General features: G+C 50.0%; 2 protein-coding genes and 2 pseudogenes across 14 annotated transcripts; 2 read left to right on the top strand and 2 right to left on the bottom strand.

Annotated features, from left to right (window-relative positions):
* Window positions 1-32,429: 32,429 nt before the first annotated feature.
* LOC100273403 (Putative ALA-interacting subunit 2) lies at window positions 32,430-53,513 on the bottom strand. 2 transcript variants are annotated; one of them, XM_035964858.1, is made up of 9 exons: window positions 53,418-53,513; window positions 53,079-53,201; window positions 41,234-41,295; window positions 41,069-41,143; window positions 40,862-40,978; window positions 34,759-34,829; window positions 34,326-34,623; window positions 33,156-33,445; window positions 32,430-32,958 (listed from the first exon to the last, which is right to left on the bottom strand). In XM_035964858.1, the coding sequence occupies exons 3-9, from the start codon at window positions 41,246-41,248 to the stop codon at window positions 32,904-32,906; spliced, it is 921 nt and encodes a 306-aa protein (XP_035820751.1). In that variant the 5' UTR covers window positions 41,249-41,295; window positions 53,079-53,201; window positions 53,418-53,513; the 3' UTR covers window positions 32,430-32,903. The 2 variants fall into 2 exon arrangements, with proteins under 2 accessions (XP_035820751.1, NP_001141312.1); NM_001147840.1 differs by lacking the exons at window positions 53,079-53,201; window positions 53,418-53,513 and adding an exon at window positions 42,488-42,614 and having other exon boundaries at window positions 32,470-32,958.
* Window positions 42,216-52,426, top strand: LOC103644136 (uncharacterized). 10 transcript variants are annotated; one of them, XM_035960549.1, is made up of 7 exons: window positions 42,216-43,041; window positions 44,227-44,473; window positions 45,186-45,309; window positions 46,395-46,735; window positions 46,852-48,598; window positions 49,971-50,221; window positions 50,444-52,397. In XM_035960549.1, the coding sequence occupies exons 1-7, from the start codon at window positions 42,947-42,949 to the stop codon at window positions 50,513-50,515; spliced, it is 2,877 nt and encodes a 958-aa protein (XP_035816442.1). In that variant the 5' UTR covers window positions 42,216-42,946; the 3' UTR covers window positions 50,516-52,397. The 10 variants fall into 10 exon arrangements, with proteins under 10 accessions (XP_035816442.1, XP_035816456.1, XP_020395660.1 ...); XM_035960563.1 differs by having other exon boundaries at window positions 42,830-43,041; window positions 46,845-48,598; window positions 50,441-50,832; XM_020540071.2 differs by having other exon boundaries at window positions 42,830-43,041; window positions 46,845-48,598; window positions 50,444-50,827.
* On the top strand, window positions 51,082-52,422 carry LOC114711037 (mTERF-like protein pseudogene; annotated as a pseudogene). Its single transcript, NR_163190.1, has one exon. The product of NR_163190.1 is annotated as an mTERF-like protein pseudogene (transcript).
* On the bottom strand, window positions 53,297-56,195 carry LOC103644138 (recQ domain protein pseudogene; annotated as a pseudogene). The gene is made up of 6 exons (NR_163494.1): window positions 55,914-56,195; window positions 55,199-55,770; window positions 54,460-55,066; window positions 53,998-54,062; window positions 53,718-53,792; window positions 53,297-53,624 (listed from the first exon to the last, which is right to left on the bottom strand). The product of NR_163494.1 is annotated as a recQ domain protein pseudogene (transcript).
* Window positions 56,196-70,455: the final 14,260 nt, after the last annotated feature.

The following is a 70,455-nucleotide window of genomic DNA, read 5'->3' as shown; positions in this document are numbered from 1 at the left end:
ACGTCCTGGTGAGTATATGAGCGTGGTTACAAGAGGATTCTCTGGGTAGAAGGCACAGAGAATGTTTGTGGGTGGCTAAGTAGAATAGGGTCGATCGTTCTGAAGGGGTGCCCCCTAGGCCTTATATACTCGGCCGTGGAGCATTACATGTGATACGATAACAACAAATAGCGGAAAGATAGTAAACCTCCTGAGTTTATCCTTACGTAACCTCCGCCGACTTATCCTCGCATGGCTCCGTTGCATGGGGGCTTCAGCGCGGGAAAGTCGGGTCTCTGTTTGCGATTCATTCGTTTGACGTTGTGGGCCGCCTGTGTTTGCACTAATCAGTCCCACGTCTTCTTTATTGGTTGTCTTTCCCTAGGCCCACGAAAGAATGACCTCACGAATTATTTGGGCCCTTGGGCTTTTCGTGAGGCCTTTTACTTCTTTAATGGGCCCAGGGGATATCTATCCCCCACAAGCCCCCGATCTTTGAGTTAATTTAGAGGTAATCAACTCAAAGATCCAAGGTCCGGAAAATGACTTCCTGCTGTTTTTTCTGACTCTGATCACTCGTTCGACTAAAGTCTGGTTTTGTGCTTGTGCCTTAGAGGTCGGCATTTTGGATTGTAAGACTCTGGACTTCATTGGGTGCACCGGAGGTGCACCCAATGGGTGTAGCCCCCGACCTTTGAGTAGATTTTACAAGATAATCCACTCAAAGGTCTTCTCCAAAGATTATCTCCATTCGCGTTCCTGTATCTCAGTTGAGGATTGACCCTTCCAATCTTGTTCTATGCCTTAGAGGTCGGCACTATATTGATTTAGAATGATAATCCATGGGGTGCACCGAAGGTGCACCCAATGGGTGTAGCCCCCGACCTTCAAGTGGATTTTTGAGGATAATCCACTCGAAGGTCTTCCTTCTGTGTCCTTTTGCTGAGAATTATCCATTCTGCTTGTAAAAAATTGGCATGATGTCATCCGCGCTATGTCATCAGTTTTTATGCTTCAGAGGTCAGCATGTTTTCTGTCTTTTGCAGCCGAGTTCGCAATCCATCCATATCTCGCTAGGTAGTGTAATTTATTTGCTCTGTGACTGATTGGACATTTGATGGACGTTCTCTGTCTAGTCTTCAAGTCATTTCTGTCGACCATATTTTGCACTCCACTGGCTATATTTGGCTTCCCTCTAACTCTTGTTGGTATCTCATTTTTGTCTTGAGGTATTCACTGCACGCCCTGCACGGATGTGACCGTTTGAAAAATATACTGATAATTCCTGGGCGTCCCCCCCCCCCAATGGGTGTGGGCAAGAGATGGCTTGGTACGCTGAGTGTTTTAGCCTGGTTGCCTCTGAGTAGTAATGCGATGGGACGGCTAGTGTAATCATATCCTTTGCGCTGTTGACTGGAGTCCCAATGGGTGTAGTGTTGCATGAAACGGCGTCCGCCGCCTGACGTGTCTTCGGGTGGGTGGAAGTGCTTATTGAATGCCTTGCGACTGTTCAGTGACCGCGGTTAGAAGTGAGCGGTTGCCTTTCCCTTCTATAAATAACCCTTTTGCTCCTCTGGTTTCTTCGCATCTCTTCGTTGCTTCTTACTGCCTCTTCTCCTTCTTCTCTCCCAAAGCTCTCAACCATGGGCAAGAACAACAAGCGTAAGCGTGAGCCGACTCCTCCATCAGAGGAGTTTGGCGACTCGGAGTACTCGGAAGAGGAGTTCTCCTCCGAGCCCGAGGGGTCTCCGGCTCCCGTCTCTCCCCCGGCGTCGTCCGATGACTCGGACGACTCCCAGGGGATAGCCGCGGAGGTCTGGACATACATCCGGGCCGTCGAGCGCTCCGGGCTCGAAGGCTCGGATGAGTCGGAGTACTCCTCGGATGAGGAGGACTCGGACGGCGGCGAGGAGGGTGAAGACGACGACGACGACGACGACGACGATGACGACGACGGCGGCAGCGGTGGCGGGGGCGACGGCGACGGCAGAGGCGGCACCAAGGGCGGCAGCGGCGGCAGCGGAGACAGCACCAGGGGCAGCAGCAGGGGCAGCACCCGGGGCGGCGGTGGCGGCAGGGGCAGGGCCAGTGGCTAGGTGCCACTGGTCTTTTTAGATTTTAGTATAGTTTAGTATATAATGTAGTAGTAATTAGTGTAATTTAGTAGTAGTAGTAGTATAGTGTAGTTCAGTAGTAGTAGTAGTGTAGAGTAGAATTAGGGAAGTATCAACTCATAAAGAGTTGGTTTGTAACTTGTTAACTTCCCTGCAATGAAAGTTGACGTTTATTTCCTCCTTTTGATGACTCTTCACTGGTTTTGCTAAATGTTGAATCGATTCTTTTGATGTAGTAGAAATAACGTCGAGCAGTTGTGAAGATTGACACCAGCGTTTTAGAAGTAACACTGAGCAATCGAACACAAGACCAGCATTTTAGAAATAACGCCGAGTGATAGAATACCGGCATCAGCATTTTAGAAGTAATGCTGGGCGTGTGAGCACGTGGTCGGCGTTGTAGAGGCAGCGCCGAGTGATTGAATGTCGGCGTCGGCATTTTAGAAGCAATGCCAAGCGATTGAACATGTGGTCGGCGTTTTAGAGGCAGCGCCGAGTGGTTGAAAGTCGGCGTCGGCATTTTAGAAGCAATGCCGAGCGATTGAACACGTGGTCGGCGTTTTAGAGGCAGCGCCGAGTGATTCAATGTCGGCGTCGGCATTTTAGAAGCAATGCCGAGCGATTGAACACATGGTCGGCGTTTTAGAGACAGCGCCGAGTGGTTGAAAGTCGGCGTCGGCATTTTAGAAGTAATGCCAAGCGATTGAACATGTGGTCGGCGTTTTAGAGGCAGCGCCGAGTGGTTGAAAGTCGGCGTCGGCACTTTAGAAGTAACGCCGAGCGATTGAACCCATGGTCGGCGTTTTAGAGGCAACGCCGAGTGATAGCCAGCTTCTTCAAGTTTCTTTGAGGAAAATGGCCGAGTGATGAGGTGGCACATCGGCTTTCTTGGAAATAACTGTTAGATATCCACGTGGCGTGCTGAGATTTCGGAGATGACCGCTGGGTGATGACTGGGCACTTTTTCAAAAGGTATCTGGCTCAAGAATATCCCTTAAGTGTCGCGCTTTCAGCCGCCTTTGCTTTCCGTGCCCTAGTTCTTGCATTTCCGCATCCGAATCTTCTCTGCCGCTCGCCTCCCACTCTGTTTCGCTAGCGAGAAGCAAGAATGGCACCCAAGAGGAAAACCACGAACTCGTCTGCTGCAGTGATCCCCGCCATCGATCCCAACAGTCAGTTACCCTTCGCAGGTAACCATATGTCTGTGATTTCTGAAGTTGAGCTTCTCCGCCTTGTTTCCGTCGGGGTTCTCCCTCCACGGGAACTCTGTTCTTGGCGTTCTTGCCATGGGACTACTGTCCCAACCGAAGATACCCACGAATCAGTGGTCTATACTCCTTTCCTTCTTCGCGGCCTCGGCCTTCCCATATCTCCTTTTTTCCGTGGAATCCTTGATTTTTATCACATCAACCTGACTCACTTAAACCCTAACTCCATTCTCCAAATCTCTATTTTCGTTCACCTTTGCGAAGCTTTTCTTGGCGTGCTGCCGCATTTTGGCTTATGGAAATATTTGTATCACTGCCGTCCTGGGATGGCCGGGGGGCAACATCAATTGGTCGGAGGTGCCAGTTTAGAGATGCGCCGGGGGCGGAAGACCGAGTATCTCGAGATACCCCTCAAGGATAGCATTAAAGGCTGGCGTCTGGAGTGGTTTATAATGGACAATTATGGAAACTCTCTTCCTCCTCGTTCAGGGAGACAGGCAGACGTTCGCACTCCGAGTTGGACTGAATCTCCCACGGACCAAGAAGTAGCCGAGGCAGGCGTGTTGCTTACTGAGGTTGGATTACTGAAAGAGAGAGGTCTGACTGCCGAAGCTGTGGTCACAGATTTTGTTTTCAAAAACATTCAGCCGCTGAAGGACAGGGCCTATCCAGCATATCTTTACCGAGGGCTGGCCGACCCAACTCGAGTTACTAATAGGAGAATTCCTTCTGTTGATTTGGTGAGCCGACTCGAGATGATTCTCAGGGGTAAGGTTTCAAACGTTGGAGCTCCAGTGGCATACTCGGCTTGGAATCTGCCTTCTCCCAAAGATTTCACTCTTTTTGTGTCCAATCCGCCCGCGACAGATAGCAATTTGGGTCTTAGAGTTCGACCTTCTGCTGAAGATGTCCGCTCCTTAGTTGCTTCGCTCGGGGAGATACCTGATGATGAGCGACAGATTTATTTTGAGGTTCCCCTGAACCCTAGTGACGCAGACATAAATGACATGCTCGATCTGCTAGCTGAGGATTCGTCTGATACTGTTCCTGATGGTACACTGGCAGTGGTGCCGCCTCCGGAGGTTGATGCGACCTTGGGTGTCTCGAAACCTGTCAATGCTCGCCCGAGGCGTCCTAGCCGAACCAGTCAGCCCGAGCCTTCTGCTGATGAGCAGAAAAGGAAAAGAAGACGCCTCCGGCGAGTGTCTAGCTTTGATGAGGACGCCAGCACCTTAGCTCCTACTGTTGAAGAAATGACTGCAACTGGTCTAGCTGACGTTGATCCCAATGGGTGTGCTTCGCCTGTTGCTGACCCTAACGAGGATGCTGTCTGCGCTACTGCTGTGGAAGATGAGGAAGAAGAGAATGAAACTCCATTAATTCGGAAAAACAGTCGGCAGCTCGTTGCTAGCGGTGGTAGTAGTGGGGTTCCTTCTCCTGCCTTGTCTGCTCTTATTGGTCTGCAAGAACTGTCCATGACCAATTTTGATCAAGCTCTAGAGGATATGGTCCCTGAGAACTTGCTGTTGGAACCTGCAGACGTTGATGCAACAGAAATTTGCGCAGCCGTGCCAGATGCAGGGTTGAGGTCGTCCCGTGCCTCGTCGACCTTAGAGCGCGATCTTGAAGGCCGGGATAATGACTTGGACCGTCCTGATCCTGTGGAAACAGCTGAAGGTCCGTCGACCTTGGAGGTGGTCACGGCAGAGAGCTTGGATCCTTTGAATGGTGCTGACATGTGCCCAGCCCCCGAGGGTGTCGCCGGGGAGGACTCAACTCAGGTGAAGAGTGTAGGCCACTTCCCAGCCCCCGAGGGTGTCGCCGGGGGTAACCCGGCTCAAGTGGGCAGTGCCAACCTTGACCCAGCCCCCGAGGGTGTCCGAGTGGGGTCTCCCTCCTGCACTTCTATGGATGTTCATGTGGGTTCATCTCCACATTCTGGCGGCATGACGATGGCTCGAACTTCAGATCAGGAGGTCGCTTTGGAGGGCAGCATCCCCACTGGTCTGAAGTTGAACTCTGCTGAATGTACTGAGCTTGTTCCTGCTGGCCTACTACGAGCTGCCTCGGGTGGTGGTCTGATACCTGATTACCAGCTGATTTCTCCTGACCTGGGGATCTCTTCGTTCTTTTCCAACCTCCAGGTGCTGTGCCGTGCTTTAATTTGATCTCTATGTTGCATGAATTGCTGTCATTATACTCATCTGTTCTTCTCGTCAGGCTTTGGTGAATGGATTGGTCAGTCAACTGAAATCACAGGGTGCTTCTACCCCAGAAGTGGCATCATCTCTCGAGTGTTGGAATCCAGTGTTGCTTCGCCGTCGTGTATCTGAGTTGGAGGCCATCAATGCTGGTCAGTGTCCTTTCTTCTTCTTCTTTACTCTTGTCCGTAGGTTGTTTTACCTTCTCATATCGCTTTGTTTGAATACTTCTTGATAGGGGTGACTCGGCAGATCATAGTTCTTGAAGAAAAACATTCTCAAGATCGAGCCGAGATGACTCAACGATGCGCTGACTTCGAGGAGAAGTATTCTCAAAGTCAGATCGAGTTGAATCAGGTCTCTGCGGCTTTGGATGACGCTAACGCTCTGAGTTCTTCTCTTCATGCTCAGCTTAACTCTGAGAAGGTAGCTTACGAACCTGTGCTTCGCCTTATCACGATCTTGGATTCTGAATGAGCTTGATTTTTGCTTGTAGGAAGAGAAACGTAGCCTTGCTGCTTCTCGCGACAACTTGGACAGACTGTACCGGGATTCCAGTAATTCGCTGACCATCTTGGAGAGGAGCCACCGCTTTACGATGGAGGAACTTGACAATCAGCGCCGTCAACTTCAAGAATCTTCGGATGAAGTGGCCCGCCTTACACAGTTGCTATCAGCAAAGGATGCCTCCATCAAGGAACTCCGAGCTTCCAAGAAAACCATTGCCCGGGAGTTGGAAACTGCTCAGCAGGCTGTTAAAGTTGCTGAAGAGGCTGCTGTCACTTTCAAAACCCAGCGCGATAAGGCCCTGGACAAGGCCATTCGGGCGGGACGAATCTTGATGAGAAGACCTGGCGTGGTTGTCCCCGAGGATATAAGAGCCGATGTGGTTGCTGCCCCTGATTCCTCGAATCGCCCTTCTTCGTCAGTCGTTCCTGAAAGAGACATTGGAAGATAAAGAAACAGTTCGCGTGCTCTGAGCACGCAGTTAGCATGAGCGAGTATTTATTTAGAGGACATCAGCTTATCACTCGAATGTTATGATTCCTTTCCTATCGTATCAGAATTTATTAGTTTGCAAGTTTGTGGTATGCTACGTGATAATTATGAAGTCTGTTTGTGGGATATGGAGATCATCCTTTGAACTGCATAAGCGTGAGTATGTTATACTGGTTTAAACCATCAATTACTTTTAGCCGGTAACTTCTGTTAGTAGGGCATAGTGGTCACCCCTGAGTTAAGTAATCGTGAGCGTGTTGCACCGCCTTAAGTCGTTGCCGACTTAAGCCGATTGCTCCGTTTGTAGGGCATAGTGGTCACCCTGAATTAAGTAAGCGTGAGCATGTTGCACCGCCTTAAGTCGTTGCCGACTTAAGCCGATTGCTCCGTTTGTAGGGCATAGTGGTCACCCCGAGTTAGGTAAGCGTGAGCATGTTACACCGCCTTAAGTCGTTGCCGACTTAAGCCGATTGCTCCGTTTGTAGGGCATAGTGGTCACCCCGAGTTAAGTAAGCGTGAGCATGTTACACCGCCTTAAGTCGTTGCCGACTTAAGCCGATTGCTCCGTTTGTAGGGCATAGTGGTCACCCCGAGTTAAGTAAGCGTGAGCATGTTACACCGCCTTAAGTCGTTGCCGACTTAAGCCGATTGCTCCGTTTGCAGGGCATAGTGGTCACCCCGAGTTAAGTAAGAATGCAGGTCAATCATAAATGAATCAAGTATCTTTGAAATTTCTCTTTATTGATGACATATTTCCACTTTACAGAGTACATGGCCGCTCCGGCTGTTTTGAAGTACAGCTAGGGGTAAAACTTTCTGAGGTGTTCTATGTTCCAAGAGTTCCCGACTTCTGTACCATCCATCTGGGTGAGACGATACGATCCGGGTCGAGTGACCTCTGCCACTATGAAGGGTCCTTCCCATAAGGGTGATAGCTTGTGTCGTCCCTCCCCCGTTAGAATTCGGCGGAGGACGAGGTCCCCTACTGAAAAGAACCTTTGCCGCACAGCCTTGTCGTGATAGCGCCTTAAAGTCTGCTGGTATCGCGCTGACTGTATTACTGCATTCAGTCGTTCTTCCTCAAGTATATCGATATCTTCCAGCCTGGTGGCCTCAGCTTCCGCTATGCTTTCGAAAATCAATCTTGGCGCCCCAAACTTGAGATCAGCGGGTAGCACTGCTTCTGATCCATAGACCATGAAAAAAGGAGTGTTTCCATGCAGGGCCCGGCTAGGTTGAGTTCTCAAGCTCCAAACAACATAAGGCAATTCTCTTATCCATTTTCCTGCGAATTTTTCATTTTTATCAAAGACCCTCTTTCTGAGTGCCTCCAATATCATTCCGTTGGCTCGCTCAACCTGCCCATTGGCTCTCGGATGGGCTACAGATGCATACTTGATCTGAATGCTTTTCTGCTCGCAGAAGTCAAAGAATTCTGAGCTGGTAAAGTTGGATCCCAAGTCAGTGATGATGCTGTTTGGTATCCCAAATCTGAATATTATGCTCTGTATGAATTCCACGGCTTTAGCAGAGGTTAAAGAGGCAATGGGCTGAAACTCTATCCATTTAGTGAACTTGTCAATTGCCACCAATACATGGGTGTATCCTCCTTGAGCTTTCTTGAAAGGTCCAATCATATCCAAACCCCAGCATGCAAAAGGCCAAGTTACTGGTATGGTTTGCAGTTGCTGTGCTGGCAGGTGCTGTTGTTTTGACAGGTACTGGCAAGCTTCGCATCTCTGAACTAGCTCGGCTGCATCATTCTTCGCCGTTGGCCAATAGAATCCCGACCTGAAAACCTTCCCAACTAATGTTCTGGATGCTGCATGTATTCCGCACTGCCCTGCATGGACTTCCTCCAGAAGTTGCTTCCCGGTGGACGGGAGAACGCACTTCATGAGGACGCCTGACGCGCCCCTCCGATATAATACCTCCCCAATGAGTGTGTAGTGAGCTGATTGTCTGGCAATGCGCTCTGCTGAGTTCTTGTCATCCGGCTCTTCTTCATTCTTTATATACTTAATAATCGGTTGCCTCCAGTCGTCAGAGTCTGGCTCGGGTTGGTCTATGATGTTGCACTCTTCCCTTTGATCCATCGAGATGCTCGGCTGAAGGATTTCTTGCACGAAGACCCCGGGCGGGACTTGAGCTCGACCAGATCCGAGCTTCGACAGTATATCAGCCGCCGTGTTCCGATCTCTTTCTATATGATGAAACTCCAGACCTTCGAATTTATCTTCTAGCTTTCGGACGGCAGCGCAGTATCTCCCCATTGAATCATTCGAACAATCCCATTCCTTGTTTATCTGACTGATGACTACCAGAGAATCCCCATATACCATCAGTCTCTTGACACCCAGTGATACGGCGATGTTTAATCCGTGTATCAAGGCTTCATACTCGGCTGCGTTGTTAGAGGCCGGGAATAGCAATTGGAGAGCGTACTTGAGGTGTTCGCCTCCCGGTGCAGTGAAGAGAATTCCTGCTCCTGCTCCCTGCAGCTTCAGCGAGCCATCAAAATACATTCGCCATACTTCTGCGGTTTCTGGATTATCCGGCACTTGCTGTTCTGTCCATTCTGATACGAAGTCGACCAGTGCTTGAGTTTTGATGGCAGTGCGAGGTCGGAACTCGATATCATGGGACCCCAACTCGCAAGCCCATTTGGCTATTCGGCCAACGGCTTCCTTGTTGTGAAGAATGTCCCCTATTGGAAAACCAGTAACTACTATGACTTTGTGGTCGTCAAAGTAGTGACGCAACTTGCAGGCAGTTAGAAGTACTGCATACAATAGCTTCTGAACTTGAGGATACTTTTTCTTCGATGGGCCTAGAACCTCACTGATGAAATAGACGGGGTGTTGAACCGGGTAGGCATGCCCTTCTTCCACTCGTTCGACTACCAACGCAGTGCTTACCACGTGAGTCGTGCAAGAGATATATAACAGCAGATCTTCAGCCGGCTGAGTCGGCGTAGCTCGCCGGGGCGGTTTCAATACTGGCGGTGTTGTCAGGAATTTCTTCAGTGCGTCTAGAGCTTCTTGTGCTTCTGAAGTCCATTGAAACTTATCCACCTTTTTCAGCAGTTTATAAAATGGCAGACCTTTTTCTCCCAGTCTGGATATGAATCTGCTCAGGGCTGCCATACATCCGGTGAGTCGCTGAACCTTCTTCTGTGACCGAGGAGCTTCCATCTTCATGATAGCTTCGATCTTATCTGGATTAGCTTCAATTCCCCGGTGGCTGACAATAAATCCGAGTAACTTCCCTGCTGGTACCCCGAAGACACATTTTTCAGGATTGAGCTTCCATCTATATCTTCTCAAACTGTTGAAAACCAGCTGTAAGTCTTCAATGAAGTTTTCTGGATTCTCCGTTTTGATCACCACATCGTCCACGTAAGCTTCCACACGCTTGCCCCAGTGATCGGCTAAGCATGTTTGAATAGCTCTCTGATAAGTCGCTCCAGCGTTTTTGAGGCCAAACGGCATGGAGGTATAACAGAAAGCACCGAATGGGGTGATAAATGCCGTTTTTTTCCTCGTCTTCTTTTGCCAAACTGATCTGATGATACCCGGAATAGCAATCTAAGAAAGACAGCATCGAACATCCAGCGGTGGAATCCACCACTTGATCTATCCTTGGGAGCCCGAAGGGATCCTTCGGACAGTGTTTGTTGAGATCGGTATAGTCGACGCACATGCGCCAATCCACTTTATTCTTTTTGAGTACAAGAACAGGGTTGGCTAACCACTCGGGGTGTAATACTTCTCTAATAAATCCGGCCGTGACCAAGCGAGCTAACTCGGCACGAATAGCCTCTCTCTTGTCGGGCGTGAAACGACGCAGCTTTTGCCGAATTGGCCTCGCCTGGGGATAGACCTTCAATTTGTGCTCGGCCAGTTCTCTTGGGACTCCCGGCATATCCGCAGGTTGCCATGCGAATACGTCTCGGTTATCTTGCAGGAACTGGACGAGCGCGCTTTCCTATTTGTCACTCAAACTGGAGCTGATGATGGCCGTCTTGCGCTCATCAGCGAAACCCAGGTTAATCCGCTTGGTGTCTTCAGTCGGCCGCATAGAGGCCGCGGTCTGAGCTTCGTTTGCCGGCACGGCGAGGTCTTCGTCTGGCTTAGAGTTCGCCGGTGTAGAAGAAATCGCTGATGGCTTGGTGGTAAGGGCCGCCTGGATGGCCACTCGGAAACACTCTGCGGCGCCTTGGAAGTCGGCGCGTACAGTTATGATTCCTCGTGGTCCTGGCATCTTCAGTATCATGTACGTGTAGTGTGGAATGGCCATGAACTTGGCCAGCCCTGGCCTCCCGACGATGGCGTTGTACCCGCAGTCGAAGTTCGCCACCTCGAACCTCAGGAACTCGGTTCTGTAATTATCCGGAGTCCCGAAGGTGACCGGCATGTAGATGTGGCCCAGCGGATACTCCCCTTCTGTCGGCACGATGCCGAAGAAAGGAGTGTCTGACTCGTGGAGCTCTTTGAGGTGAACCCCCAAGCCTTGAAGTGTGCGGGGGAAGGTGACGTTGATGCTGCTCCCCCCGTCCACTAGCACCTTCTTCACCCGGCTCTCTCGGATCACCGGATCGACGAGGAGTGGGTATTTGCCTGGGTGGTCGAAGTTGAGCCATTGATCCTCCCGGGTGAACGTGATTGGGTGCTCCGACCACCGGTACGGGGCGGGAGGGCCGGTGGTCGCCACCAGTATCTGGCGGTCGTTGAGCTTTTGTTGTCTCTTGTTCTCCTGCGACCCATGTCCGCCGAAGATGACGTTGACCTCCCTGTCAACGCGCGGGAAAGCTCCGCCTCCCCCTTCCTCCGGCCGATGGGGTTGTCGTGGTTCGTCTGGTCCTCCCCTCGGAGGAGGAGGTGGTAGAGGTTGGAAGGGTCGGCCATGCCCGACGGAGTGCTTGAAGTCCCGGCAGTTGCGGAGAGTGTGGCGCATGTCCTTGTGGTACGGGCACTGGGCGTCGAGGATGTCGTCCAGCGTGCGTTCGCCTCCGCGAGGTCCTCCTCGGGCGCGAGAGGCGGGTGGTCCGGCGGCGTGTACCTCTTCGCGAGGCCTCTTCTCCCAGCGCTTGTCGGGCGGCTGGTTCGCGTCGCGTCGTGGTGCCGCTGGTACGGGTTTTGTTCCTCCGATGAGGTCCTGGGCCCGCTCGTCAGCGGTGATGTAGAGGTCGGCTTCCCGGAATAGCTCCTCGGAGGTGGTTGGCGCCTTTTGTAGTATGGTTCGGACGAAAGCCGAGTCATTAGATCCTCTGTAAAAGTCCTCGATCACGGCCGCCTCCGTGACCTCGGGGATGCGGTTTCTCATGGTCTGGAACCTTTTAAGGTATGACCGGAGAGTCTCATCCCCCCGGCGCTTGATGGATTTGAGGTCCCATGGTTGCGCCGGCTTGTCGGAGAGAGATTGGAAGTTGGCGATGAAACGTCGGCTGAAGTCTCCCCAGTCGTCGATGCTGTGTCGGGGTAGATGCCGTAGCCACTGCAGTGCGTCTTGCCCGAGGACAATGGGCAGATACGCAGTCATGACGTCCTCAGATGCCCCGGCGGCCCGAGCGGCAGTGGTGTAGACGGCTAACCAGCCCCCTGGGTCCTGCTTAGGTTCATATTTGTCGACGTTGGATACCTTGAAGTTTGGAGGCCATTGGATGGCCCTAAGGCGCGGAGTAAGAGCAGATACTCCGCACGTGTCCTCCTGTCGTCGAGGATGGCGCCTGTCCCGGGGAGGGGAGTGGTGGTGGCGGTCTCTCGACCGTTCCCGGGAGGTTCCACCGGTTGAAACCGTTGCTGACTCAGTTCGGGTGGCCTGGCTTTGAGTCGGGAAGCCATGATCTCGGTCATACTCCTCCCGGCGGCGAATTTCGTTCTCGTGCCGCCGTTCGCGCGAAGCATTGATAGAGCTTCGCGCGTCTCGGCGACTGTTGATGGCGTGTCGCAGATCGTTCGGCGGATGGGCGAGCGGTAGAAGATGATTGGCTGCCTGAGTGAGCAGGTGCCGGTATCCCTCGGCGTCGGGGGTCCGAGGAAGTCCGTCAGCTATCCGGGCCAGAACGCCTCCGACTTCGCTCGGCGTATTCAGAGCTCGGGCGAAGTCGGGGTTCAGGTTGCGCCCGAAGAGCGGATTCTCGCGTCGTTGCCTTGCGTCTTGCTCGGCTTGCTCCTGAGTCCGACGGCGATCTCGTCGTCGGGAGTTCCTTCGTTCCCTAAAGACGCGTTCTTCCGGAGTTTCCCCTATCTCTGAGACCTCGTCTCGCGAGACAGGCTGCTCCGGATCCCGTTCTCCAGCTGCGTGATGTCGTCGGATGTTCCTGCGTCGGTTCCTTCGTCGGCGGGACTCTCGCTGAGGCGGTTCTTCTCCGGGTGCAGTCGGTTCATCGTCGGAGACGGCGAGCGATTCTGCCCTCCCAATGAAGAGGATGTCGGGGTAGAACGGCATTGTTGCCGCGGCGGATTTCTTTCCGTTCTCCTTTGAGGTTGGAGGAACGGGAAGAATGATTGGCCTCCCTCTGATCTCCTTCTTCCTTATGACTCGTGTCCATTCTTTCGTTGGGGAAGTAGACAGTGGAGTCTTCCGGGTCAGCGAGCTTCTAGCTCCAGCCTTCCCGGAGGCGATCTTGTTCCGAAGAGCCGGAGGTAGTGCTTTCCCAGCATCCTCGGAGTTTGTTGGAGGAGACTTCTGTTCCGGTAGATCCGCGAGGCGGTGTAGAATTCCTTCTTCGTCCGCCACGGATGAGATTGTTCCGAAGCAGAAGGTGGATCCGGGGCGCATGGTAATCTTGCTATGGAAGGTGACGGCCATTGAGCTAGCTTGGATCGTCGACACACCCCCTACCTGGCGCGCCAGCTGTCGGTGTTTTGGGTCCGACCGCACACCCGGGGTTGCCCCTCTAGGTGCTTTTAGGAGTAGGACGGTGTCAACGACTGTAGCAAAATGGTTCGTGCCGATCGCACGAGAGACAATGGACAAGGTTTGCAGGTTCGGGCCGCTTAGAAGTGCGTAACACCCTACGTCCTGGTGAGTATATGAGCGTGGTTACAAGAGGATTCTCTGGGTAGAAGGCACAGAGAATGTTTGTGGGTGGCTAAGTAGAATAGGGTCGATCGTTCTGAAGGGGTGCCCCCTAGGCCTTATATACTCGGCCGTGGAGCATTACATGTGATACGATAACAACAAATAGCGGAAAGATAGTAAACCTCCTGAGTTTATCCTTACGTAACCTCCGCCGACTTATCCTCGCATGGCTCCGTTGCATGGGGGCTTCAGCGCGGGAAAGTCGGGTCTCTGTTTGCGATTCATTCGTTTGACGTTGTGGGCCGCCTGTGTTTGCACTAATCAGTCCCACGTCTTCTTTATTGGTTGTCTTTCCCTAGGCCCACGAAAGAATGACCTCACGAATTATTTGGGCCCTTGGGCTTTTCGTGAGGCCTTTTACTTCTTTAATGGGCCCAGGGGATATCTATCCCCCACAACGACCCAGTCCAAGCCTTCGCCGGCAACTTCCAGGGCACGTACGTGCGCCGTGGGAACTCCTGGGATCTCCGAAGCTGCCGCCAGCAGCCGGGAGAGTCTCTTCGGGACTACATCCGACGATTCTCGAAGCAGCGCACCGAGCTGCCCAACGTCACCGACTCGGATGTCATCGGCGCGTTCCTCGCCGGCACCACCTGTCGCGACCTGGTGAGCAAGCTGGGTCGCAAGACCCCCACCAGGGTGAGCGAGCTGATGGACATCGCCACCAAGTTCGCCTCTGGCTAGGAGGCGGTTGAAGCCATCTTCCGGAAGGACAACCAGCCCCAGGGCCGCCCACTTGAAGATGTCCCCGAGGCGTCAACTCAGCGCGGCACCAAGAAGAAAGGCAAGAAGAAGTCGCAAGCGAAACGCGACGCCGCCGACACGGACCTTGTCGCCGCTGCTGAGTACAAGAAGCCTCAGAAACCCCCCGGGGGCGCCAATCTCTTTGACAAGATGCTCAAGGAGCCGTGCCCCTATCATCAGGGGCCTGTCAAGCACACCCTTGACGAGTGCGCCATGCTTCGGCGCCACTTTCACAAGGTTGGGCCACCCGCGGAGGGTGGCAGGGCTCGCGACGACGATAAGAAGGAAGATCACAAGGCAGGAGAGTTCCCCGAGGTCCACGACTGCTACATGATCTACGGTGGGCGAGTGGCGAACGCCTCGGCTCGGCACCGCAAGCAAGAGCGTCGGGAGGTCTGCTCGGTAAAGGTGGCGACGCCAGTCTACCTAGACTGGTCCGACAAGCCCATCACCTTCGACCAGGGCGACCATCCCGACCGCATGCCGAGCCCGGGGAAATACCCGCTCGTGGTCGACCCCGTCATCGGCAACGTCAGGCTCACCAAGGTCCTCATGGACGGAGGCAGCAGCATCAACATCATCTACGCCGAGACCTCAGGCTCCTGCGGATCGATCTATCCTCGGTCCGGGCAGGCGCTGCGCTTTTTCACGGGATCATCCCCGGGAAACGCGTCCAGCCCCTCGAACAACTCGATCTACCCGTCTGCTGTGGGACGCCCTCCAACTTCCGAAGGGAGACCCTCACGTTCGAGGTGGTCAGGTTTCGAGGAACCTACTACGCAGTACTGGGGAGGCCATGCTACGCCAAGTTCATGGCCGTCCCCAACTACACCTACCTCAAGCTCAAGATGCCGGGCTCCAACGGGGTCATCACCGTCGGCCCCACGTACCGACACGCGTACGAATGCGATGTGGAGTGCGTGGAGTACGCCGAGGCCCTCGCCGAATCCGAGGCCCTCATCGCCGACCTGGAGAGCCTCTCCAAGGAGGCGCCAGACGTGAAGCGCCACGCCGGCAACTTCGAGCCAGCGGAGACGGTTTAGTCTGTCCCCTCGACCCCAGCAGTGACACCTCCAAGCAGATCCGGATCGGCTCCGAGCTCGAGCCCAAATAGGAAGCAGTGCTCGTCGACTTTCTCCGCGCAAACGCCGACGTCTTCGCGTGGAGTCCCTCGGACATGACCGGCATACCGAGGGATGTCGCCGAGCACTCACTGGATATCCGAGCTGGAGCCCGACCCGTGAAGCAGCCTCTGCGCCGATTCGACGAGGAAAAGCGCAGAGCCATAGGCGAGGAGATCCACAAGCTAATGGCGGCAGGGTTCATCAAAGAGGTATTCCATCCCGAATGGCTTGCCAACCCTGTGCTTGTGAGAAAGAAAGGAGGGAAATGGCGGATGTGTGTAGACTACACTGGTCTAAACAAAGCATGTCCGAAAGTTCCCTACCCTCTGCCTCGCATCGATCAAATCGTGAATTCCACTGCTGGGTGTGAAACCCTGTCTTTCCTCGTTGCCTACTCAGGGTATCACCAAATCAGGATGAAGGAGTCCGACCAGCTCGCGACTTCTTTCATCACACCCTTCGGCATGTACTGCTATGTTATCATGCCGTTCGGTTTGAGGAATGCGGGTGCGACATACCAAAGGTGCATGAACCACGTGTTCGGCGAACACATTGGTCGAACGGTCGAGGCCTACGTCGATGACATCGTAGTCAAGACGAGGAAAGCCTCCGACCTCCTTTCTGACCTTGAAACGACATTCCGGTGTCTCAAGACGAAAGGCGTAAAGCTCAATCCCGAGAAGTGTGTCTTCGGGGTCCCCCGAGGCATGCTCTTGGGGTTCATCGTCTCCGAGCGGGGCATCGAGGCCAACCCGGAGAAAATCACGGCCATCACCAACATGGGGCCCATCAAGGACTTAAAAGGCATATAGAGGGTCACAGGATGCCTTGCGGCTCTGAGCCGTTTCATCTCGCGCCTCGGCGAAAGAGGCCTGCCTCTGTACCGCCTCTTAAGGAAGGCCGAGTGCTTCACTTGGACCCCTGAGGCCGAGGAAGCCCTCGGGAACCTGAAGGCGCTCCTCACGAACGCGCCCATCTTGGTGCCCCCCGCTGCCGGAGAAGCCCTCTTGATCTACATCGCCGCTACCACTCAGGTGGTTAGCGCTGCGATCGTGGTTGAGAGACGAGAAAGAGGGGCATGCATTGCCCGTCCAAAGGCCAGTCTACTTCATCAGTGAGGTACTGTCCGAGACCAAGATCTGCTACCCACAAATTCAGAAGCTGTTGTACGCGGTGATCCTGACGCGGCGGAAGTTGCGACACTACTTCGAGTCTCATCCGGTGACTGTGGTGTCATCCTTCCCTCTGGGGGAGATCATCCAGTGCCGAGAGGCCTCGGGTAGGATTGCAAAGTGGGTGGTGGAAATCATGGGCGAGACAATCTCGTTCGCCCCTCGGAAGGCCATCAAGTCCCAAGTCTTGGCGGACTTTGTGGCTGAATGGGTCGATACCCAACTCCCAACAGTTCCGATCCAACCGGAACTCTGGACCATGTTTTTCGACGGGTCGCTGATGAAGACAGGGGCAGGCGCGGGCCTGCTCTTCATCTCGCCCCTCGGGAAGCACCTACGCTACGTTCTACGCCTCCACTTCCCGGTGTCCAACAATGTGGCCGAGTACGAGGCTCTAGTCAACGGGTTGCGCATCGCCATCGAGCTAGGGGTCCGACGCCTCGACGCTCGCGATGACTCGCAGCTCGTCATCGACCAAGTCATGAATAACTCCCACTGCCGCGACCCGAAGATGGAAGCCTACTGCGATGAGGTTCGGCGCCTGGAAGACAAGTTCTGCGAGCTCGAGCTCAACCACATCGCCCGACGATACAACGAGACTGCGGACGAGCTGGCTAAGATAGCCTCGGGGCGGACAACGGTTCCCCCGGACGTCTTCTCCCGAGACCTGCATCAACCCTCTGTCAAGACCGACGACGCGCCCGAGCCCGAGGCACCCTCGGCCCAGCCCGAGGCACCCTCAGCTCGGCCCGAGGCATCCTCGGCTCAGCCCGAGGCACCCTCGGCCCCTGAGGGTGAGGCACTGCGCGTCGAGGAAGAGCGGAGTAGGGTCACGCCTAATCGAAACTGGCAGACCCCGTACCTGCAATATCTCCACCAAGGAGAGCTACCCCTCGACCGAGCCGAAGCTCGGCGGTTGGCGCGGCGCGCCAAGTCGTTCGTCTTGCTGGGGGACGAGAAGGAGCTCTACCACCGCATCCCCTCAGGCATCCTCCAGCGGTGCATATCCATCGCTGAAGGCCAGGAGCTCTTGCAAGAAATACACTCGGGGGCTTGCGGTCATCACGCAGCGCCTCGAGCCCTTGTTGGAAATGCTTTCCGACAAGGTTTCTACTGGCCGACAGCGGTGGCCGACGCCACTAGAATTGTCCGCACCTGCGAAGGGTGTCAGTTCTATGCGAGCCAGACGCACTTGCCCGCTCAGGCTCTGCAGACCATACCCATCACCTGGTCGTTTGCTGTGTGGGGTCTGGACCTCGTCGGCCCCTTGCAGAAGACACCCGAGGGCTACACGCACTTGTTGGTCGCCATCGACAAATTCTCCAAGTGGATCGAGGTCAGACCCCTAAACAGCATCAGGTCCGAACAGGCGGTGGCGTTCTTCACCAACATCATCCATCGCTTTGGGGTCCCGAACTCCATCATCACCGACAACGGCACCCAGTTCACCGGTAGAAAGTTCCTGGACTTCTGCGAGGATCACCAAATCTGGGTGGACTGGGCCGCCGTGGCTCACCCCATGACGAATGGGCAAGTAGAGCGTGCCAACGGCATGATTCTGCAAGGACTCAAGCCTCGGATCTACAACGATCTCAACAAGTTCGGCAAGCGATGGATGAAGGAACTCCCCTCGGTGGTCTAGAGTCTGAGGACGACGTCGAGCCGAGCCACGGGCTTCACACCGTTCTTTCTAGTCTATGGGGCCGAGGCCATCTTGCCCACAGACTTAGAATACGGTTCCCCGAGGACGAGGGCCTACGCCGACCAAAGCAATCGAGCTAATCGAGAAGACTCACTGGACCAGCTGGAAGAGGCTCGGGACATGGCCTTACTACACTCGGCACGGTACCAGCAGTCCCTGCGACGCTACCACGCCCGAGGGGTCCGGTCCCGAGACCTCCAGGTGGGCGACTTGGTGCTTCAGCTGCGACAAGACGCCCGAGGGCGGCACAAGCTCACGCCTCCCTGGGAAGGGCCGTTTGTCATCGCCAAGGTTCTGAAGCCCGGGACGTACAAGCTGGCCAACAGTCAAGGCGAGGTCTACAGCAACGCTTGGAACATCCGACAGCTACGTCGCTTCTACCCTTAAGATGCTTTCAAGTTGTTCGTACACCTTGTTCACACACAAAGTCTAGTCATCAAGGAAGGGTCAGCCTTGCCTCGGCAAAGCCCGACCCTCCCTCGGGGGCTAGAAGGGGGGAACCTCCTCTGCGTCAAAATTTTCCTCGAAAAAGATCTTTTCTACCGGGACGTCTTTCGTGCTTTTCGACTACTTCCAAAGTGGGATCCTGAAAACGACGGAGTACACGTAAGCAGCCAAGGCTGACCGAGCCGAGGGACTCCTACGCCTCCGGGATACGGATACCTCACTCATCACCTTCTGCGATAAGTAACTCACGCTCGGATAGGTGACTCCGCGGACCGAACAAGTCTTCATGCTCGAAAACTCTTCTGCCGAAACGATTTTTCGGGCCTTCTTGACTATATCGATAGTAGAATCCCACGGACGAGTAAGAGTACGCGTAAGCAGCAAGGCCGACCGAGTCGAGGGACTCCTACGCCTCCGGGATACGGATACCTCACTCGTCACCTTCCGTGAAAAGTAACTCTCGCTCGGACAAACAATTCTGTTACCGACAAATAAGTCCAGATACTCGAAACAAGAGGAAAAGAAACACAGCTTTACAACACGACGACGGTATGTTTGGGCCTCGGCGGCCGCAGAAAACATACGCACACTACAAGATAACCTGATCCTGCAGGCTTGGACCTTGACAGTTGAAGGGAGCAGCAGCACCCTCGGCATCAACAACACCTTCGGCGAGGTCCGACCTAGCCTCGGACGGCGACGCGATCGGAGGATCCCCACTCCGAAGGACGACATCAGCACCACGCCCGGGCCATCGTCGCCAGGGTCTTCTCCAGGAATCCGGCTCGAGCAGACGGCTCGGCCGGCCACCCCGAAGCCTCAGCCAGCTGTCCCCCGAGAACATCAGCCTGGCTCGTGGCCTCGGCAACTCAACTCCGGCATCGGTCCCGCCAGCAGACGACCCGGCTAGGCTCCGGCCGACCAAATCTTCTTTTCGAGCCAACTCTGCCCCTGCCCATGCTGACACCGCTGCCTCCGGCTTCGGCTCATCGAAGAGCAGCCGAGGGTTTTCTTTAACTATGCAAGAGAAGCCTCGGGCGGCAAGGCCGACCGAGCCGAGGGATTCCTACGCCTCCGGGATACGGATACCTCACTCGTCACCTTCGCATGAGGCAACTCACACTTGGTTAAGCGGTTCAGTTAGCCGACAGACGAGTCTTAGTGCTCAAAATGAGGAAAAAAACACATACATGTTCAGGCCCCGACAGCCACAATGAACAGACACCGGCACTCAAGGTGCCATTACAAACGGAACTTTGGTTCCACCTCCGCAGGTGCGAACAACCCCACACGATTGGAGGGCCTGCGGAGCAACAGAAGGACGATGGATGGCTCGCCGCCGCCCGCTCCAACAGCGACGACAACGACTTCTGCTCTGAGGGGCCGAACAGCAGCAGCGATGACCTCAGGGCGGATGCTGCTGCCATAAGGCCCTCGCCCACGTCCTCACTCGAGAGGCGAGGACGAGCAGAAGGCCGTAGAGTTGGAGGTCAGTCCGCGGGCGGCACCGACTATCTCGTCGGCGGAGAAACCTCTTCCGGCTGCCGTGGCAGAAGGTGGCACCGGAAGCGGCGCCGAAGCCGCTCGGGCCGGAGAGCCGGACACGCGGCAGCTGCCAGCGCCACGAACAGTGAATGCTCTTCCCCCCGATCGCCGAGGGAAGGAGCGGGTCGCTGCCCGCGCGGAGACCGACCCCAACTCGGCGCACTCCCCTCCCCAGCACTGATGATGAACATCCTTGAAGCTGAGGGAGGGGCAGAGGCCGCAGCCCGGCTTGCTTCTCCCCATCCAGGGACTGGTGGTCGCCGTCTCGGGCGACCACCGGCGAGGGGATGCGGCCGGGCTGCCTGATGAAAATCCTTGAAGCCGAACGATTGCTGAAAGGTACCAACTTCCGCGAAGTTGCGTTCATCCAACGAACAAGGCGGAAGGATCGCGGGTGTTCCCCATCCGAGGGCTCGGAAGGTGGAAAGACACGATGCATAAGGGAGCGCGAAGACATGGTTGCCTTTCAAGGGGGTCACCCTCCTTTTAAAGGCAACTCTCCCCACTTGCGTCCTCAGCCATCGCGGGCTGAGTCTTCTCCAACACGCTCCAAGGTCCTCCCCCTATGACCCGGGGGCTGGGTCCTATGCGTCATGCAAGCTGGCCCAGGGCAGAAGAAGCCAAACCGCCACGCGCGGTGCGCGCAACTGCCCAGCGGTTACAAGCATTCCTCCACTTTCGCCCAGACCAGCGGGTGAAAGGGTGGACAGCCATGCAGGCGGCATGCAACTGCGCCAAGTGGGCGCACCCCTTCGACTCCAACGCGCCCAGAATGGAGGCCCAGGCCCACACGTCATACAACCGGCGCGCCGGTTGCTACGTGCGAGCAACTGCACCGCCACTCGCGCTACTACCGTGCCTCCTCGACTGCGGAACCAGTACCGCGACTCGAGGCAACCCTATGTATGACCCAACAATGCCAGCAAGGCACATCGATCACGGGTCAGTCAGCCGCGGGAGGAGGCGCGACGGTCGATACGGCCAAAAATGGGCCGGCAGCAATGGCGGTGGCAGGCGGGCGGAAGCAGTAGTCGCGTCGTCAGCCAAGCTCACGTCCCATCCAGGGACAACAAGGGAACCCTCTCTCACGGCGTGAAGACGGCGCGCTCGTGTCCCGTTCCTCGAACGGCTCGCACGCGCAACGGCTACCCCACGAACCACTCGTCCCGTCGCATTAACTCTGCGGCAGGACAGGCGGCACCTTTGGCAGGAGAAGCGGGCGACGCTTTGCCTTCGCCATAATGACCGCGTCAAAAAAGGTGCACCACGTCATTCGATTTCGTATCCTTTTCCTTTTCCTCTTTCTCTCTCTTACAACAGGGACCGAGAAAGGGGGATACCCCGAAATGGATCCTTCTCCGCGAAGGAAACGGGCCACGAGCCCCCCTACTGATAAGAGGTTCGAAGGCTGGCCCCTCGAAGGGGTTCAACAGCCGCCTCAGAGCGCTCGGGCTCCGCGCCCACTACTGGTCAGAGATTCGAAGGCCGGCCCCTCGGAAGGGTTCAACGGCCGCCTCAGGCCACTCGGGCTCCGCGCCCACTACTGATCAGGGGTTCGTAGGCTGGCCCTCGAAGGGTTCACAGCCGCCTCAGACGCAGAGCGAGGGATGACCCTGGGTACGTTCGATACATAACCAAGGCTCGGGCTACGCTCCCGAGGTACCCTAGGACATTTCCGAGACCAACAGGAACGATCTTGTAACGGAATCCCATCAGAGGGAGGCATCGAGCTCTCAGACCCCGTCAAAAGGGGACCGGGTCCGGCAGATCACCCGTAGGTACTTTTGGAGCGCGCCTCCGGGCCTCTAGCCGACCCCTAACAAATGGGGCACGGGCGTCCACTCGGATTACCCATCAGCAGCTCACTGGAGACACCATGTTCGGCGCCCTCCAAGGGCAACATGGCGCTTTCCCCCCCCCCCCTCCTCCTTGCGGAAAGGCGACGCAGGGGCGTATGTAAAAAAGTCGAGTCTGTCCTTGATCGTCCTCTCGCTCTATGCAGGGGCTCGGGGGCTGCTCTCGCAAACCCGGCTCCGGCCAAACCGTTGACAGCGTCAACATACCAGCCCGAGAACTTGGGACCCGACCGTGCACCCGGGCTACGGCCAGCTCGCATGAGGGAACAACCAGACCGGCCGAAGCATCACGAAACGCATTAAGACCTCGAAGGAGTCAAACCACTCCTCCGAGGCCTCGGGGGCTACATCCGGCGGGTGCGCTCGCGCGCACCCACCGGAACAAAATGCAACCGAGAAAGGCCGGTCCCCTTGCAAAAAAGTGCGACAAAAGACTCCAAGCGAGTATTAACACTCCCTTCGAGGCTCGGGGGCTACTATCGGGGACCATAATTAGGGGTACCCTCAAGGCTCCTAATCTCAGCTGGTAACCCCCATCAGCACAAAGCTGCAAAGGCCTGATGGGTACAATTAAGTCAGGGCTCAGTCCACTCAAGGAACACGACCTCGCCTCGCCCGAGCCCAGCCTCGGGCAAGGGCAGCCGACCCCGGAGGATTCACGTCTCGCCCGAGGGCCCCCTCAAGCAACAGACACACCTTCGGCTCGCCCGAGGCCCAGTCTTCACCAAGAAGCAACCTTGGCCCGATCGCCACGCCGACCGACCATATCGAAAGAGCATTTAATGCAAAGGTGGCCTGACACCTTTATCCTGACGCACGCCCTTCAGTCAACAGAGCCGAAGTGACCGCAGTCACTTCGCCGCTCCACTGACCGGCCTGACAAAAGGACAGCGCCGCCTGCGCCGCTCCGACTGTTGCGCCACTCGGCAGAGTGAGGCTGACAGCAGCCAAGTCCGGCCTCGAGCGCCATAGGAAGCTCCGCCTCGCCCGACCCAGGGCTCGGACTCGGGCTCAGCCCCGGAAGACGACGAACTCCGCCTCGCCCGACCCCAAGGCTCGGACTCGGGATCAGCCCCGAAAGACGACGAACTCTGCCTCGCCCGACGCAGGGCTCGGACTCGGGCTCAGCCCCGGAAGACGACGGACTCCGCCTCGCCCGACCCAGGGCTCGGACTCGGGCTCAGCCCTGGAAGATGACGAACTCCGCCTCGCCCGACCCCAGGGCTCGGACTCGGGCTCAGCCCCGGAAGAAGACGAACTCCGCCTCGCCCGACCCCAGGGCTCGGACTCGGGCTCAGCCCCGGAAGACGACAAACTCTGCCTCGCCCGACCCCAGGGCTCGGACTCAGCCCTGGCCTCAGCCGACGGTCTCCGCCTCGCCCGACCCAGGGGCTCGGACTCGACCTCGGCCTCGGAAGACAGACTCGACCTCGACCTCGGAGGAGCCTCCGCCTCGCCCAACCCAGGGCTCGGACCGACCACATCACAGGAGGGGCCATCATTACCCTACCCCTAGCTAGCTCTGGCTACGGGGAACAAGACCGGCGTCCCATCTGGCTCGCCCCGGTAAAACAAGTAATGATGGCGCCCCGCATGCTCCATGACGACGATGGCTCTCAGCCCCCTTACGGAAGCAAGGAGACGTCAGCAAGGACTCGACTGCCCCGACAGCTGTCCTTCCGCCAGGCCCCAGCGCTCCTCTGACGGCCACGACATCACACGAACAGGGTGCCAAAACCTCTCCGGCTGCCACGACGGCATGTACTTAGGGCACTAGCTCTTCTCCGCTAGACACGTTAGCACACTGCTACACCTCCCATTGTACACCTGGATCCTCCCCTTACGCCTATAAAAGGAAGGTCCAGGGCCCTCTTACAGAGGGTTGGCCGCGCGGGGAAGGACGGGACGGCGCTCGCGTAAGCCTCTCGCTCCCTCTCGCGTGGACGCTTGTAACCCCCTACTGCAAGCGCACCCGACCTGGACGCGGGACAAACACGAAGGCCACGGGTTTCCCCTTTTACGCCTGTCTCCCTCCGGCTTCTTCCCCCTTCGCGCTATGTCTCGCGCCGACCCATCTGGGCTGGGGCACGCGGCGACAATTTACTCGTCGGTCCAGGGACCCCCCGGGTTCGAAACGCCGACAGGCATGACTGTAATTCCTCATAGGCTGTGTCCTGTGCCTATAAATAGTGAACAATATTCCTTTATTGTTCACGCATTCCTGTAATTGCAAACGCATCACTCAGGAATTATTATTTATCAAGGCAAAGGCATAAATGTACCTAAATATTATGTTTTAACATTTTAGATTCATATAATAAGATAAACAAATCATGTCATTTATTTCTGATGTATTTATCTTTAATATTTCACATTTTATATTACTTTGTATTATTTTGTAAGTTTAATCACGAAGGTGTAACCTTCGTGATATTCTACTCATGGTCGTCGTCCGAAGTTCATTAAATCCTTGGGGAGATAATGCTTCAGCGGATGAAGGGCATTAATATTTAACATTTTATGTTGCCTTGTTCTTAATTCATAGCATTTGAGAACAAGTCCCCAATAGTAACATTGCAAACATCTAAATCTTTAGCCTTAGCAATTAATTTTTCATTCTCATTTTTAAGGCTAGCAAGAGAGACATTCAATTCTTCAATCTTAGCAAGTAAACTAAACATTATTATCTCTAAGATCGGGAATTAAAACATCACTAACATTGGAATCAACCTTAGCAATTAATTTAGCATTTACATTTCTAAGGTTGGTAATAACATCATGACAAGTGTTTAACTCACTAGATAATTTTTCACATTTTTCTACTTCTAGAGCATAAGCATTCTTAACCTTAACATGCTTATTATTTTCCTTAATTAGGAAGTCCTCTTGGGAGTCCAAAAGTTCATCCTTCTCATGAATAGCACTAATTAGTTCATTTAATTTTTCCTTTTGTTGCATGTTTAGGTTGGCAAAAAGGGTGCGCAAATTATCCTCCTCATCACTACAATTATCCTCATCACTAGAGGTTGCATATTTAGTGGAGGATCTTGATTTTACCTTCTTCCTTTTGCCGTCCTTGGTCATGAGGCATTTGTGGCCGACGTTGGGAAATAGAAGTCCTTTGGTGACGGCGATGTTGGCGGCGTCCTCGTCGGAGGAGGAGTCGTTGGAGCTCTCGTCGGAGTCCCACTCGCGGCACACATGGACATCGCCGCCCCTCTTCTTGTGGTACCTCTTCTTTTCTCTCCTCTTGCCCTTCTTGTCGTTATCCCTGTCACTATCACTCGATAATGGACATTTTGCAATAAAGTGACCGGGCTTACCACACTTGTAGCAAACTTTCTTGGAGCGGGATTTGTAGTCCTTCCCCCTCATTTGCTTGAGGATTTGGCGGAAGCTCTTGATGATGAGCGCCATCTCCTCATTGTCGAGCTTAGAGGCGTCAGTGGGTTGTCTACTTGATGTAGACTCCTCCTTCTTCTCCTCCATCACCTTGAATGCGACCGGTTGTGCTTCGGGCGTGGAGGGGCCATCTTGCTCGATGATTTTCTTTGAGCCTTTGATCATTAATTCAAAGCTCACAAATTTTCCTATCACTTCCTCGGGAGACATTAGTGTATATCTAGGATCACCACGTATTAATTGAACTTGCGTAGGGTTAAGAAAGACGAGTGATCTAAGAATAACCTTGACCATTTCATGGTCATCCCATTTTTTACTCCCGAGGTTGCGCACTTGGTTTACCAAGGTCTTGAGCCGGTTGTACATATCTTGTGGCTCCTCCCCTTGGCGAAGCCGGAAGCGACCGAGCTCCCCCTCGATCGTCTCCCGCTTGGTGATCTTGGTCACCTCGTCTCCTTCGTGCACGGTCTTGAGCACGTCCCAAATCTCCTTGGCGCTTTTTAACCCTTGCACCTTGTTATACTCCTCTCGACTTAGAGAGGCGAGGAGTATAGTGGTGGCTTGGGAGTTGAACTGTCGGATTTGGGCGACCTCGTCCGAATCATAGTCTTCATCCCCCGGTGATGGTACCTGTACTCCAATTTCAACAACACCCAAATGCTAGTGTGGAGTGAGGTTAGGTGATGCCTCATTTTATCACTCCACATATTATAATCTTCACCATCAAACATAGGTGGTTTGCCTAATGGGACGGAAAGTAATGGAGTACGTTTGGAAATGCGAGGGTAGCGTAGGGGAATCTTACTAAACTTCTTGCGCTCATGGCGCTTAGAAGTTATGGACGACGTGTCGGAGTCGGAGGTGGATGGCGACGAAGAGTCGGTCTCGTAGTAGACCACCTTCCTCATCTTCTTCTTCTTGTCACCGCTCCGACGCGACTTGTCGTGTGAAGGGGATCCCTTCACCTTGTTGGCGGACTCCCCAGATGGAGCCTTCCCATGGCTTGTAGCGGGCTTCTCGCCGGTCCCGATCTCTCTCTTGGCGGATGCTCCCGACATCACTTCGAGCGGTTAGGCTCTAATGAAGCACCGAGCTCTGATACCAATTGAAAGTCGCCTAGAGGGGGGGTGAATAGGGCGAATCTGAAATTTATAAACTTAAGCACAACTACAAGCCGGGTTAGCGTTAGAAATATAAACGAGTCCGAGAGAGAGGGTGAAAAACAAATCGTGGACAAATAAAGAGTGAGACACGATGATTTGTTTTACCGAGGTTCGGTTCTTGCAAACCTACTCACCGTTGAGGTGGTCACAAAGACCGGGTCTCTTTCAACCCTTTCCCTCTCTCAAACGGTCACTTAGACCGAGTGAGCTTCTCTTCTCAATCAAACGGAACACAAAGTTCCCACAAGGACCACCACACAATTGGTGTCTCTTGCCTTGGTTACAATTGAGTTTAATCACAAGAAAGAATGAGAAAGAAAAGAAGCAATCCAAGCGCAAGAGTTCAAATGAACACAAATGTCGCTCTCTCTAGTCACTATTTGATTTGGAGTGATTGAGGACTTGGGAGAGGATTTGATCTCTTTGGTTGTGTCTAGAATTGAATGATATAGCTCTTGTAATGTGTTGAAGGTGGAAAACTTGGATGCCATTGAATGTGGGGTGGTTGGGGTATTTATAGCCCCAACCACCAAAAGTGGCAGTTGGGAGGCTGTCTGTCGCATGGCGCACCAGACACTGTCCGGTGCGCCAGCCACGTCAGCAGGCCGTTGGGTTCTGACCGTTGGAGCTCTGACTGGTGGGGCCTCTAGGCTGTCCGGTGGTGCACTGGACAGGTCCTGTAGACTGTCCGGTGCGCCTTCTACGCGTGCTCTGACCTCTGCGCGCGCAGGCGCGCATTAAATGTGTTACAATCGACCGTTGCGTGCGAAGTAGTCGTTGCTCCGCTGTCACACCGAACAGTCCGGTGAATTATAGCGGAGCGGCCTCCCATATTCCCGAAGGTGAGGAGTTCAGCGTCGAGTTCCCTAGTGCACCGGACACTGTCCGGTGGCGTGCGCCAGACCAGGGTGCCTTTGGGATGTCTTTAGCTCTCTTTATTTGAACCCATCTTTGGTCTTTTTATTGACTTGTTGTGAACCTTTGGCACCTGTAAAACTTATAAATTAGAGCAAACTAGTTAGTCCAATTATTTGTGTTGGGCAATTTAACCACCAAAATCAATTTAGGAAAAGGTGTAAGCCTATTTCCCTTTCACTAAGTTGTGAGTTGGTGTAGCTTGAAATTTTAGACGGAAGTTTCACTTAACAGTCTGTGTTGAAACACTAGTATAATAAACAGTAGTGAACATGGGCAAAACTGTAGGCGGGCATTTGAGATCTGGTGGGGGTTCTTGGATTTATAGGCTTGTCCCAATAGAGAAATTTAAATAAATCCTAAGAAAATATCAAAAGCTAATGTATGGGTACGACAAGGGGACGGTGGAACCAATAGTCCCACATTGGTAGTCTAGGTGGGGTGGGACTAGTTTTATACGAGGAGGGTACACTCTCTCATAAAAAGTCATGGGTGGAGTGAAAGAGTTTGGGGAACCACACACGCACTCGCCTTGCCTGGCCGGGGCGAGGCGAGGCGAAGGCCACGCGACGTGCGTGTGAAAGGTTCACCAAAATCCGACCCCTCGCCTTGCGAGGTGCGACTTCCTTTTGTCGTTTATTTTTTGGTTACTTAGATGTGAAGTTTCGAGTGCTTATCTGGACTTGACCTGATATCGAACCATGATTGATTGCGACGTGGGTGCTTATCGGTTCGTGCAGACAGCTATCAATAGAGCCCAATAGTCGTCGCCAGAGTCATCCAACACGAGTTAGGTTTTAGTCTCTGCTTGCTGCTGCGCCACCATCGTAGTCTTCTTCATCCCAAGCACTGACGTGCATCCGCGATCTGGAGAGTAGGTCTCTAGAACCTGTCGCCTTCGAGATCCTACATCGAGAGAGGACGAATAAGATTTTTCGGGAAGCATATTCACGAGACTGCTCACGCTCTTCTCGACGGCTGTTCCAATATCGTCGTCCCTGTCGTTTCCACGTCGTCATATAGTATGTCTAAACAATACGTTTCATCTGATCTAATCTCGTCTTTGTTGTTTTAGATCTATTTTGTGTACTATTTGGTAGCATGTTAGAAAACAACCTACTAGTTTGTTTATTATTGTTCACAGTTTATATTTAAAAATTTAATCTAGAAAATCTCTACCTATTCAACACGTATACTCCATACTGTACACGTTATACTGACATGAGTAGACGTGTACCGGCCGGTGCCAGCGAGTGAGACCAAACCGATAGAAAAATCAACAGGGTTCTCATTTTTGTTTGCAGGAGTGATACATGTATGACGAATTGACGATACATTGGTTTAGGAAGAATAGTCATTATTCACCTGACACGTCAACATTCGGAGGGGTGAAAGCGTTTCATTTTCTGCATGTATAAGAGCATCTCCAAAAGACTAGTTAAATGGCTCGCCAAGCTAAATTTTAACTATTCAACAGTAAAATAACTCTCCAACAGACTATCTATCTGACTCGTCAAGCCATCCGACTCTCCAAATTGGCTCTCTCACTAGCCAAATTTGGCTAGCCACCTGACTAGCAAAACTAGATAGATAGTGTGTTGGAGTGAAATGCTACATATAGAGTGTAATTTTTATGAAATTGCAAATAGAGAGTCAAATAGAGAGCCAAAAATATAGAGTAATTATGTAAACAACTCTCTAAACATAAATTTAAAAAGTTTTCAAAAAAAACTTTTCTCCAACAATATATAAAAAATATCCCTAAATTTACAAACTATGTACAAAACCAAGTTTCATCCATACATTTAATAATCTCGTTGGGACTCATTAAATCAATGTTGATACTAAATCCATAGGAAAAAGCATAACTCTAGTCACTGTTTCGTGCCGTCTTACGGAGCAAACAGTTATAACATGACTTCGCTCGTGTGATACCGTAGCCAAATAAGAGCTTGTTGAATTATTTCTATCCTAGGTGGATTAAATGATATTAGAAAAAAATACGAAAGATTTTAACTTGTTTAGTATTAAAACTTATCCAATCACATATAATTCATATGTATCGAGAACAAAACGAAAAGTAAACGTTGTAGAGTCGGGGTCGGGGAGACCTGACCATCCGAATGCATGCCAAGAGAATAGCACCACTGTAGGTCTGTAGCCTAGTGGTAGCACACCCCGTAACTTTGGTACTGCACAGTGCACACCAAAACGGCTTTGCCCTTTACCTTTCGATTCTGCGGGTCCTTTAACGGCGTGGTTGGCGCCGCCGCGAGGTCCCCAATAATTGTCGCGCCGCACCCCTGGGCGAGTGGGCGCCGGTTTGGCATTTGGGCATTTGGCAGTGGGCGTCGGCGTCCGGGAGGGGAGGCTGTGTGCGTGCTGACATCTGTCTGCTCTGGTGTCTGGTCTCTCTGACCGCGCGCCTGCACCAGCCGGGGCCTGGGGGCATGGGAGGATGACGGCGGCAGCCACGAGATCGTCAGTTCGGTGGTGCAGGCGGCGGCGGGCCGGCTGCTGCACATGTCGATTCAGACGGGCAGAAACTCTGTCCCCTGCACGGCATTGCCTGCAAGTGCTCAACCGGCGTCCGGCCGGTCCGGGCATGGGGTATCCATCTCCTCTTGGTCGTTGATCCGTGAACTTTTACTAGTAGGCACACACACTCTACTCTAATCATATGGAATTCGTTTCCAGTCCAAGATCTTGTCTATGGGAAGAGGAGTAACAGAGCACAAAGTTTTCGGTTTTTATTGGTTGAAAAAGGAAACGAGGGTTGAAAAAGGAAACTTTTCGGTTTTTATTGGTTTTTATTGGTTGAAAAAGGAAACTTTTCGGTCTTGTGAAAAGGTCCATAATAATAATACCTCGAATGTGCCGAGGAAACTTTGGTCGCAGTGGCAGTCCAGGAATAGGTACAAAAGACGGAAGCACGGGTTACCTGCTAGCCAAAAGTTCCTCTGTCCCGAAAATCACAGTGCAGTCTAGTGAACAATTTAGGATTTGGTAAAATAAATTAAAAAATCAGGTATGTAAATTTTATCTTTTTTAGTGCTGATTGTTTCATATTCTCAAGTACAATCAAAGGATTCAGTTTATTGTAATGTATATAGACATAATCTTTAATTTTTTCGGTTCTCGGGGAGAAAAACATATTAGACAAAATCATAAACCCAACAGATTTTGATACGTGTTGGCACATAGACAATTAACAATTATTCCTATAATAATTAGATAAAGAAAAAAAAATCGATTTGTTATGATACAACATAAATCACAAAGTATAAAAGCAACAGTTTATTTACACTTTGTTGGCACAAGTGTGTTGTCTGAAATCATCTAAAACAATCACGCATCTGAACTGTAGAATAAGTGCAGCAACATTCATATCTATGGTTCCAAATCAATTTATTACGAAAAATACATTTCATAATTTATCTAAAAGTGTTTATTTGAAATCATAAACATTGACCGAGTTAGACTTTGCCCACACGAAAAACCGCTACAACAACTTATCGAGCTTGATGATCCACTACCTTGTTCGATAGAACACTTCTTAGTCTCCCTAACCTAAAGTTTGACCTTCAGAGACATGACATTTCCAGACCGAGCCTAATCATCAACTTCGAGATCACTTTCTTCCATGATGGTCTAAGGATGAACAAATTCTCCACCACCACCACCACCATCTTCCACCATTATAAACTCCAAATTGCCCATGCTGAACATTGGTGGAAAAATTCACCATCGGCAACGCGATATCTCTAGCCACAACAGATAAGTCATCAATTTCACAAGTTTCTGCAAGACCTCTCAAGAATCATGTTTCACTCTAAGCTCTTCGAACACCCAGTTCAGCCAACTGCGTCTTACTACAACAACTTGAGCGATGTAGTCCTTCTCAGAGATATGCCAAGAATCTAGTGAGCTAAGCCTTCGACATGCATGATGGAAATGGCAATTGTCTCGCCTTCAGGCCGACAAATGCCAAAGTGTGGGAAGGGAATATCATCCTCTTCTCCGAAGACTAGCAGACATATCTAGACAAATGCCAAAGTGATGGATTTTGCCGCGGGAAACTTGAAAAAAGGAAGGGATTGGGAGAAGATTAGCCGACATATATTTTCGCCGACGGATGCATTCTCCGCATGCGAAAGGATTAAGAGGGTGTATAGGGAACTGTTGTAAGTTATTTTTTCTAGTTTCTCCTAAAATATGTTTTGGGATTAGGGATATTAGGGGTTATTTTAGATGCTCTCTGAATACCGATGGCTGCAAGCCTGTAACCACATCCACATATAGACGGTAGATGTAAGGGCTGTTTGGTTTTCTACATAAGACACCACAAAAAAACTAACATTGAGTAGAAAAGTTAGATAAATTGTAGCACATTCAGAAAACCCCGTACTCCGTAGAAAAGAGAGGCGCGGATGGCAACACTCTATGATTGGTGCCATGCCAACACCTGCTTTCCCCGTGCCTTGCGCAGCAGCCAGCAGCGCAAAGGCAAAAAGCACACCCACAATTCGCAGCCCGATCCGGCGATAGAGGGCAGAGCATGGGACTCGAGAGCTCCCCCCTATCATGGTACAGGTCCGCTTTACCTGCGAGACGTAACCTTCACGGCTCACTCATGGGAGGCATTTCAACTTTCATCATCTGCTGGCCGCTGCTGACAAATGCCATCAACCTCGAGTGCGTCGTCAGGGAGGATCGCGACACCCCCCTATCGGATAACATACGGAGTAGATACCAGCAATCACGCCGACATATATTCGGTGATGGAGAGAACTCCAAGAACACACCCGATGTAAATAAATGTTGTCCCAGCATGAGGAAAGAAGGGAGCCCTTTAAGATTTCAGGGCTGATCAGGTATTACATCTCCCTCGATGGACAACGGCCAAGCCAGAATAACCACTTTTCATTAGTCACAGCAGCCACCAGAGTTTCTCTGTGCAGATCCGCACCGGATTAGCGGATTCCACAGTTTCCACCACAATTTCATTTTCAAATTACCGTGCGCATTCTGGAATAATAATAATAAAAACTCCCGGTGTTGACCTTGATGCCCAGCGCATGTGTCGGAATTGGAACTAGTATTTCTGATGGACATGGTGTACGCAGTTTCTTTTCATCATCTGGGATTAACCTTGCGGCACAGTGTCTGACATGTTTCAGATACAGATGTGTAATACTGATTCATGTGGAGGCGCCCTCATAGATGGTAGATACAGGCGGGGCCCCTTAGCTATTGCTGTTTTTCCTGTTCCAGGATAGGCAATTGGGGTCACCTTGCGGCCTGCGGGTTCATCAAACACGAGACGAGTTACATAGCTTAAAAACGACCGCAAAAAATACACCAAGCTTTTTTAAAGAAAAAAAATAAGGATGAGCAGGAGGTTCCGTCCTTTCGCACGTGAATGCACACAGCCCATGGGTTTGGTTCTTATGAAAGATAACAAGCAGAGATGCAGATGACGTGAGCTTATTGTTTACCTTGGGTACTTCACATGGATCAGAGCAAAGAGAATCGATATGATGATGCTCAACGAACCAGTGACAATATAAGCGTGTCCAAGGAAGTCGTTCTTGCCGCCTAGCCAGGACGCAGTCGACAGGACTATGCTCTTCTTTCCACCAAAAGTGTAGGTGTTGTAATTGTTTCCTACGAAAATAGCTATGGTCTCATCCGCATGCAGGTCGTCTTCAATCACACCATAGAGCTTTCGAAATTTGGGGAGAGCGGATGTCCTCATCCACACAATAAGGTCTTCCTGTTCACTCAGCTGACCAAAAAAAAAAAGATGTGACTGTTCAGCTCACTTAAAACAGGCTGGCAGTTTGACAATACATTGACTGAAGGCAAAGTGTGCATTTGGCAATCCTATTAGCTATTGAGCATTGAGCAACCTATCGTCTATCCAGGGCCGGCCCTGAGGGGGTGCGGAGGGTGCGGCCGCACCGGGCCCCAAAAACAGAGGGCCCCTTAGTCATTGGACGTTAGCATTTTTTCCTATTAAATCTATCTATTCTAGACACAAATACACAAAGAGCAATGTGCTATCGACCAGTCTCGTTTAGATTGTTAAACTCATGTCTCAATTATTTATTGAATACTCCATCCGTTTCAAAATAGTATTTGTTTTAGCTCTTTATTTTTATGTTTATATTCAACTAGATGATGATGAATCCGCTAAAGAAGCAAAACGAATTCTATTGCGATATAGAGAGAGTATTATTTACTATACACATGATGGTTGCATCGGCAGAGAGAAGCTTTTTAAAATTGAAATATTTTTGTGAACTATTTATGGTCAATAATAACTAAAAGATGTTAAATGGCTTGGCATTCTATATATCGAAAAAAATTGTTGGATGAGATTGATCTCAATGATATAAACGATGACTTTGTATCACAAAATGTTATAAAATATCTTTAATGATATCAGATAACAAGTACGCGTTTTTGGCTATATTTTACATTTGTTATCTTATAAACATCAAAACAGTACATAATAATTTTTGTACGTAAAATATTTGATACTATATGTATAATTATATATTTATGTGTGGATGGGCCTCAATATCAGATTTCGCACTGGGCCCCTGAAAAGTCAGGAACGGCCCTGCGTCTATCAACAGTGCTTAGTTTATCAGAGTACTCACTGGGACAGTAGGGTCGAGTTTCCCCCCTCCAATCAAGGTTCCGTTCTGAAAGTTGGAAGGAAACACATGTTTGCCAAACTTATGCTCCCGGTCGCTCTTCCATGAAATGTTTTTCCTGTTGACCTTTATTTCCTTGGACCCACGAGTAAAACCATATGTATCATTGAATAAGCTCCAGGCAATCAAGCCGCAGGGAACAATTGGGGAACCATTATTATCCCACTCAACAGGACTGCACGAGTCGGCCGTGTATTTTGCCCCAAAACGCAGCTGTTTATCGCTTCTACTTTTGACATACCTGTTCATCATTGATAAGTTTCCTTTTTCAGCAAGATCAATAAAAAACATTATTGCCATCCAACAGATACAATGGCCATGTATTAAAAAGAAAGTTAAAATGGGCAAGGAACTAAATAAATGATGTTATAACTACCTGCGGTGATTCTGATAGAAATTCTCAAGTTCATAATAAACATAAATTGGTGCTCTCATGTATTCCAGAACCTGCAGATGTCCATGCCACAGTAAAATAGAAATTCAAAGAGAAGAAGAAATATAGTCTGATGCATTCTCAGGTCGCCAAGCTGAACTTAGGAATTTAGCTACTAATCACAAACGAAGAAATATAGACTGCAGAAATGGACAAGATAAAGATGACTTCTGTTACAATTGTTGGAAACTGAACCCATGCCCCTAACCAGGGATGGGGAGTAGTATTAATAGGCTTAGTAGCTGGGCCAGACCCATTACAGTGAGGGGTAAAACGGTAATTACATGGGGAACACCCCAAACCCTAGACGGGTAGTCTAACACCCCCCGCAGTCACAACTCTATCCTGTACAGATGTTGAGACTGGATCGAAAGTCTAAGAATACACTCGACGGTAGTCCCTTGGTGAAGATGTCGGCGAACTGCAGCGTGGTGGGGACGCTGAGAACCCGAACGTCACCGGCAGCGACACGCTCGCGGACGAAGTGTAGGTCGATCTCTACGTGCTTCGTGCGCTGATGCTGCACGGGGTTGGTGGAGAGGTAGACCGCACTGACGTTGTCGCAGTAGACGAGTGTGGCGCGCTGAAGAGGACAGTGGAGCTCGTGGAGGAGCTGGCGCAGCCAGGAGGCCTCTGCCACACCATTGGCCACGGCACGGTACTCGGCCTCAGCGCTGGAGCGAGAGACGACGGGCTGCCTCTTGGCGGCCCAAGAGACGAGGTTGGCGCCAAGGAACACGGCGTAGCCGGAGGTGGACCGGCGCGTGTCGGGACAGCCAGCCCAGTCAGCGTCGGAGTAGACCACGATCTCCGACGTCGGGGATGGGCGGAGTAGGAGGCCGTAGTCGAGGGAGCCGCGGAGGTAGCGCAGAATCCGCTTGAGCGCAGTGAGATGGGGCTCCCGCGGAGTGTGCATATGCAGGCACACCTGCTGGACGGCGTAAGCGATGTCGGGCCTGGAGAACGTGAGGTACTGGAGCGCGCCGGTGAGGCTCCGGTACGTCGCGTCGGCGACCGGAGGCCCGTCGTCCTCAGAGAGCTTCGCCTGAGTGTCGACAGGCGTGGAGCAGGGCTTGCAGTCAGACATGCCAGCCCGCTCCAGGATGTCGATGGCGTACTGGCGCTGGTGGAGGAAGAGACCCTGAGGCCGACGTTCGGCGGTGATGCCGAGGAAGTGGTGTAGGGGCCCCAGGTCCTTCATCCCGAACTCCCGCTGAAGGGCGACGATCGTGCGGTGTAGAAGGTCGGCGGTGGATGCCGTGAGCACAATGTCGTCGACGTAGAGCAGGAGGTAGACGGTGTCGTCGCCGCGCCGGTAGATGAACAGGGACGTGTCCGACTTGGCCTCGACGAAGCCGATGGAGGCCAGGTAGGAGGCGAAGCGACTGTACCAAGCCCGTGGCGCCTGCTTGAGGCCGTACAGGGACCTATTCAGCCGGCAAACCAGATCCGGACGGTTAGCGTCGACGAAGCCGGTGGGCTGGCTGCAGTAGACAGTCTCCGTCAGAGTGCCATGGAGGAAGGCATTCTTGACATCGAGCTGATGGATCGCCCAGTCGCGGGAGAGGGCGAGGGAGAGGACGGCGCGAACAGTGGCGAACTTGACGACAGGGCTGAAGGTCTCGTCGTAGTCCACTCCGGGGCGCTGGGTGAAGCCCCGAAGGACCCAACGGGCCTTGTAGCGGTCGAGGGAGCCGTCCGAGGTCAGCTTGTGGCAAAATAGCCACTTGCCGGTGACCATGTTGGTGCCTGGTGGACGCGGCACCAGGTCCCAGGTGTGGTTGGCCAAGAGGGCCGCGTACTCCTCCTCCATAGCACGACGCCAATGTGGGTCGGCGAGGGCAGTGCGAACGGAGGAGGGCACCGGGGAAGCGTCGGGTGGAGTGCCAGACGTAGCAGCTGCCAGGATTAGCCGGTCGACAGGGCGGAGAACGCCAGCAGCGCGCCGAGTCACCAACGGGTGGACGTGCCCGGGGTCGCGGTGGATGGCGACCGGGTGGTAAACGGACGACTCGGAGCGAACCGCCGGAACGTCGGGAGTGGCTGGTGGGGCCGGCTCGCGGCGGTGATAGACGACGGCGGGGTCGGCGAACCGGGCCGCGCTCGTCGACGGGCCCGAGTCGAGGGGCGCCGAGGTAGTGGCGTGGCCGCGGCGATGGTAGACGAGTGCGGGGTTGGCGAAGCGAGCCGGAGTCGACGGGACCGCGCGTGGCGCATGCGGGGTCGACGGGGCCGCGCGTGGCGCAGGCGGGGTCGACGGGGCCGCGCGTGGCGCAGGCAGGATCGATGGGGCCGCGCGTGGCGCAGGCGGGGTCGACGGGGCCGCGTGAGGCGCGGAAGAGGTCGTAGTGGCCGCACGAGGAGCAGGTAACGGCGCAAGACGGGGAGCCGGAGGTGGGGGAGGAATCGGATCGGACTCGAGGAGGGAGTCAAGATCGGTAGGTGGGGTGGAGCCAGCAAGGGGAAACACATCTTCGTCGAAGATGACATGACGAGAGATGATGATGCGGTGGGAGGTGAGGTCCAGACACCGATACCCCTTGTGGTCAGGGGAGTAGCCAAGGAATAGACAGCGGGTGGAGCGAGGAGAAAGCTTATGTGGAGCGGTAGCGGAAGTGTTAGGGTAGCAGGCACAGCCGAACACGCGAAGGTGATCATAGGAAGGGGCTGTACCGTATAGGGCGAAGTGAGGGGTAGGGTGGCGCACCGCCTTCGAGGGAAGACGGTTGAGGAGGTGGGTAGCGGTATGCAGGGCCTCTGCCCAGTAGCTGGCAGGGAGAGACGCCTGGAAGAGGAGGCAGCAGAGCATATTAGTGGTGGTGCGGATCATGCGTTCGGCTCGGCCGTTCTGTGCAGAGGTGTAGAGGCACGAGAGACGCAACTGGACGCCATGAGTGAGGAAGAAAGAGCGAGAGGCGTTGTTATCGAACTCGCGGCCATTGTCACACTGCAGAGCACGGACCGGGCGACGAAACTGAGTGGATACCCAGGTGAAGAAGTGTGTGAGGGTGGTGAATGTGTCCGACTTCAACCGAAGCGGGAAGGTCCAGAGAAAATGGGAAAAATCATCCAAAATCACCAAATAGTATTTATAACCAGAAAGACTGAGTACAGGGGAGGTCCAAAGATCACAGTGAACCAAGTCAAAAGCCTGCTCAGCCCGAGAAGAAGAAGTAGTAAATGGGAGACGAGTATGTCGGCCTAACTGACAAGCATGACAGAGACCCTCAAAATGTCCCCTACTATATGAAGGATCAAGACTACTGGTAATCTTGGTCATGACGTCGGGTCCAGGATGGCCGAGACGACGATGCCATGTGGTGGAGGAGGTGGAGACTAGGACAGGGGGTGGAGACACGCCGGCGGTGGAGGGCTGGAGCGTGTAGAGCGGCCCCGAGCTGTCACAGCGGGCGAGAAGGGTCCTGGTGGCCAGATCCTTCACAGAAAAACCAGAGGGGTCAAACTCAATGGAACAGGAGTTGTCTGTGGTGAATCGACGAACAAAAAGAAGATTGTGAGTGATGTGGGGAGCTACGAGAACATCGTTGAGGTAAAACGGCCCAGGGAGAACCAAGGCACCTACTGAGGTGACTGGCAGAGTGGAACCGTTTCTAACGACGATCGAGGATGGGTGAGAGGGGAGGGGGGATGAGAGCGAGAGAGCGTGCCTGTCGTGGGAGTGGTGTGGTACGAGGCACCGGAGTCGATCACCCAGTCGGAGGGGGGTGGGGTCATCGCCATGGTGCTGAAGGCAGCAGCGAGGGAGGCGTTGTCCCAACCACCGACCGGCGGGGACCAAGGCGTCGAGGTGTGGGTCCCCGGGGGCAGGAGCGCGGGCGGGGCCTGGGGCACGACAGGGACACCGTAAGGAGGCGCGCCGTAGTGAGGTGCAGTCAGGAGGGCCGGCGCCGGAGGATGGGAGGCACTCGGTGTCTGGCCCGGCCACATGGCGATGGTCCCGGTCCAGGGGTTGTAGAATGACGGCCACGCGTGGCCGCCACCCCGGCCTGAGGGACCACCACGAGAGGAGCCGCCACTCCCACAGCCGCCCTTGCGGGAGCGACGACCCCCGTCGGTCGTGGAAGTCGGACGAGGGGCCGCCGGGACGGCGGGTGGGGGGCGGGTGGGAGCCCCGGTCGACGGAGGACGGGTGGCCTGGCCCCCTGAAGGTGGCAGACCGCTGGTAGGAGTGCTGTAGAGAGCCGAGGCAGGAGTGGGTGCCTCATTCGCCATGGTGAGCTCCTCAAGGAGAAGCTCGTTCCGCACGGCGTGGAAGGTGGGGAAGGGCACGCTTCGCTTGATGAGAGCCTTCAGGTGGCCGTAGCGAGGGCTGAGGCCACGCAGGAGGTTCAGCACCAAGGTACGATCGGCAACTGGCTCGCCGAGATCGCGGAGAGAGTCAGCCAGGCCCTTCATCTGGCGGCAGTATTCGCCCACGGAGAGGTCCCCCTGAGAGAACAGGTGGAACTGGGCGTCGAGGTGGAGCGCCCGCGCATCCCGATTCCCGAGGAACTGATCCTCGAGAGCGAGCCACGCCTGGCGCGCAGTGTCCGCCTGGTCGCGGATGATGTCCTAGAGCTCAACGGTGATGGTACCGTGGAGCCACGAGAGGACAACGCTGTCCATGAGGCACCAGGAGCGAGGCGGCGGAGCGTCGTGGTCGATGAGGACGTGGTCGTCGAGGACGAACCTCCGCAGCGTGAGAAGGACCTGTCCTCGCCAACGGGGGTAGTGGGGAGACGCCGGATCCAACACCACGGACACGAGAGCCCGGATGTTGTGCAGACCTGCGGCTTGAGCGTGGAGAGCGGCGATGAGGTCGGCGTCGAGGTCAGAGGCGAGGGGGTCCTCCGGGGGTTCCACAGGGGCGACCGGTGGGCGGCCGAGGAGGCGCTGCGTGGTGGCCATCTGGGTGGTCAGAGCGGCACCCAGGGCACGCTCACGCTCCAGGGCGAGGGAGGCGGCGCGCTCACGCTCCCGCGAGGCCATCACAGCCGCCTGGATCGTAGCGAGGGTGTCGCCGAGTGTGGAGTCGGTACCGGGGGGTGCCGCGAGGGCAGGAAACCCCGGTGGAGAGCCTCGACGGTGGGCCGGGGAAGAGATGTCGCGGATGGGCCGTAGGCCGACGATGTAGGGAGCCTCGGCATCTGCCACGGAGCGGCCGAGGCCCATGGGGTGGGTCTGGCCGGTAGCAGGAAGGCCCAGGGAGGCGACGCCGGCGGCCAGGGAAGCGGGGGCCGCGCCCAGGCCCGCGGTCAGGGGCGGTTGCGCCAGGCCGGCGGTGTGCGCGTCCGGGGGGAGGTCCGCCATGGTCAGAGGGCGCGGCGGCGGGCAGCAGAGGGCTGCTGCGGCGGTGGCGAAGGGGGAGGAGGGCGCGCAGGCAGAGGAGGGCCGGCGGCGGCAGGCACTGGCAGGGCGCGCGCGGATCCGGGGATGAGGGCGCGCAGGCAGAGGAGGGCCGGCGGCGGCAGGCACTGGCAGGGCGCGCGCGGATCCGGCGGGTGGGCACGCCGGAGATGGAGGGCGCGGCCGGGGAGAGTTGGGAAGCAGAGAGGGCGTGGACGGGGCTGCTCGGCGCGCGACGGTCGGGGCTCGGCGCGCGGCGGGCGGCGGCTGGAGACCGGCGGCCGTCGCAGGGGAGATGAGGGAGGGGCGCGGACGTCGGCTGGGGGCCGGCGGCCGACGCAGGGGAGAGGAGGGAGAGGCGCGGACGACGCAGGGGAGAGGAGGGAGAGGACTGGGGGCCGGCGGCCGTCGCAGGGGAGAGGAGGCCGGCGGCTGCAGGGGAGAGGAGGCCCCTGGCGGCTGCGTAGGGGAGAGGATGCCCCTGGCGGCGGCTGTAGGACAGGGAAACAGGAAACCTAAACCTAGGCTGATGATACCATGTTGGAAACTGAACTCATGCCCCTAACCAGGGATGGGGAATAGTATTAATAGGCTTAGTAGCTGGGCCAGGCCCATTACAGTGAGGGGTAAAACGGTAATTACATGGGGAACACCCCAAACCCTAGACGGGTAGTCTAACAACAATCACATAACGATCTACCTTCGCTTCCAGAGTACAGTTCTTAGAAATCGAGCTGTCCTTAATATAAGCTTGCCTATTTCCTCTGTAAGCATCAGGCACACAGTCAACATCATAGCGGTAGATGATTTCTGCAATCTGAACCGGAATAATGAGCACATCAGTTATACCTTGCGGTATAAAGATTAAAGGAAACATCAGTATCTACCAGAGGGAGCAGAACAATACATGATTTGAAGTTTGGAGACAAAGAAGCCCGAAAGGTATGAAAATTATTCCGATAATCAAGAACATTGCTATTATCTGAAAACAGTGAAGTAAAATATCATCATTTGAACTGCATATGAAACAGTCTATATGCCAAACCTGTCGATAGGATCAGAGCAAACTTACACATCCAGGTGTCATTGCTGGCTTCCAAGCTGGGAGGTTCTGCTGGGTGAACCTATAGAAAACTGCAAAACTAACAAACTTTTCAAAAATGGAAAAAAAGAATTGTCAACTCTATGGAGTACTAAACTAGAACAGTACTGCAACGCACAACAATGATAGGAAAATACAGATAATCTGAATTCTCAAAGTTTGTAAAAGAAATCCACCAAATAATCTTCTTATGTCCAGATTCAGTAGTTGCCAATAAAGGAAACACAAGTTAATACAACAAAATCTGCCTGTGGTTGCATCAGTATTGTGTTTCACATGATTCTAAAAAATGATGATACAGATCGCGAGTCCAGATGGTGACTAAGGGTGTGTTTAGTTTCTATGGACTAATTTTTAGTCCCTCCATTTTATTTCATTTTAGTCCCTAAATTACCAAATACGGAAACTTAAATTTATGGACTAATTTTTAGTCCCACCATTTTATTCCATTTTAGTCCCTAAATTGCCAAACACGGAAACTAAACGTATTTGACAATTTAGGGACTAAAATGAAATAAAATGGAGGGACTAAAAATTAGTCCCTATAAAACAAACACCCCCTAACTTTATGCCCACCATGATTATTAGCTAAAAGTTCATTTATTGTTAGGTCCCGTTTGGTTACTTTAGTCCAGTGACTAAAATTTAGTTAGGAGACTTCTACGGACTAAAATTATTTAAAACACATTAAATGAATCATAAGAGGACTAAAATACCACTTAGCATTCTTCCGCAATTAGTACAACTGATAAAACAAGGGCAAAAACTGGAATTTATATGGTTTAGTCCTTTTTGGTCACCCCTTGAGGGACTAGAGACTAAAACAGTTTAATCACTATTTTAGTCCCAGCGTTTGCCAATTTAGGGACTAAATGGGACTGAAATGGAGCATTAGTCCCTTATACCAAACGGGGCCTTATAAAGACTCACCAAATGTAACCTTACATTAGCATAGCATGCACACACCTCAAATGCTGTTCAGATAAATGGATTGTAATTGTAAGCAAGCAACCTCCGTAACATGTAAGACCAAATCAACAATGCGAACTGCAATTTTACGCTCGAATTAAGCGTTTATGCAATCCCACGATCGCGCGAGCTACTAACCCTAGCATCTGAGGGCTGAGGCTACTATCTCCCGCAGACCACACCGCTCCTGAGCGTGGAAACCTAGACGCGACGCGACCGAATCGAAGCCAGCCCAGCCATCAGATCGTGACTCACCTCCCGATCTCGCAGGCACGAAGCCGCGCCTCGTCGCGGCGCCGGACGCGGAGGTGCTCGCTTCGTCCATCTTCTCCCGCCACGAGCTCGGTCGCCGCACAGGCCCTCGTCAGCGGCTCGCCGGAGCCCGTGCTCCGCAGTCCGACCCGCCGGGGGATCCGACCGCAGAAGAAGAGTGGAGAGTCCACTTGCTGCTCGATGAAAAGGAGCCCATGGGCCCACTAAATCTTGAGGGCCTATCTAATTCACGTGGGCCTTATGGGCCCAACTCCCGGGGGCGCTCGAATTGACGGCGTGAGATGGATACTAACGGTGACTAACGGTCGATGTAACGGCCGCATCAATGCGCCGCCCGGCGCGTCGCGATCGGGGGAATCTTTTCCCCATTTCGTTTCGCCCAGGAGCGACAGGCGCGGGCGCCACGGAGTGTGTGTGAGAGAGAGATAGAGAGAGAGGGAGATGCGAGAGGAGGTGAGGAGCTCGTCGGGGGCGGTGGCAGAAACGCCGATGGCCGTCGCCCGGTCCTCGTCGCCGCCGCACACCCCGGTAGCCAGGTACGGTGGCGGTCGCGCCTCGGGACCTCTCTACTTTTGGTTGTAGATTCTCAGCTGTAGGCGCTGTTGCTTGGTTAGGGAATCGGGGTCTCAGTGCTCGGATTGGTGGCGAGGGTGTTGGTTCTGCGTAAGAAAGGTAGATTTTACTTCGTCCAAAAGACCTATTGTAGGATTCGAGGTAGGATTTGCCGAGGCGGTGGCTCAAATTCGATTATGGAATTTTGATTGGACTCTAGGACACTCCTTTGTAGGGGAAAGCATGAGATATTTGATGGCCAACATCAGTTATACGTCCATGGTCGGCGAAAATCAAGTGTAGCTGGCTGAGCTTTACTTCTCCTTTTGGCTGCAAAACGCCAGGATTTGAGTTGCTAGATTGGTTCCTGCTGCTGTATAGTGTTACAGATTAATGAACGGTAACAATGAATGACATAATTCTGCGATTAGAGCTTACACGTGTTTGCCACCAAATATTATGATTAGGGGGACATGCTACATTTGTGCTGACTTCATGCTATTATATTCTAATGCTGGTTTGGTCACAGTGCAGCAATTGAGATTTGAGAAGGATTGCAGTTTGCAAAAATCAGTGGAGAATGTGGCACATTTGATGGTGTGGAGACTGGTAGCATAGGATTGACTATTGAGCCACTGGAGCTCATGGTAGCCTTGTTAACTATAGATCTAGGTAGCTTATTCTCAATTCATTTTTTGATGTTAGATCTGAACATGGTGCTATAGTTTCTATGCTTGAATGCTAAAACCTGAAAACAGTTATTTTATTTGGATGACAAGCTAACTTGTCACGGCTGGTACCATGCCAACGGCGCGAACAAATCTACAGCTGGCGTATACATATTTGGTGTTGGTATGTCATATGTATGCATGGGCACACAAGGTAGAGTTAGCCTCTGTCTTATAAGCCACTGCCATGCAAAGGTAGAACCCAGACAACGAACTAGAAAGGAATCAAATCGGAGAGGAACCTTTTCTCGTCCATTTCCCCAAGTTATCTCTGCTTGTGATCTTGCTCACGTCCCGGCACCTTTCCGCGGCTGCGGGTAGTTACATAACGTCAATGCGAACCTTTTCTGTACGGAATTCATAAAGCAAGAAATAATCCTTTCTACAGATTTTTGTCATTCTTTTTTAAAAGCTTGCACTGAAGCCCCTTTTTCTTTTCAGTTCCGTCGGTGCCTCGTCACCTGCTATGCAAACTAATGTTGCAAGCATAGATTGGTTGGGTGGCAAACAAGCTTCCAGAGTTGACTCGTCGTCGCAAGTTGCTGCACATGCTTATCACCCTTCCCATAGTTTTGATGCAGCTGGCACTGCTATGGATTCTGCACCATCATGCAGACCATGGGAACGTGGAGACTTACTTCGTCGACTGGCAACATTTAAGCCTTCAACTTGGGCTTCTAAACCGAAGGTATCTTCCCTAGTTGGGACTACTATAGGGTCTACGCCTCTACGGTGTGTCATTTCACATGCTTTAGGTTTTCTCTTGTGGTGTGTTGCATGTACCATATATTGCTCCTTTGGGCTTTAGTATACAACTAAAGAGGATTCATCTCTCCCCACCCAAGTCCCTGAACTCCATAATGATACAATAAAGTTGGCTGAACATTTCTTTTGTCACCATTTGTTGGTGGCAGTAATACAAAACATGCCATAGGTCTGAAAATGTGACCATGGAATCATGACCAAAATCATTATGCACATATAGACCTCTCCACTTTCATATCAGCTATAACATAAAATTCTTGCTTTGATATATTGGAATTCGAAAGAAGTTACTCTTTCAACGTTTTGCTCATTGCAAGTGGCATTTAAATAATGATGTTTACTTTGCTTGAAACTGCATGTTGCTTTCAGCAGCTGAGTATCAAATTGCATAATTTATAGTCTTGCTACCACATCTTGGTGGTGAGTACTCAGTAGAAGTGTAGAACACCAATATGGTCTGATTGCTGTCCTAGTTGCACTATCCAATTTGGTAACCTTGTCTTTCTTTAAAATGAAGCCTGGTACTATGTTAATCTGGCCAGGCATTTGCTGGATGCTTGCTTGACCTTTATAGGGATCCTTCAGCTTCTGAATTTCTTAATATTAGTCATGTGATTTTGTGTTCATTTTTCCAGGCTGCTAGTTCTTTGGCCTGTGCTCAGAGAGGTTGGGTGAATGTTGACATGGACAAAATTGAATGCGAGTCATGTGGCACACATCTAATCTTCAATGCATTGACATCCTGGTCCCCTGTTGAAGGTATGTTTTGTCTTGATACACTTTTGTTTTCTGATAAATTTACTGCTATGCTAAGTGGCTGGTTGTTATGTGTAGCTGTCTTACAAGTTACATTTCTTTGCTCTGCTACTAACTGTAAGGGTGGAGATTAGTGCATGCCATGTACTCATACTGTATTTTGAACGATCACCTATAATCTTTTAGTGTAACATTATTTCTCATTACGATAATAAGGCATTTATGTGCTCGGTTGGGGGGGGGGGATGGTTACTGAATATCCAACGAACTTGTAGTTTATGCAAATTCTTTTTCAACCCATGACACTGTGCATTCAATTTATAATATTTTACTTATGATAACTAGTTATTTACCGGCGAATTTGCCAATGCTTGTATTTCACCCTGTTGTTTACTTTGACGAGTTATGTTCAACAGCTAGAATACATATAACTTGAGTCAGATCATATATATATTTACTGTTCTATACGGAAAGGTAGTCAAGAATTATATATGCAGATATTATATGGCAAACATTTGCTCCAAAGAATCATGAACAGAGTTGGATATTCTGAGGTGAGAGTAGAGTTTATACATAGGACATATCACAGTGTTTTCAGTCACCTCATGGGAATATAGAGGGTATTTTTGTAGAATACAAGATTATTCTAACTTTCTAAGTTGGAAAATTGAACTAGTGTGTAAACTACTCTGACCCTGGCCTCCACTTACACAATCATCTTTGCATCAGAAACTCCAAATGTTTAGGATTCTAGTAGCAGCAATGAATGCACCTTTGTTATTGAACCATGCTTAGAGATTTAGGGTCTTACATAAAAATGTATGGGTGTCCAATATTTTGAATTATTGATCAAGTAACATCTGACATGACTCAAAAGAAAAACTATCTGCAATGTACAGTCTCATGACTGTTATTACTTGTGTCTTACTATTGTGCTAAGCTGGTATAGATTAGCACATCTCTGTTTGCAAACTGAATTTTGTTCAGCTGTGAAACCTTTCTTTTTGCCTACCCCAACTTGCTTGGTACTGAAATGCTTTGTTTTTTTAATGCTGTTTTGTGAAACTTTTCTTTGTATCTTCTACTAGTTGCAAATGCTGGAGAATCCTTTGCCGAGCAGCTTGATGCAGCACACCAGAATAGTTGTCCCTGGAGAGGCAATAACTGTGCTGACAGCTTGGTCCAGCTTCACCTTACACAATCAGCTCTTATTGGAGGTTTTAAAGACCGCTGTGATGGGCTTTTACAGTTTACCTCTCTTCCTGTGATTGCACCATCTGCAATTGAGAACATGAAGCTTACAAGGAGTGTACAAATTGATCATCTGTTGTCCCAATCAATTACCTTTTTATCTGGTATTCTGGGCTGCAGAGCAGAGAGTACAGCAGGAATTGATATCCACCAAGATTTCTCTTGTAGCTACTCTCAAGTATGCTGGTCCCTTTTCATGTACACATGCTATGTTTTTTATTGGCGCTAACATGCTATTATCTTGCGTTGCCTCCAGCTTCTTTAATTTAGGTGCTTTTATCAATGAGTTTGTAGGCACAAAAGCTCATAAGCCTGTGTGGATGGGAGCCTAGGTGGCTTCCAAATGTTCAAGACTGTGAAGAAAATTCAACGCATTCAGCTAAAAATTTACCCTCAGTTGGACCTGACGAACGGTTATATCCCCATTTTGTTGAACATAACAAAAATTCATTTTCTGCATCAGCCAAGAAAGATAAGGGGAAAGGCAAATTGCCCGTTGGAGATTCTGGATGCAGCATGAGGTCACCGTTGTTAGATTGTAACCTGTGTGGAGCTACAGTCAGGATGCGGGACTTTAGACCTGTATTATGTCCTTCTCGTTTCAGTCCAAATAACATTGTTGTGCCTGGAACAGGCAGAAAGCTAACACTGACACATGGAGTTAGTGCTGCCAGTGGTATCAATGAGTGGGTTACTGATGGGGTGGAAAGAGGTCAAGATGAAGGGCGTGATGAAGCAGCAACAAATGAGGGAAAACCACTATCACTTGTTGGAGTAGACCTAAACCTAACAATGGCTGGAGGATTACCGTCACCTCAATCTGCCATGCCTGCTATGTCAGAGCGGTTTAATAATGGAGGAATGGGAAGGGATCTGATGATTGGACAGCCTACAGGCAGTGAAGTAGGTGATTGTGAAACCTCATATGAATCTCGGGGTCCGAGTTCAAGGAAGCGTAACCTTGAGGAAGGTGGGAGCACAGCTGACAATCCACAAGATAGGCTGCAGCATGCTGATAGCATACAAGGAAATTTCATTGATCGTGATGGTGAGGAAGTTGATGATGCTGCACAGGATTCAGATGTCCCGAATAAGAAGTCCCGTGGGTTCGATCTGTTTGATGCCTATCGTCCTTCCTCTGGAGCTGGTCCCAGTAGAAATTTGTCCTTTGGCCCTCATGAGGATGCTGGTATGTTCAGTCACTCAAGAGCAATTGACCTGGCAGCTGTTGAGCGTCCGACTGCTAGGGATTCACTGAGAGCATCTTCTGTTATTGCAATGCATACTATTCATACTTCCGAGGAAGATTCTATGGAGAGTGTTGAGTATTACCCAGGTGATGGTAATGATATCGATATGCCTTCTTCTAGTACACAAAGGAACATTGAAATGAATGATGCCTTGGATCTTAACTATAGCAACCAAGCACAGCAAAGTGCTAATGCACATGCTGGTGCTGGAAGCGATGCAAGAGAAATTGGAGGAAGCAGTACAAATGAAGGGGAGGAGGTCATTAATGCTGAAACAGTTCCCCCTTTTGGAAGGGATCAACTTAGTTTAGGAATTAGTGGTGGTAGTGTTGGCATGGGGGCTAGTCATGAGGCTGAAATTCATGGAAATGCTGGTTCTCTGCACAGAACTGAGAGTGTTGTAGGTGATGCTGAACCTATTGCCGAGCTTACTGAGACAATGGGTCAGACTGGTGAATCAGCTCCAGGACCTGGATTAATGGATGAATTTGTACCTGAGGTAGACCGAGATGAACCTCATGGAGACAGCCAAGATACGGTGTCCCGGTCAGTTGGCCAAGCCGACAGTGGATCGAAAATATATGGCTATACCAAAGCTGATTCTGTTGAAAGTGGAGAAAAGATAGGTCATGCCACCGGTAATGGAAGCAGCATGCGTCCTTCTCTTTCTTGCAACGCAGGGATGTGTGCTGGTTTTGATCTGTCTAAAGATGATGTGACACATACTGGCAAAATACTAACTACTGATGATGCATTAATGGGGTTAGATTATGATCCTGGAAATGGATTAGGTACTTTCTTTCAAGCCTTTGCTAAATATAATGTACTCCATCCGTCCCAAAATATAAGTCATTCCAAGATTCTTGGGGAGTCAAAGTTTTTAAAGTTTGACCAAAAGTATAGCGAGAATCATAAAGATTTATGATACAGAATTGATATAGTATGAAAATATATTTAATGGAGAATCTAATGGTATACATTTGATATCGTAAATGTTATTACTTCATTGTATAAATTTGGTCAAACTTGAAAAAACTTTGACTCTCCAAGAATCTTGGAATGACTTATATTTTGGGACGGAGGGAGCAATGGTTTTCCTGTACTGTATCGTTCACATTATTTTTCATGGTTCCATGTTGGCATTTACCTATTAATCAGTTATTCTTCATTTGGTAGGGATACTCTCTGAGCATTCTTTTGGAGTTGTGTGATATACCCTAATATCATAAAACGACTAGCTTGGGACAAGGAGCTCATTCATTGACCTACTCATAGCTGCATTTTCCAGCATTTTTTTTTGTAAAATCTCTCATCTAGGTGTTTTGCTGATGAAGTGGACATGATCCAATATATAAAAAAAACTCAGCCGGGGAGGGAAAGACCGCCCTCCAGGTAATTAAGAAGAGGCCGAAACATGGTACCGGACGAGAAAATCCCCCCCCCCATCACTAGCGGGCCGTCACTGCCCACTCTGCAACGACCTAGCCGGAGGGTGGCGTGTAGGACGTAACCCGGGAGCGGACGGCCACAGCGAGGAGATTTTTTAACCAAGCCCGAAACTTGCCCGCGAGGGGGATTCAACCCAGGACCTGGAGGTGCTACTCGGAAGCCTTAACCATTACGCTACCCTTCCGCCATGATCCAATACCATGAACACCCTTAACAATATATTTTTTCTCGAAAAGCGCAGGAGAACTGCGCCCCATTATATTAATCAAAGGTAGGATAACAAAGGGCAGGAAAGAGCCCGGGTACAGACACTCCTTACGGAGGCCAACAACATGCGTACATAAAACTATCCCTAAAGGACTCAACAACCCTAAACAATATGGCTAGGAGGAGCCAAAATGGGTAAACCCTTGGCTCCTGCTACTTGCCATTTCTCTCTTTCCTCATTAGCAGACTCCAGAAGAAGAGGGAGACTGGGCGAAACTCCATCAAATACCCTTAACCATCTATCTATTCATTTTATTATTAAACCTTCATTTTAATGGAAGTTTTTCTCCTTCTTGGTGGTGGTTCATGCTGGGCTCCTTTCATCTCTAGCCTACCCTACTTTGGGGAAAATGCTTTGTTATTGATGATGATGAACATCATTTAATTCCTGATTATGCTCAGTTGTATTTCTTCTGCTTGTATAATACTTTGTTATTTTCTTCTCAGGAGCTACTAATGGAGAAAATGACTATGAATCGGGTCTGCTGGAATTTGATCCTGTTAAGCATCACAATACTTACTGCCCATGGGTGAACGGGAATGTTGCAGCGGCTTGCTGCAACAACATTGGCTCCAGCTCAAGTAGTTCAGCGCCCTCTGGTTGGCAGCTAACAATAGATGCAGTCGACACGTACCAATCACTTGGTCAAGCCCAAAATCAAATAATGCAATCTGATTCTGCAGCTTCATTATATATGGTAAAGCTTGCTCATCTTGTAATGCAACTATGTCTAGAAAATCTGTAGGAATAACTTACCTCACTGAGAACTTAGATCAACATTATATATTATGGTGTGACAAAAGGCTCGATCAAGAATCTACTATTTGAATTGTGAGTTTTGGATGACCATAAGTCATCCACCCTCTGAACTCCACAGCTAATTTACTATCATTATGGAACTCTACTTGATGTGTAGCAGGATGACCAAATAACTCATAACCGCAAGGTAGGGAGACGGCCTTCTGTGAGCAGAAGCTTTGGGAAGTGCTGATCGGAACTCCTGTAGCTCAAGTGTTTCCTAGACAGAAACAGCATTACAGAAGTTCCAGATTGGTGTAACAGGAGAAACAAAATAATGATAGTCTCAGTAGATTGTTATCACCCCGTGGGTGTGAGCTTATAGCTGTTTTATGTTGTTGCATATTGATACATCATATATATGTGTATTTATATTCCGAAAGGGTTTATTCAACAGTCTTTCATTTGACAGTAACATTTTCAAGCGAACTAGGTACATTATTATGGTGAGATTATGTAAACTTCATATTCATATATTTATCGCCGTTCTTGTTGCGTCCATGTACCTCATCTAATGATATGGTTGTGTTCAGATTTTTCTTCTTCTGTTTCTTTGTATCTGGCTGACTGTTTCTTCGCGCGGGGTGCTATCTGAGAGGCCATCGCCCTCGTCAAATCTCAGCAGCCAATGAGCACCACCCAGAGTGCCAGGTCGTCAGCAACGACCAGATAAAGAAGTGGATGAGATGCCACTTCACTTCACTCCACCCCTGCTTGTATTGTATCCTCGTCTTTTCCCTTCTCTCCGTCTATTTCCAAGCTTTCTCCAGATCAAATCAGAAAGGGGAAGGGAAGAACGGCCCAGCAATGCCGCTCTGCAGCTTCTACGCCTCCACCTCCGTTCCCGTCGTCAAGCCCCAGCAGTCCGTCGCCTCGTCCAAGCCCCCCACCACGGCGGTGGCCTCCGTGGCGACAACTGTGCCGATGCGCAGTGCAGCGACGGTGACGCCAGCCGTGGCCACAACAACGAGCCTAGCGCTGTCTCTGCACCTGCCGGAGCTGCCGTCGCAGGTGAAGGACAAGATCCTGAGCCTGGAGCTGATGGGCGTGGACTATGGGCGCGCGCTGGAGCAGAACCCGGCGCTCCGCGACGCGGCGCCGGAGTCCATCCACGCGGTGGTGTCGTTCCTCCAGTCCCGCGGGCTCCAGTTCAAGGACCTGGGCCGCGTCTTCGGCATGTGCCCGTCCGTGCTGACCGCCAGCGTCCGCGCCGACCTCCGCCCCGTGTTCGCCTTCCTCTCCGCGGACCTGGGCGTGCCGGAGTCGGCGCACCGGCGCGTGGTGATCAAGTGCCCGCGCGTGCTGGCCTGCAGCGTCCGCGACCAGCTCCGCCCCGCGCTCATCTACCTCCGCCGCCTGGGCTTCCGGGACAGCCGCGCGCTGGCGCTGCAGGACCCGATCCTCCTCGTCTCCAGCGTGGAGCGCACCCTGGCGCCGAAGCTGGAGTACCTGGCCGGGCTCGGCATGTCCCGCGACGACGCGGTCGCCATGGTGCTGCGCTGCCCGGCGCTCTTCACCTTCAGCATCGAGCGGAACTACCGGCCCAAGTTCGAGTACCTGGTGGACGCCATGGGCGGCGGCGTCGAGGACGTCAAGGCCTTCCCGCAGTACTTCGCCTTCAGCCTCGAGAAGCGGATCGCGCCGCGCCACCGCGCCGCGGAGGACGCCGGCGTCGCGCTGCCGCTTCCGGACATGCTCAAGGCCACCGACGAGGAGTTCAGGGAGATGCTCGACAAGGAGCGGGAGCTGCACGAGCAGGCAGCGACGACGGACTGATCGATCGGGGGGCTAGTACAGCGGTTTGCACCTGATCCGACTCTCCGAAGCATCCAACCGCCGTCTTCGTGGCGATCGAGTGTCCTGGCCATGACGGTAGCCAGCACATGTAGTCATTTGATTTGAGTAATTAGTAGCCTGTACATATATGCATTGACATTATTTGCTATAGTCACGATTCGTAGCTCATGAGAGAATATGCCTGTTCTTTCTCCATTCCAAGTGAATAAGCACAGAGCTGGAAGTCGTGTCTTGTACACACGTGTAATGAATGAATGTACCAAGTTCATTAGATATTATTTGCTCTGAGCTGCACGCTTGCGCAACACGTCTTGTCTCGTGTGGTTGTAATTAATGGTGTCAAAAGCTATGGTTGAAATCCAAAGGACAAGCAAACAAATGCTAATGGAGCATCTCCAGTAGACAAAAAAAAGTTTTTCAAGTCACTAAAAAGTGTAGAGCTAAATGTTGGATTTTTTCAAACCGTTTCCAATATCTCGCCTCTAAGGAAAAATTCAAGTGAAGTTTCCTTGGCAGCAGGCCAGCAGTTCGGTCTCCTTCACGCGTGGATAGGTCTTGGTCCAATATGCTTATGAACTAGTAAATTACTCGCGCCTAGCGCGAGTCTTTGAGCGATGTGGTTACAGTTACACAATTCTAAAAGTACAATTTGGTAATATATTACCAAAAATATATTCAAATTCGTCTTTTGAGCGGTGTGGCTATTTTTGGTAATACATCATCAAACTAATAATAACCTTTGGTAGCAAAGGAAATAGCTGTCATGGTGATCATGATTGCAGTATAAGTTGAAACCTTATCACCATGCAAAAGTGATTTACAACCAAATAGGTATGATCCGATTAATAAATTTGTAGCATGGAAATTTAAAGATTAGGTACAATATGGCAATACAACTGCGCAACATGCAACATGAATATGTGGAAAAATAAATTAGGTGCATTAAGGCAGAGGCAAACCTCCTCTTTTATATCGAACTTGTCTGAAGTCGACTCTTTAACCAAGGAGCAAATGCATCCAACTGAATTTTCACAAGAAAATATCTGGCAAAGAATTTTCTCATAGCATATTCGTGAACTTCACTGTAAAAAGGGTTGATTGAAGTCATTATGTAGGAAACTTAGAGCAGGTTGGAAATGTAAATTACAAGAAAAAAAGGACAAGACGATAAGATTCATTTGTGCAAAAGACTTTGACTTTTGTTGAATCAGCACGACCAGTTTCCTAGAAAGAGCATAGTAAGATGTCTAGAAAAGAGAAGAAAATGGGAGGGTGGGGGGAATCTGCATGGAATATACATGTATGTATTCTTCTACGATTTCTGGCAAGATACAATGAACCACCTTTAAAAGAACAAATGCTTGAATCAGTCCAGGTGATAAGCAGTGTAACATTGCTTAAAGCTATAGGCTGTCACATTTGAACTTTGTATGCTAGTCAAATGGTCATATCGGTTCAACGTCACTCTTATCAAGACCCATTCTGAATGCCATTGTTGCAACAACCTTTAGTCACAGGGAGGAAGACAACAATGGTGAGACATCAACACATGTGTAATACATTTGATAAAATAGGTTCTGACAAAGAGCTTCCATTACCACTCTTATTTTATTAGAGCAAAAAAGCTTATGTACACGATTCCTATTCTTCTTAAGAAGTCCATTGTGGTACCTCTGCAGAACAAAATCAGATGTAAAGAAACAATAAATGCAACAAATTTCTCTACATATGTATAGATAGAACATGAAGAGGAAATGAATATGTAAGCTTTTCGCAGGGTATATATATGGAAATGTTGTAAGGCAATAAGTCAATATAGACATGAATTAATGGGATACAAATTAAATGGGGCAGGATGGATGTGTTATGTAAACTTACTTATTGTCCTCGGAGTCGAATTTGCTAGAAATTAGAGATGTTTTCATTAAGTGTGTGGGGCCATCCTACAGAATCAGTTAGAAAATAGGCTATGAAGGTGTTAGTAATCTCTGTAACTTGAATATGGAAATGAAAATGTATATCTTGAAGACATGTACATTTATGGGAACCAAATGTGGATTTTGATTTGTCATTATATAAAGTCAATGTGAGTATTTATGTCAGTAACTTGAATATCCCTTACATATTACGATGAAAGTACATGTATGTACGTAGATATAATCATCAGAAACTGCATGTACTATCTATGTATTTGTCAATGTAACATGAATAGAAAATGAATGTATAATGTTACCATGGAGTATATGTATAGAAATGTAGCAAGAAAATAAGTCAATATAGACATGAATCAATGGGCTACAAATAAAACAGGGGAAGGGTGGATGTGGTAATTATAGGTACCTGTTGTTGGAGTTGAAGCTGTAGGAAATTAGAGATGGTTTAGTTCAACACGATGGGTCGACTTGCAGAAATTGCTAGAAAAAATAGGCTAGTAAGCAGTAAGCGATGTAAATAAATAAATCTATAAAGAAAAATGTATATCCTAAAGACATGCACATGCAAGAAATAGTAACAGCTTTTATTGGAACACACAATCTTAAGATAAACCTCATGTCAAAGTTGTATATAGCCATGAGATGTGTACCCATGTCAACATGTATGGTTTACAATTTATGTAGGCACCAGAACTTCAATGTGAACTGTCCCTAAAGACCTTACACTAATAAAATCTTTCACACACGCACACATGAAGTCTTGTGTGAATAGTTTGATAATAGAGAAGAAGCGCAACATTAATAAACTGCGATTGATAATATATAATATCACCAAACTGTAAATCTGCTTCCCTCCAAGTTCATCTCCGCCTGGATATACATATTGTTGACAGAGAATATATCTGTACAAAGTCCATCTTTCGGATGTAAAACTACTTCAGCCAAACCAGAATTCTTCTACAACTGGTTGGAGGAGTATCAAGAACCAGCACATTTCTTATAAAGTATTAGCCCTGCGTGATAAATACAGATAGTCATAATAAATACTAAAAGAAAAATAAAATAGATTTCTGACTTCAGTTTCAGGTTTGCTTTCATATAATATGAGTAGATCCAAAGGATATGAAATAAGGGAACATGACTACCTGCTCATGTGCATACACGGCACTCAACTACTCAATTTTCCACCTTCATTTTGCTGTGGTTAGGGAATGGTGATCCAAATGGGAATGGTCTTTTTTTTTGCTCAATTTGGCTCTATCTTGTATAGTCTATTGCTAGCAATTTCTGCAACTGTGTTTTTTCTTTGCATTTACTGCCCACGCTCTGCAACAAACTGAAAGAGAATTACGAGCAGTTCGTGGCAAGAGTACAATAAATAGAAAATTGCATAGTAGCTGCCTGCTCCTGCACATCATCCTGTAAATTCTTCAATAGTCTAAGAATCAGTGCATTGCCCTTCAGTAGCCTAAACCATCCTTGGGTTGGACTCTGCGATTCAAAGAAGTGAAGATTTAGTTAGAAAAACAAACGTGGTATGTACGTCCATGATCCATCCACACAAAGCCCAAACGTCTGCCCGCAATGGGTGCGCGTCAGAAGGGGATGCGAGCCTGGATCGTGACGGCGCAGCGAAGACATTCGCGCCTCTCAAGCGATGGCCGGACACTGACGTGACGTGTCACTATCCTCGACGAAGATATAATAAATCGAATTACTGTTATAGAAGCAAACAATATATGAGTATATAACTCTCTATTTGACACTCATATATAGCTATATAAAATCACATTTCATATAGCGTTTAGACTTTATACTTTAGACAAATATATCATATAGAAATAATAGTAGTAACATAACCTGGGGTCTGGCCGTCTCGCTGCTGGTGTTCGTCGGCAGCCATGGCGCCATGCGGTTGCTACCCATTGGTGTGGCCTGCGCTGCGGGTGGCCGGTAGCTGGCAGCCGGAGTGCTGGACGCCGGTGGCTGGCAGCCTGGGATCTGCCCGGTGGCTGGCTCCTACCTCGGTGGCTCGGTACCTGCGCTGGTGGCCGGACGGCGCTTGGACTTGGACGCAGCCACGCAGGACGCTTGATGCCTACTGCCTACTGCCTAGGTTGGGGTGGGTGGAGCGGTGTCGCAGTGCGGCAGTGGGCAGTTCACATGCGAAGATGACGACATGGACACTATGACAGGGCAGCTTTGCTCCCGTGGTTGAGAAGCCAAAAAGGCGGACTAAACTGCGCCGTTAGATGAGGAACCTGCGGTCAAAATAAAAAGCGCTGTCGTGGACGCACGTAGGAGCAGATTTCCGTTCTGCTTTAATAATAAGGAAATATCCCATATCCAGACATTGGGAAAAACCTTGCAGATCCTCAATTCTACCCCCTAAATAAAAAAATGTAAACGGCTTTCATCCAAATAGAGGTGGCAATGGTCTCGATCCCCAATTTCCGTAGGATTCATCCATTAGGATTTAGGAGATGAGGATGAGAGTGGTTTCGGAAAAATCGCAGGACAACCGATTTATGTTTGGTGGGGTTGCAATCGTGGACTCACTCCGAATGGTGGATCACATTGATCCGAACGATTGTTTTGAGACGTGTTACATCAGGTGTGCTTGTGTCCGAACAGAGGGAGAGAGAATCCATTTTATACTTCAAGAGACGATCCTTACATGAGAGAGTGTGTGAGTTCTGCAGCTAATGCCCCGCGCGGTAGTGCATGGCGAGCCCCTTGGGTCAGTCTCGGGGCATGCTTGCATACGACATGGCTTCTTCGGACAGGTCGTGACCTGTTGTACTCTTGGTATGGCATTCTGTCTCATTCGATCGGTGTACGAGTCCCTGTAGCTTGCTCGACGCCTACGCCGACGTACCTGATGGGTCCCACAGAACGTGCTCACGGTAAGGTTGAGGTTCGTGTTCAGTACAACTTCATCTTCCGTCAATGCCCTTGCTTCACCCTTCATCATGCACCAGGCGATGTGTCCTGTCCTTTATGGTATGTGGGTCATTATTGTGGAGACTTTGTTGTCGTGGCCCCCCTTGGTGCTGCATACATGGACCAGACATGATTTGGTGATGATGTGTCCTGTCACGGTCGCCGTGGGGCAACAACGTTGGTTGGGTTCCTTCCTTGCAGGCCCGCTTGGCATGAACTTGGTCGTACACCCCGCCTCACAGGCTTGCTCGCGCGGGGACTTGGTCGTTCGCCTCGCCTCGCAGGCTTGCTCGGTGGGGACTTGGTCATTCGTCCCGCCTCGTGGACTTGCTCGGTGGGGACTTGGTCATACGCCCTGTAAGGAAAATGGACCCCGGGCCATTTGGCTAATTGAGTTTTGGTGTTTGATGATTAACACAACCTGTGAACTAATAAGTTTTCTAGTGTTTGTGTTTGTAGTTCACAGGATGCGAAGAGAATTGGACCAAGGCAATGAGGATGCAACACCTCAAAAGAAGACATAAAAAGATGCATAGGAGTCCAATACTCAAGAACAAAGAAGCCCGAAGAAATCAGCAAAGAAATCCAAGATGAGGGCTGTCAGCCAGCGCCTTGTGGCGCACCGGACATTGGTGTCCGGTGTGCACCGGACTGTCCGGTGAGGCACCGGACTGTCTGCGCAGAGAGACCAAAGACAGGCGCTCTCTGGCTGTAGCACCGGACTGTCCGGTGTGCACCGGACTGTCCGGTGTGCCAACGGGCAGACGGCAACGGTCGGATCCAACGGTCGACTGCTACAGGCGTCAACGGTCGGCTGACGTGGCGTGCACCGGACATCTACTGTGCAGTGTCCGGTGGTGCACCGGACTGTCCGTGCACCCGACGACAGAAAAGCTGTTGCTTTCTGTCCAACGGCTAGTTGAGGGTGTGGAGGCTATAAATACCACCCCAACCGGCCATTCTCAAGTGTGAGAGCCCAAGCAACATACCAAGGCATATATTGCACATTTCCAAGAGCTCAAACACCCAAGTGCTTAATAGAATCACTCGGTGATTAGCATAGGTGCTTTGCGAAGTGCTTAGGTTAGTTAGACCGCTTTAGCGCTTGCTCTAGGTGAACCCTAGTTAGTTGAGTGAGTTTTGTAAAACCACACAACCCCTCGGCTCTTGCGTGAGTCGTTGTAATTGTACCGAGTGGGGCGAGAGTCTTGCGAGACCGTGACAACCGCGTTTGTGTCACGGCCGCCACCGTGTACCGGAGGGAACGAGGCCCGCGGCGTTTCGGCCGGAAGCTCGATAGTGGAGACGGCGGGGAGCGTCCGAGAGGTGCCGGAAGCGGAGCACCACTTGCGCGTGGAGAAGGCCCGCGGCTCTCTACGGAGTGACTCGACCGTGGTGCTTGGCCCTCGCGTGGGCTTCCCTTTGCGTAGGGGCACCAACGAGGATTAGTCGGGACCTTGCGCGGTTCTGGATACCTCGGTAAAAATACCGGCGTCATCCACGAGAGTTTGCTTCTCTACTTAGCTCTTTACATTCCGCATTTATATTAAGCATTTAAGTTTCAATCTTGTAGTCATACTTAATTAGTGTAGATTGAAACTTAGCCTTTGCGGTAGAGATAGCAACACTTAGACAAAACCTAGTTTGCACGTTCTAGTTTTGATTATTTGCATAGGTTTTGCTCTAGGGATTTAATTGTGGCTGAAAGGGAATTAGGCTTACACCTAGTTCCTAAATAATTTTGGTGGTTGATTTGCCCAACACAAATCTTTGGACTAACTAGTTTGCTCTAGTATGTAAGTTATACAGGTGCAAAAGGTTTACACTTAGCCAATAAAAAGACCAAGTGTTGGGTTCAACAAAAGGGGAAAGGAACAACCAAAGGCTCCTCTGGTCTGGCGCACCGGACTGTCCGGTGTGCCACCGGACAGTGTCCGGTGCACCAGAGGACTTCAGCTCAAACTCGTCGCCCTCGGGAATTTCCAGAGGCCACTCCGCTATAATTCACCGGACTGTCCGGTGTTCACCAGACGTGTCCGGTGCTCCGAAGAAAGACGCGACTCAGGAACTCGCCAACCTCGGGTTTTCACTCCAGCCGCTCCGCTATAATTCACCGGACATGTCCGGTGTGCACCGGACTGTCCGGTGCAACCTCGGGGCAACGGCTACTTCGCGCCAACGGTCACCTGCGGGTGCATTTAATGCACGCCAGGAGCGCGCAGTCGTCAGGCACGCGGGAGCAGGCGCACCGGACACTCTACAGTGCATGTCCGGTGCGCCACCGGACATCAAGGAGGGCCCCGAAGACAGAACCCCAACGGTCGATCCAACGGCTATTTGGTGACGTGGCTGTCGCACCGGACATGTCCGGTGTGCACCGGACTGTCCGATGCACCATACGACAGACAGCTCCACCAACGGTCAAGTTTGGTGGTTGGGGCTATAAATACTCCAACCACCCCACCATTCATTGCATCCAAGTTTTCCAGCTTCCAACCACTATACAAGAGCTAGCATTCATTGCAAAGCACACCAAAAAGAGATCAAATCCTCTCCCAACTCCACACAAAGCCCTAGTGACTAGAGAGAGTGATTTGTAGTGTTCATTTGAGCTCTTGCGCTTGGATCGCATCTTTTCTTTGGCATTCTTACTTGTGATCAAACACTCACTTGTATTTGAGGCAAGAGACACCAATCGTGTGGTGGTCCTTGCGGGAAGTTTGATTCCCAAGTGATTTGAGAAAGAGAAGCTCACTCGGTCTGAGGGACCGTTTGAGAGAGGGAAGGGTTGAAAGAGACCCGGCCTTTGTGGCCTCCTCAACGGGGAGTAGGTTTGAGAGAACCGAACCTCGGTAAAACAAATCCGCGTGTCTCACTTCATTATTCGCTTGCGATTTGTTTTGCGCCCTCTCTCGCGGACTTGATTATATTTCTAACGCTAACCCGGCTTGTAGTTGTGATTATTTTTGAGAATTTCAGTTTCCCCCTATTCACCCCCCCTCTAGGCGACTTTCAATTGGTATCAGAGCCTGGTGCTTCATTAGAGCCTAACCGCTCGAAGTGATGTCGGGAGAGCACACCAAGAGGGAGATGGAGACCGGCGACAAGCCCACTACGAGCCAAGGGAGCACTTCATCGGAAGAGTCCTGCACCAAGAGGAAGAAAAAGAAGAAGGACTCCTCCAAACGGAAGGAGAAAAGATCTTCTTCACACCACGAAGAGAAGAAGAAGGACTCCTCCAAAGGGAAGGAGAAAATGTCTTCTTCACATCACAAAGAGAAGAAGGAAAAATCCTCTTCCCACAAGCCGCATCGAAGTGGGGACAAGAAGAAAAGGATGAGGAAGGTGGTCTACTACGAGACCGATTCTTCATCAACATCCACCTCCGGCTCCGACGCGGCATCAGTCACTTCTAAGCGCCAAGAGCGTAAGAAGTATAGTAAGATCCCCCTACGCTACCCTCGCATTTCTAAACATACACCTTTACTTTCCGTCCCATTAGGCAAACCACCGACATTTAATGGTGAAGACTATGCTATGTGGAGTGATTTAATGCGATTTCATCTAACCTCACTCCACAAAAGTATATGGGATGTTGTTGAGTATGGTGTACAGGTACCATCCGTAGGGGATGAAGACTATGATGAGGACGAGGTGGCCCAAATCGAGCACTTCAACTCTCAAGCTACAACCATACTCCTTGCTTCTCTAAGTAAGGAGGAATATAACAAGGTGCAAGGGTTGAAGAGCGCGAAGGAGATTTGGGACCTTCTCAAGACCGCGCACGAGGGTGATGAACTCACCAAAATCACCAAACGGGAAACGATCGAGGGGGAGCTCGGTCGCTTCCGTCTTCGCCAAGGGGAGGAGCCTCAAGACATGTACAACCGGCTCAAGACCTTGGTGAACCAAGTGTGCAACCTTGGGAGCAGGAAGTGGGACGACCACGAGGTGGTTAAGGTTATCCTAAGATCTCTTATTTTCCTTAACCCCACTCAAGTTCAATTAATTCGTGGCAACCCAAGATATACTCAAATGACCCCCGAGGAAGTTATCGGGAATTTTGTGAGCTTTGAATGTATGATCAAGGGCTCAAGAAAGATCAACGAGCTTGACGAACCCTCCACGTCCGAGGCGCAACCGGTGGCATTTAAGGCGACGGAGGAGAAGAAGGAGGAGTCTACACCCAGTAGACAACCAATTGACGCCTCCAAGCTCGACAATGAGGAAATGACTTTAATCATCAAAAGCTTTCGCCAAATCCTCAAACAACGGAAGGGGAAAGACTACAAATCCCGTTCCAAGAAGGTTTGCTACAAGTGTGGTAAGCCCGGTCACTTTATAGCTAAGTGTCCATTATCAAGTGACAGTGACAGGGACAACGACAAGAAGGGCAAGAGAAGAGAAAAGAAGAGGTACCACAAGAAGAGGGGCGGCGATGCCCACGTGTGCCATGAATGGGACTCCGACGAGAGCTCCACCGAGTCCTCCTCCGACGAGGACGCCGCCAACATCGCCGTCACCAAAGGACTTCTCTTCCCCAACGTCGGCCACAAGTGCCTCATGGCAAAGGACGGCAAAAGGAAGAAGGTTAAATCTAAATCCTCCACAAAATATGAATCCTCTAGTGATGATAATGCTAGTGATGAGGAGGATAACTTGCTTACCCTTTTTGCCAACCTTAACATGGAACAAAAAGAAAAATTAAATGAGCTAATTAGTGCCATCCATGAAAAGGACGATCTCTTGGACTCCCAAGAGGACTTCCTAATCAAGGAAAATAAGAAACATGTTAAGGTTAAAAATGCTTATGCTCTAGAGGTAGAAAAATGTAACAAATTATCTAGTGAGCTAAGCACATGCCGTGACACTATTGACAACCTTAGAAATGAGAATGCTAGATTAATTGCTAAGGTTGATTATCATGTTTGTAATACTTCAATTCCCAATCTTAGAAATGATAATGATGATTTGCTTGCTAAGATTAAGGAATTGAATGATTCTCTTACTAGCCTTAAGATTGAGAATGAAAAATTGCTTGCTAAGGCTAACAATTTTGATGTTTGCAATGTCACTGTTTCTAAACTTAGAAGTGAAAATGATATACTACATGCTAAGGTTGTAGAATTAAAATCTTGCAAACCCTCTACATCTACCGTTGAGCATGTTTCTATTTGTACTAGATGTAGAGATATTGATGTTGATGCTATTCATGATCACATGGTCTTAATTAAACAACAAAATGATCATATAGCAAAATTAGATGCAAAAATTGCCGAACATAACTTGGAAAATGAAAAGTTTAAATTTGCTAGAAGTATGCTCTATAGTGGGAGACGCCCGGGCATCAAGGATGGCATTGGCTTCCAAAGGGGAGACAATGTCAAACTTAATGCCCCTCCAAAGAATTTATCTAACTTTGTTAAGGGCAAGGCTCCCATGCCTCAGGATAACGAGGGTTACATTTTGTACCCTGCCGGCTATCCTGAGAGCAAAATTAGGAGAACTCATTCTAGGAAGTCTCACTCTGGCCCTAACCATGCTTTTATGTATAAGGGTGAGACATCTAGCTCTAGGCAACCAACCCGTGCCAAGTTGCCTAGAAAGAAAACTCCTAATGCATCAAATGATCATGCTATTTCATTCAAAACTTTTGATGCATCATATGTGCTTACTAACAAATCCGGCAAGGTAGTTGCCAAGTTTGTTGGGGGCAAACACAAGGGCTCCAAGACTTGTGTTTGGGTACCCAAAGTTCTTGTTTCTAATGCCAAAGGACCCAAAACCGTTTGGGTACCTAAAGTCAAGAACTAAAATTGTTTTGTAGGTTTATGCATCCGGGGGCTCAAGTTGGATACTCGACAGCGGGTGCACAAACCACATGACAGGGGAGAAAAAGATGTTCTCCTCATATGAGAAAAACCAAGATCCCCAACGAGCTATCACATTCGGGGATGGAAATCAAGGTTTGGTCAAAGGATTGGGTAAAATTGCTATATCACCTGACCATACTATTTCCAATGTTTTTCTTGTAGATTCTTTAGATTACAATTTGCTTTCTGTATCCCAATTATGTCAAATGGGCTACAACTGTCTATTTACTGATGTAGGTGTTACTGTCTTTAGAAGAAGTGATGATTCAATAGCATTTAAGGGAGTGTTAGAGGGTCAGCTATACTTGGTAGATTTTGATAGAGCTGAACTCGACACTTGCTTAGTTGCTAAGACTAACTTGGGTTGGCTCTGGCACCGCCGACTAGCCCATGTTGGAATGAAGAATCTTCATAAGCTTCTAAAGGGAGAACACATTTTAGGACTAACCAATGTTCATTTTGAGAAAGACAGGATTTGTAGCGCATGCCAAGCCGGGAAGCAAGTTGGCACTCATCATCCACACAAGAACATCATGACTAGTGACAGGCCACTGGAGCTCCTACACATGGATTTATTCGGCCCGATCGCTTACATAAGCATCGGCGGGAGTAAGTACTGTCTAGTTATTGTGGATGATTATTCTCGCTTCACTTGGGTGTTCTTTTTGCAGGAAAAATCTCATACCCAAGAGACCTTAAAGGGATTCTTGAGACGAGCTCAAAATGAGTTCGGCTTAAGGATCAAGAAAATTAGAAGCGATAACGGGACGGAGTTCAAGAACTCACAAATAGAAGGCTTCCTTGAGGAGGAGGACATCAAGCATGAGTTCTCTTCTCCCTACACTCCACAACAAAATGGTGTAGTGGAGAGGAAGAATCGAACTCTATTGGACATGGCAAGAACCATGCTTGATGAGTACAAGACACCGGATCGGTTTTGGGCCGAGGCGGTCAACACCGCCTGCTACGCCATCAACCGGTTATATCTACACCGAATCCTCAAGAAGACATCCTATGAACTCCTAACCGGTAAAAAGCCAAATATTTCATATTTTAGAGTTTTTGGTAGCAAATGTTTTATTTTTGTTAAAAGAGGTAGAAGATCTAAATTTGCTCCTAAAACTGTAGAAGGCTTTTTACTAGGATATGACTCAAGCACGAGGGCATATAGAGTCTTTAACAAGTCCTCAGGACTTGTTGAAGTTTCTTGTGACGTTGTGTTTGATGAGACTAACGGCTCTCAAGTAGAGCAAGTTGATCTTGATGAGATAGGTGAAGAACAGGCTCCATGCACAGCGCTAAGGAACATGTCCATTGGGGATGTGTGTCCTAAGGAATCCGAAGAGCCTCCGCATGCACAAGATCAACCATCCTCCTCCATGCAAGCATCTCCACCAACTCAAACTGAAGATGAGGCTCAAGATGTTGAACCAGAAGATCAAGAAGATGAGCCACCTCAAAATGACGGCAACGATCAAGGGGGAGATGCAAATGATCAAGAAAAGGAGGATGAGCAAGAACCAAGGCAACCACACCCAAGAGTCCACCAAGCAATCCAACGAGATCACCCCGTCGACACCATCCTCGGCAACATTCATAAGGGGGTAACTACTCGATCTCGGGTTGCACATTTTTGTGAGCATTACTCTTTTGTTTCCTCTATTGAGCCACACAGGGTAGAGGAAGCACTCCAAGATGCGGATTGGGTGATGGCGATGCAAGAGGAGCTCAACAATTTCACAAGGAACGAGGTATGGCACTTAGTTCCACGTCCTAACCAAAATGTTGTAGGAACCAAGTGGGTCTTCCGCAACAAGCAGGATGAGCATGGTGTGGTGACAAGGAACAAAGCTCGACTCGTGGCCAAGGGGTATTCACAAGTCGAAGGTTTGGATTTCGGTGAAACCTATGCACCCGTAGCTAGGTTTGAGTCAATTCGCATATTATTAGCCTATGCTACTTACCATGGCTTCAAGCTTTATCAAATGGACGTGAAGAGTGCCTTCCTCAATGGACCAATCAAGGAGGAGGTCTATGTTGAGCAACCTCCCGGCTTTGAAGACAGTGAGTATCCTAATCATGTCTATAGGCTCTCTAAGGCGCTTTATGGGCTCAAGCAAGCCCCAAGAGCATGGTATGAATGCCTTAGAGATTTCCTTATTACTAATGGCTTCAAAGTCGGCAAAGCCGATCCTACTTTATTCACTAAAATTCTTGACAATGATTTGTTTGTATGCCAAATTTATGTTGATGATATTATATTTGGGTCTACTAACGAATCTACATGTGAAGAATTTAGTAGGATCATGACAAAGAAATTCGAGATGTCGATGATGGGGGAGTTGAAATATTTCTTAGGATTTCAAGTCAAGCAACTCCAAGAGGGCACCTTCATTAGCCAAACAAAGTATACTCAAGACATTCTAAGCAAGTTTGGAATGAAGGATGCCAAGCCCATCAAGACTCCCATGGGAACAAATGGGCATCTCGACCTCGACACGGGAGGTAAGTCCGTGGATCAAAAGGTATACCGGTCGATGATTGGTTCATTGCTCTACTTATGTGCATCTCGACCGGACATTATGCTTTCCGTTTGCATATGTGCAAGATTCCAAGCCGACCCTAAGGAATCACACCTTACGGCCGTAAAACGAATCTTGAGATATTTGGCTTTCACACCTAAGTTTGGGCTTTGGTACCCTCGGGGATCCACATTTGATTTGATTGGTTATTCGGATGCCGATTGGGCAAGGTGTAAGATTAATAGGAAGAGCACATCGGGGACTTGCCAGTTCTTGGGAAGATCCTTGGTGTCTTGGGCTTCAAAGAAGCAAAATTCGGTCGCTCTTTCTACCGCCGAAGCCGAGTACATTGCCGCAGGCCATTGTTGCGCGCAATTGCTTTGGATGAGGCAAACCCTGCGGGACTACGGTTACAAACTAACCAAAGTTCCTCTTCTATGTGATAATGAGAGTGCAATCCGCATGGCGGATAATCCCGTTGAGCATAGCCGCACTAAACACATAGCCATTCGGTATCATTTTCTTAGGGATCACCAACAAAAGGGGGATATTGAGATTTCTTACATTAACACTAAAGATCAATTAGCCGATATCTTTACCAAGCCACTTGATGAACAATCTTTTACCAGACTTAGGCATGAGCTCAATATTCTTGATTCCAGGAACTTCTTTTGCTAAATTTGCACACATAGCACACAAGTATACCTTTGATCATATCTCTTTTATATATGCTATGACTAATGTGTTTTCAAGTGTAAGTCAAACCAAGTCATAGGTATATTGAAAGGGAATTGGAGTCTTCGGCGAAGACAAAGGCTTCCACTCCACTCTACTACTCATCCTTCGCCGTCACTCCGAGCATCTCTCCAACTTTGGTATAATCTTCACTCATTTCTTTTATGACCAAAGGAGGAGAAAGTACTTCGTTGGGCTCTAATGATTCCGTTTTTGGCGATTCATGCCAAAGGGGGAGAAAATATGAGCCCAAAGCAAAAGGACCGCACCACCACCCTAATTTTAACATATGATTTTCAATTGGTTGGAAAATTTCAAAATTGGTATCTCTTTGTGTTCTAAAGGGGGAGCAAGTAGTATTTTCAAAACTTGATATCTTAAAACCCTCTTGAACACTAAGAGGAGAATTTATTTGAGGGGGAGTTTTGTTTAGTCAAAGGAAAAGCATTTCAAACAAAAGGAGAAAATTTCAAATCTTGAAAAAGCTTCTCAAAATTCTTATTCATTTTACCTTTGACAATTTGCAAAAAGGATTTTGAAAAGAATTTACAAAAGGATTTGCAAAAACAAAACATTTGGTGCAAATGTGGTCCAATATGTAAAAAAAACAAAGAAACAATCCATGTGCATCATGTAAGTATTTATATTGGCTCATTTCCAAGCAACCTTTGCACTTACATTATACAAACTAGTTCAATTATGCACTTTTATATTTGCTTTGGTTTGTGTTGGCATCAATCACCAAAAAGGGGGAGATTGAAAGGGAATTAGGCTTACACCTAGTTCCTAAATAATTTTGGTGGTTGAATTGCCCAACACAAATCTTTGGACTAACTAGTTTGCTCTAGTATGTAAGTTATACAGGTGCAAAAGGTTCACACTTAGCCAATAAAAAGACCAAGTGTTGGGTTCAACAAAAGGGGAAAGGAGCAACCAAAGGCTCCTCTGGTCTGGCGCACCGGACTGTCCGGTGTGCCACCGGACAGTGTCCGGTGCACCAGAGGACTTCAGCTCAAACTCGTCGCCCTCGGGAATTTCCAGAGGCCACTCCGCTATAATTCACCGGACTGTCCGGTGTTCACCGGACGTGTCCGGTGCTCCGAAGAAAGACGCGACTCAGGAACTCGCCAGCCTCGGGTTTTCACTCCAGCCGCTCCGCTATAATTCACCGGACATGTCCGGTGTGCACCGGACTGTCCGGTGCAACCTCGGGGCAACGGCTACTTCGCGCCAACGGTCACCTGCGGGTGCATTTAATGCGCGCCAGGAGCGCGCAGTCGTCAGGCACGCGGGAGCAGGCGCACCGAACACTCTACAGTGCATGTCCGGTGCGCCACCGGACATCAAGGAGGGCCCCGAAGACAGAACCCCAACGGTCGATCCAACGGCTATTTGGTGACGTGGCTGTCGCACCGGACATGTCCGGTGTGCACCGGACTGTCCGGTGCACCATACGACAGACAGCTCCACCAACGGTCAAGTTTGGTGGTTGGGGCTATAAATACCCCAACCACCCCACCATTCATTGCATCCAAGTTTTCCAGCTTCCAACCACTATACAAGAGCTAGCATTCATTGCAAAGCACACCAAAAAGAGATCAAATCCTCTCCCAACTCCACACAAAGCCCTAGTGACTAGAGAGAGTGATTTGTAGTGTTCATTTGAGCTCTTGCGCTTGGATCGCATCTTTTCTTTGGCATTCTTACTTGTGATCAAACACTCACTTGTATTTGAGGCAAGAGACACCAATCGTGTGGTGGTCCTTGCGGGAAGTTTGATTCCCAAGTGATTTGAGAAAGAGAAGCTCACTCGGTCCGAGGGACCGTTTGAGAGAGGGAAGGGTTGAAAGAGACCCGGCCTTTGTGGCCTCCTCAACGGGGAGTAGGTTTGAGAGAACCGAACCTCGGTAAAACAAATCCGCGTGTCTCACTTCATTATTCGCTTGCGATTTGTTTTGCGCCCTCTCTCGCGGACTTGATTATATTTCTAACGCTAACCCGGCTTGTAGTTGTGATTATTTTTGAGAATTTCAGTTTCCCCCTATTCACCCCCCCTCTAGGCGACTTTCAGTGGCCTAGTTTAGTAAAAGTTTTAGAAGTCCTAATTCACCCCCCCCTCTTAGGCGTCACCCGTTTCCTACAAGTGGTATCAAAGCCCGGTTTGGCTCATTTGAAACGCTTTAGCTTCACCGCTAAAAGAGCCGACGCTTTTTAGAGGAAGGGATGGATACCCATAGGCCACCACACTTCGACGACACTAACTTCCCATATTATAGTGCTAGAATGGCTTGTTACCTAGAGGCCGTTGATCTAGGTGTTTGGAGAGTCACTCGTGACGGGATGAAACCCCTCAAGAATCCCGAGAAACCCACCACGAGTGAGGAAAAAGAAATTCATTTAAATGCTAGAGCCAAAAATTGCTTGTATGAATCTCTTAGCATGGATATTTTTAATCAAGTATTTACCTTGAAAACTGCTAATGAGATTTGGCTAAAATTGCATGAGCTCCATGACGGCACATCTAATGTCCGTGAGCAAAAACATTGCCTAGTCTTAAATGAGTATAATTCTTTTGCCATGAAAGATGATGAGCTTGTTAGAGACATGTATTCTCGTTTGAATCTAATAATCAATGAGCTCAACTCTATTGGCATTAATAAGCTAGGTGATGCGGACATTGTGAGGAAGATTATCTCCCTACTACCACAACAAAGATATGGGAGCATCATCACCATCCTTCACAACATGGAGGATTTGAGCAACATGACCCCGACCATTGTGATTGGTAAAATCGCGGCCTTTGAGATGTCGTGAAAAATGAGTCGGGGAGAGGAGCCAACTTCCTCAAAGCCATATGCTTTTGCATGTGATGAAAGGAAGGGCAAAAAGAAGGCTCCCACTCCAAGTTCCTCAAGCGAAGAAGAGGAAGAAGAAGAAAGTGATGATGATGAAGATAATCAACCATGCACATCATCCTCCGAGGACGAAGAAACAATCCGACGCGTCGGAAAGGTAATGAGGATGATCCGCAAGATTAATCTAATGGGTGTGCCCCTGCAGGTCGAGGATCTTCTCTTTAACATTGACAGGAAAAAGCAAAGGAAGAGAGGATGCTTCGCATGTGGGGAGAAGGGCCACTTCAGGGACAACTATCCAAATATGGCCAAACCCAAAAAGGAGAGGAGCAAAGGCAAGGCGCTCACAAGTGTTAGAACTTGGGATGACTCTTCAAGTGAAGATGAACCTCCAAGGACGCGTAGCCACCGGTCCTCGTCACGATCATCACGGTCATCACACAAATGCCTTATGGCAAGAGGTAACAAAAGCATTCCATCCTCTAGTGATGAAAGTAGTAGTGATGATGAAGGTGAGGGAAAGGCCTCTCTAGAAGAGCTTGCGGAAGCCGTAAATTTTTTCCAGGATGTTTGCACTAAGCAAAAAGCTCAACTTAAAACTTTGAAAAATAAGTTGGTTAGCTCTCAAAATGATTACAAAGGTTTGCTAGAAAAATTTGAAACTTTTGCAAACTTAAATAGTGAGCTATCAACTAAAATTGAGCTATTAGAGTCTAGTGCTCCATCCACTGCTACCGATGATAGCCTTATTAAAAAGAATGAAAAACTTAAGGCTAAGTTAGCTAGCTCCCAAGAAGCTATTGAAAATTTGCTAGAGAAAATGGAAATTCTTAGCATACACAATAATGAGCTAACTACTAAGCTAGAAAACATTGGTAGCACCCCAGCAAGATCTTTAGTTGAAATACCTGAAATAATTAAGAAAGATGCTTCTACTTCCTGCTTTGATTTAATTGATGATTCTAACCCCTGCAACCAAGTCGTTGTTGAGAATATTGTTGTAGAGACATGTTCGGATGAGGTTGCAAAGGAAAATGAACAATTAAAGCAAGAAGTGGCTCGCCTTGGCAAGGCCTTGTATAACAAGAAAGGCAAAGCCAAACAAATCCAACCTCCATAGGATAACACCACCGCGGGAGTGAACAAGCCTATGGAGGGAGAAACTGTGATTTGTAGGCTGTGCCACAAGGAAGGCCACAAGTCTTTCCAATGCAAGGCGATGACCGGGGATAAACAAAGACAAAAGCTCAAGCAAAAGCCATCAAGCAAAATCTCCAACACCTACATCAAAAAGGTGGATAAAAAGACTGCTACACCATACTTAATCAAAAAGAAGAAGAATGGAAAGGTGATAGCAATCAAGGCCAACAAGCAAGCCAACAAAGGAAAAGGGGCCAAACGTATCTGGGTGCCAAAGGAGATAATTTCAACCATGAAAAGCACCAAGAAGGTTTGGATCCCGAAAGGGAAGTGA

This window comes from Zea mays, chromosome 1 (assembly GCF_902167145.1).
Source record: "Zea mays cultivar B73 chromosome 1, Zm-B73-REFERENCE-NAM-5.0, whole genome shotgun sequence".
In the NCBI taxonomy this organism is placed as follows: domain Eukaryota; kingdom Viridiplantae; phylum Streptophyta; class Magnoliopsida; order Poales; family Poaceae; genus Zea; species Zea mays.
The sequence above is the reverse complement of the archived record's forward strand: the minus strand, read 5'-3'. Positions and strand labels throughout refer to the sequence as shown.

Bases quoted from the DNA above. Each gene is read 5' to 3' on its own strand.
- LOC100273403 (NM_001147840.1), bottom strand. From the start codon at position 42,557: ATGGACGAAGCGAGCACCTCCGCGTCCGGCGCCGCGACGAGGCGCGGC. The intron at 40,979-41,068 runs GTATTGTTCTGC...ATTCCGGTTCAG, and splicing joins GTCTCCAAACTTCAAATCAT to ATTGCAGAAATCATCTACCG. The intron at 33,446-34,325 runs GTGAGTACTCTG...TTTTTTGGTCAG, and splicing joins AACTCGACCCTACTGTCCCA to CTGAGTGAACAGGAAGACCT.
- LOC103644136 (NM_001346920.1), top strand. From the start codon at position 42,947: ATGCGAGAGGAGGTGAGGAGCTCGTCGGGGGCGGTGGCAGAAACGCCG. The intron at 48,599-49,970 runs GTACTTTCTTTC...TTTTCTTCTCAG, and splicing joins TGATCCTGGAAATGGATTAG to GAGCTACTAATGGAGAAAAT. The intron at 50,222-50,440 runs GTAAAGCTTGCT...CTTGATGTGTAG, and splicing joins CTGCAGCTTCATTATATATG to CAGGATGACCAAATAACTCA.